This window comes from Molossus molossus, unplaced genomic scaffold (assembly GCF_014108415.1).
Source record: "Molossus molossus isolate mMolMol1 unplaced genomic scaffold, mMolMol1.p scaffold_m16_p_3, whole genome shotgun sequence".
NCBI lineage: Eukaryota > Metazoa > Chordata > Mammalia > Chiroptera > Molossidae > Molossus > Molossus molossus.
The window spans coordinates 48,289,905-48,361,993 of NW_023425366.1; the positions used below are offsets into that span (position 1 = coordinate 48,289,905).

Genomic DNA, 72,089 nt, shown 5'->3' on the forward strand with positions numbered 1-72,089 from the left:
AGAGTTCAGCAAAAATAGCAAAGAATTCTGTGAGAATCAGTTTGCTATATGGAACTTAGAGTAAAGAGTATTATATATTTATTGTTTGTAGATTTTCTGCTACACAGCCTTTATATCAGTAACATTTTTAAACTGAATATTTTCTTTCTCCCAAAGAGCTGGTTGTTACACCTTTGCCGGCACAGCACTGGTGAAGGGAATTCATTCAAAGTCAATTCTACCCCACACGTTACACAATATTAACACTCTGAAGATGTCATCTGATCCAGGTACCTCCAAATGTAGGAAAGTATTTTCTCTTGTTCAAAGAATCATACTTTAGTGTTTCTTTCAACTCAATTCATCATGTATTTATTGAGCATCTATTGTGTGTTAGAGTAGTTTCATTATTAAGTCATAGTGATATCATTATAATTAACCTAGTTATTAATAACAGGAAAGGAGCAAAGGGGGAAGCCAGCCATTACAGGCATGTCATTTGGGCAGCTTCACCAGGAAGGTACAACTTTATACTCCCCAGGGGTCCAACAAAGGGGAGATAGACATATGCACTGTAAAGTTGGGGTGACATAGGGAAGGTACTTGCTGTCAATCACCCCTGGGGACATAGATGGCTGGCCAGAATGGGTGTGGCCACTGCCAGGGTGCAAAGATTTGTGATATTTAATCCCCTGAACAAACAAGTTCACTCTCTTGTTGTTCCTGTGCTTCCAGGACCCTTGGGGCTCTTGTTGCTAGGGGCACGCTCTCCTGCATTCGCCCACGTGGACCTCGCCATACAGACCCCTGCATGCAATGGACTTACGGACTGCAGCCAGCTCGATGCGGTATTGGTCCCGGCTGCAACATGGAAAGGAAACTGGACAGTTTAGCTCTACTAAAACCCCAGCTACACTTCTATGACTGGACTAAGGGTAATGTGACTTTAGAAACACAGAGATTGAATTCCACACAAATAAAAATCGTTCATTCCCCATGTGAGTCTCAGAAAATATTTTTCCTTGAGACATGGTAAGGATTCCACCCCCAGCAGCACCCAGTAAGGAAGGGGACACTCCACCTCGTCTGATAACAATAGGCTCTTAGAGTTTAAGAAATCTTTATTTATTTATTTTTATTTTTTATCCTCACCTGAGGACATTTTTCCATTTTTTGTTCAGATAGAGCGGAAGGGAGAGAGAGGAAGAGAGAGAGAGAGAAACATCGATGTGAAGGGACACATCGAGTGGCTGCCACCCGCACGACCAACCAGGGCCGGGGACAAACTGCAACCGAGGTACATGCCCTTAGCGGGAACCGAACCCGGGTCTCTCCGGACCGCAGGCCGACGCTCCAACCGCTGAGCCAAACCAGCCAGGGCGAGTTTAAGAAATCTTTGAGAAACTTGAGTTTAACGTCTCATTTTTTTATTGACATAAAAACGCACATAACATAAAATTCACCATTTTAACCATTTTAAAGTGTACAATTCAGTGGGTTTTTGTTGTTGTTGTTGTTTTTAGTATATTCACAATGTTGTGCAGCCATTGCTACTATCTAGTTCCAAAACATTTTTGTCATCCCAAAAAGAAGCCCTGTACTAATTAAGCAGTCCCTCCATTTCTCCCTGCTCCCGGCCTGTCAGACATGACCTACTTTCCATCTCTATAGATTTGCCTGCTCTGTAAGTGCATTGATTTTCTGTAAGTGGAATTCTATTATAAGTGACCTTTGTCTCTGTTTTGTTGTTGTTTTTACTAGCATGTTTTCAAGGTTTACCTACATTGTGGCAAGTATCTTTTTACAGCTGAATGTATCTATTATGTGAATATTCCACATTTTAAAATTCAATTTTGTTCATTCAATTGATGGACATTGAGCTGTTTCCACTGTTTTGACTATTATGAATAATGTTGCTATGAGCATTTATGTACAATTTTTGTTTGAACATGTTCTCAGTTCTCTTGGGTTGGAATTTCTGGGTTTAATGTCTTGTGGACCTACCATACTATTTCCACAGCAGCTGCACCGTTTTACATTCCCACCAGTAACATATGAGGGATATGCCTCACTTTTTAAATAAGTATTCTATGGCCCAGGAAATTTAAGTGACTTTCACAAAGTCATCATAGAACTAGAACTTCAGTCAAATCTCTCAAAATATACTCGGGTCCTCCTTCTGCCAATGGCCAGTGCAAGATGTTCTTTCTGTTGTGTAACTTGGGGCAGGAAAGAAGTCATTGTAGAAAAAAAAATCAATATTGGTGAAAAGAAAAAGAATGAGTTTTCAGATCAACAAAATTAACCTGAAAGTTAGATGAATCAGAACCACCCCTTCCTTCACCCCACTGCCCCCAGCCTGCCTCTCAAAGTTCTGCTCTACCAAAGCGAGCTCTCCCAGCAACCCCGTGTGGCCTTAGCAGAAACAGAACAACAAGAGTGCTGTTTAAGCCCATACTTAAGGAACTTTTCTGAGAGATAAGCCTTCACTCTTTCCCCTTCTTTGCAGTTCTCGTTCTACTTCAGGCTCCTGACATTCTTTTTTTTATCCTCACTCCAGGACATTTTTCCATCTTTTGTTCAGATAGAGTGGAAGGTAGAGAGAGGGAGAGAGAGAGAGAGAGAAACATCAATGTGAAAGGGACACATCGAGTGACTGCCACCTGTATGGCCAACCAGAGCCGGGGACAAACGGCAACCAAGGTACGTGCCCTTAGCGGTCTCTCTGGACCACAGGCCGATGCTCTAACTGCTGAGCCAAGCCGGCCAGGGCTAGGCCCCTGACATTCTTTACCCAGTCTTCTACAAAGGCAGTGTCTCAGGCCTCACTGCTTCCTGTCTTCCCCACTGTCCGGGCACCCTGACCTACCTGTTCCCTACCAATCATCCAAACAAAGACTAGTCACATCTTCCTCCTGCTGTAGGTAAAACCCTTTGCAACTTAGGCTCCACCTCTCTTTCCAGTTAGCCACACCCCTCGATCCCTTTGTACTCAGGCCAGACCAAAAGAACTGCAGATCTCTCCACATGCCCAGCATCTTCATGATCTCAAGATTTTTCCAAATTATAGTTAATGCAGAAAATGATACTGAGAGCCTTCTATGTGCCACTCTATGGATTCAAAGCAATACATTTCCTGCCTTCAAGGAATAAACTCACACCTACCATCATAGGTGAAGCTCCCATTAAGCAAATAATAACAATAGAATCTGTTTAGAATGGAATAAAATTGAAAAATAGTAGATTCTCAAAGTAGGAAATTACTAACTTCCTCTAGGAGAAGTTCATAAAATCTTCACTAAAGATACAATGCCAGAGAAAGGCTTTGAAGGATGGACAGGAATTCACCAAATGAACCTGGTGGAAAAGCAGACTAGGCAGAACAGCCACCGAAAAGGCAGAATGGCAAAAACAGAGAGTGATATGAAGGAACTGATGGGTAATTCTAGAGGCCTGAGCAGAAGGAGACAGGCTGGAGAATAGTAGGAGCTGGCCCTGGAAAGGTCTGTGTGTGCCAGGCAAAAGGCTGTGTACCTACTAAGGAGTGTGTACTTTGCTTTAGCAGAGGAGGAGCAGTTTGTGTTCAGTTAGATAATTCAGAGGTCAATTTAGGTAGTGGATTTAAGGGGTCACAAAGAGTGTAGGCAAGGAGACTCTTACCACCATCCAAATGAGAGACAACGGAGGCCTGGCCTAAGGCGGCAGGGTGGTGGTGATGGAGCAAGCCATCGCCTCCCAGAGCACCCATCATTTCTGGCAGAAGCAACCACTGCCTCTCCTGTTACTTTGTACAGACCTTCCCACAGCACTCCCTGTGCAATGAGTTCTCTCCAATATATCAGCCTTCCACCTGCCTTGGAACTGCAGTTCTGAGAAGGCAGCGGCCAGGATACCTTGTATCCCCAGCATTCAGTACCCTCTCACTTCCTACGGTGCTTCTCAAAGTTTCATTAAAATGCAGATTTTGGCCCTCCCTGGGTGGCTCAGTTGTTTGGAGCATCGACCTGTACACCAAAAGGTTGCAGGTTCGATCCCTGGGTCCGGACTCATACGTAGGACTCGTACGGAGGGCAACCGATTGATGTTCTCCCTCACATCAATGTTTCTCTCTCTCTTTCCCTCTCTTTTTCTCTCTCCTTCCCCTCTCTCTAAAAGCAGTAAGCATATCTTCGGGTGAGGATTTTTTAAATGCAGATTTTGGTCTTGCAGGTCTTGGGTGGAGGTGAGACTGCCCTTCCAGCAAGCTCTTGGGTGCACACCACAGACCACACATTGTGCAGCAAGGACTTAGCACACATACTGGCTGGCGGGACAAGAACTGCTCCTGGAGCCCAGGCTGACAGACACACCCTGCCTCTGCTCTCTGGTCCTAGAAAGAACACTGCATGTCATGTGGCACTGTGTCCTCAGTCAAGTGGAGAAAAATTCTGGTGAAAATTCTCGACGAAACCCCTATCTTCAATGGAAATGCACACCAAAGTTGTGTCAGAATGGCGAGCAAGTTCAGATCCTTGGGATAGACATGAGTAACAAGGCAAGAACCAGTCCTCAGTACATTAATGAATGTCCTTTGTAGGCAGAGGGCCCTTCAGTAATTGATGAATGGGACCGCTCAGTGTTTGCTGCAGCTCTGGCCAACACTGCTCATTCTGGGAGATGATTCACTCGGTTTTATGGAACAAATTGTACCAAGGTCTAACTCTACTTCCCTACCTTTTTTTTCTAAAATAAAAAGCATGCACCTGTGGAATTCATATGCATGCAACTGTGCCAGAATAGATATAAGAGAATTCATTTGTGTCCCAGAGTCCATAATAGAGCAACCTCGAGGAACCTGCCAGGGGGCTGAGCTTTAGAAACAACTTCTTTCCTCAGAGAGGAGAAAAGATATAGATATGTTGAGTCTCTGCAGGCTGCTTAGCTTCCAAGAGCAGCATGAATTGAAATGAGATCGTCTTCTCCAACAAGGCTCGTTTTTTGTTAGGTTTGGCAAAGGGACAATTGGTATTCAAACTGTATGCCTGCAGTTTAGACTGTGCATCTGGTAGCTAATTTAGTGAGTCCAGTTCCTGTTAGCCATGTGTTTCTAAGTGCTTAGGGTTGCCTTGTGAATTGGGTCTGGAGAACAGTTTAATTTAGCTCTCAAAGTCTGAAGGTTTAACAAGCACATGTCAAGCTGCTCTGCTTCACCTTTGTCCTTTTCTGTCCCCCAAGTTTGGAAACTTCTCTGCTTCCTCTTTTCAATTCACTATTTTGATGAAAAGATGCCTACTCGTTCCGTAAAATGCAGTAAAACTGACAGTTTCATTGGGCACATTTCTGCAGTGTTTTACGTGTGTGCAGATCCAGCCCCAATGAAACCCTCAGTGAGAGGAGCAGGTAATGGCCTGGGACACAAGAGTCTCTTTCTTGGACAACCGGAGAAACTTCAAAATTGAGAGAGTCCAGGGTTATCCAACATAGCCTGATGATGCTGAGGCCCAAGTGTGAACCCTGGAATATATCATCTATCCCTTTCAAGTCCCAAATCCTGCTCCAGTTTGCAGATGCTAATAGGACTCTGCCCAGTCCCCAGAGTATAATCTGGGTTGGGTTGGGCTCAAAAGCTGGACCCAGCTGTGACTCTCTTCTGACTGTCTCCAACTCGGCCTTGGACTGACCTGGGCTCTAGGCCCACTGGACAAGGAACCAGATTTCCCTGCCAGACTGGAATAAACCAAACCCTGAGGAATCCCAGAGACTCAGAATCTCCACCTCTGGTGGAGCTGGGCCACCAGAAAGAAAGCAGTTTCCTTACCCACTTCCATTCTGACCGCAGTCTGAGCACCAAATGAGTCAGTGGTGCTTTGAGGGTGGAAGATCTTTGCTTTGGGGTCTCTGTTCGACTACTTTCCTGTGACATGGTCAATAGTTGGCTAAACTTGGGAGCAAGAAATGTTGTGGAAAGGCAAAGAGCCCCAGTCTCTTCTCTCTTGTTCTCTGGCTCCTCCAGCATCTACTGCTGAAATCTGACCGGGCCAGCAAATTCTCTTCTTGCCCTCCATGGTGCTCATTTGGAAGGGTCAGTGTCTGCACAGCATTCCTTGTCTTCTGGCTGATTCTAGAGAAACTAAAGATATTGGTCCAGATTCTCACATCCATCCACCCTTCCTCCATTCCCACTCCATTGTTGCTTTCTTTTTTTTATCCTCACCCGAGGACATTTTTCCATTTTTTGTTCAGATAGAGTGGGAGGGGGAGAGAGAGAGAGAGAGAGAGAGAGAGAGAGAGAGAGAGAGAAAGAGAGAGAAATATCAACGTGAAAGGGACACACTGAGTGGCCGCCACCCGCACGACCCAACCAGGGCCGGGGACAAACTGCAACCGAGGTACATGCCCTTAGCAGGAACTGAACCCGGGTCTCTCGGGACTACAGACCAGTGCTCTAACCACTGAGCCAAACCGGCCAGGGCCATTGTTGCTTTCAAGTCCAGTTCATCTGAATGTCTGGAGGTGTCCTGTGTACCACAGAGATGGCAGGGACAAGGAAGAGATGAGAGTGCGTGCTGTGTGGTGCCACACCAGCTAATGCTGAGGGTTGCCGCTGCTGCTGAAGGTCTCCTCTCTGGGCAAAGACACGGAGGGCAGGCACTGCAGGGGACTCAGAAAAGTGGGTCTTAGATGCCAGTGTTGGAGGAGAGCTCACAGGTCAGCAAGTCACCACCACTTGCTGTTTAAATCCTGCCTTCACGATCCTCCCCTTGCAGCCATGCAGGAGGTGCTTGAATAGCCTGTTTCAGTCCGGATATTCTGAGCGGTAGACATCAAGCAAGCATTAAATGTGCAAGGATTTTACTAATGAAAATATCTGAATGAACGAAATGGGAAGGGAACCAAAGAATGCCAGGAGAGCACCATCAAGATGCAATTCTGACCCTAAGTGAAGGGCAGAGGAACAGATTGGATGAAAGCATCCTAGACTGTCATACAGTTCAAGGAAATTTCAGCAAAGCTTCAGGGAGCCCTAGAGCCCAGAGGAGGCTGGCAAAGGGTTCCATTTACCTGGGATGGGTCTGCTTTAGTATCCCTGCCACACAGGTGGTCACTGGCAGGGAACAGCCCACAGAGGCATGCCCTCAGTGCAGATGTGCGATGGTGTTTCTCCCTCCCCCAGGTCTCCATGGCTCAACAGTCGAAGCTGCCCTGTCTCAGCCTCTCACCCTCCCAGAGCAGGGAGCAAGGACAATCAGACATCTGAGTGGAGCTAGAGCAAGGCAGAGGAGAGAGGCCAAGTCTGGAAAGCAGGAAGCTTCAGAAATACAAGCCTACCTCCCGTGGGCACTTGGGACGGCCATTTGACCAGGGTCCAAGGTCCATGGATTTCAAGGCTCCGTCAGACCAGTCCTGGTTGAAAGAAAAAGGCTGTAGCACTTCGTTTTAACCTAACAATTTAGCTCCTCTTAAACTAAAAACACAATCAATACAAGTGTTCCAAAAATCTTCCCTGAAATTCATTTCCAATTTTCACCTAGCCTAGCCCCAACTGACACACTTAAATAAATGCTGATCAGAAGTTGGGGGGGGGGTCTCAATGGGAAGAGATGATTTTAAATGCCCATGGGTTCAAACACCCATTGTTTCCCCCCTTCTGTGTAAAAGCAGTAGCAGTTCATCAGCAGTTGGAAAATACTCTTTTGAAAAACCTGGAGGAAATGGCTTAAAAACAACAAAATGATAAAGTCTCATAGAAATTCTCAGAACAGAGTGCAACATCATGGCCATTGGACTCCAGTTTATCTGGGGAGCTCCTGCATTCAGCCCCCGGGGCCTCTGCCTGGAGATCACAGGCCTATCCTTAGTCTCTGACTTCTAATGGCTTTATGATGAGCCTGAGTGTTGCCATGGAAAACATCCCCAGCTGGTGAACCAAAGTCAGGCTGGTTTTAGGTTTGTGTGTGGCTGGTGCATACTATGGTAGCCAGGCGTTGCTGTAACCATATTCAGAGACTTACAATCCACACACATACACACACCATGAAAAGAGAAATCAAATGGGGAATGGCTTCTGATAAGAGTCCATGATGTTTTCCCTCACTCAATTCTCATTTTGCTAAAATGTGAGATCTGAAATTTAGAAACATTAAGAATCATAGAATCTCCTGCTTTATCTCACATCACATGTCAGGGTGGCCAACATTACACTGAGCAACTAGAAGACAGAAGAAAGAAGGGGAATTTTGAAGGACAAAGACAGTGTGTTCAAGATTTTATTCCAGTAATGGACCAAAGATCCACACAAGGACACGTAACAGATTTATAGGAAAATACAATAATTTTTAGTGTCTTTTGTGACACTACACATGGACGAATTTCAAAAATATTAAGTTGAGCAAAAGAAGTACAAGCAATATTCTTTGAAGTTTCATTTTTATAAAACATAAAACTAATTTATAGCAATAAAAGTTAGAGTTATAGCTGTCTAGGGCAGGGTAAGGGGTGGATTACTTGGCAAGGACCGTGAGGAAATCTCTGGCGTGATGAAAATGTTCTGTATGGGTGATGGTTACATAGTTAAACACATTCAGTGGTAGGCTGAATCTGGCTCTCAGACTCCTGAGAGGCAATTCTTAAATAATCAGAATAATTTTTGAGCCAGATGTTAAGCCGTTGCCGGCTTGAAATCAGGCATGGTGAGAGTGTTTAAACTATGAAAATTAACAAATGTTACAAATGAGGCTTTGGTTTGTTTTCGGTTTTTTCTAGAGAGCCAGCTTACCAGCATATCACAGAATGTATCTGTCAAACGCCACCAAAGCTCACCCTTAAGATTCATAAAGTTTCCTGCACATAAATTATGCCTCAATAAAGCATTTATAGCAACAACAAAAAAGGGTAAAGGTTAAAATAGTGTCTTTAGTTAGTGATCTAGACCAGTTGTTCATTCACGACTTTTATGTTTTTATGTACCTTTTCAAGCAAGCCGTCCGAGTCCTGTTTCCTAACATTGAGGCTCCCAGGATTGTAGCAAATGCAGTCCCAGGGAGCCTGGTTTGGCACTGGGCATTGTGCAAGCTGTTGAACTCATTTAATTCACATATAACTACTTTTAATACAACATTTATCCTAATTTTTACTCCAACTTTTAAAATACACACAAAACATAAAGGTGCACCCCACTTTATTAAAAAGTTCAATATGGCCTGGCCAGTGTGGCTCAGTGGTTGAGCATCGACCCATGCACCAAGAGGTCGCCAGTTCGATTCCCCGTCAGGGCACATTGTGGGCCCGATCCCCAGTGGGGGGCATGCAGGAGGCGGCCAATAGATGTTTCTCTCTCATCAATGTTTCTATCTTTCTTCCTCCCTCTTCCTTGGTCTCTCTCTAAAATCAATAAAGAAAAAAAAAATTTTTCAATAAATAAAATGTTCAATACGTAAAATCTTAACATGCCAAAAAGAGCAAATATTATATTACTTAATATTGACTTAGTTCACAAAGTATTCTTTTTAATTGCATAAATCCTCCAGAGTTCTTATGCTTTATTTTCATTATCTTTGTTTTGTGGGGCTGTTTAAGCCATGAAAAGGGTGCATTGGCTGTGTCTCCAGCAGACAACACAAAACAACGAAGCAGAGGCCTCTCTGCAGACCTCCTCCTGAGTGCCACTCTCTCAATGTTAACATCAGCTGCCCAATCTTTTTTTTTCTATACTTGTATTATACACACACACAAAATTTACAAATACATATGCATCTACACACACAAACGTTTTTAAAACAAAAATGGGTTTATGCCTCACATCACACAACCTGGTCTGTTTTCTTAATATCCCAGAGTTGCCTCTCCTCGTCCATGTGAATTAGCCCCACCTTATGCTTTTAAAAGCTTCATAAGCTAGGCACCACTATTGATTTAATCAGTCTCCTATGGCTAAATACTGAGGCCTTTTCCAAGCTGCCACCATTTCAAGATGCTACAAAGAGCACCCTTGTATTAGGCTGAATCAATTGAAATTACTGTTTCTGTATATCAAAATGGTTGAATCACAGTAATTCCATATGGTTCACACTATACATTTGTGTTCCTATAGAACACACTTCTTGAAGTGGGGTTGGTAAGTCAAAGCATATGTGCATTTTTTTTTTAATTTCATAGCTACCACTACACTGCCATCTTTACGCTATGTTCATTTCCCTATGCTCTTGACAACAATAAAAGCTTTTAATCTCTTTAGTATTTGCTAGCAAATTACACCTTGGTGTTTAGCTTTGCTTTACTTTTGTTATTACTGAGGAGGCTGAACATCTTTTTTTATGCATTTTGCTCCTATGGCGTTTAAAATATCATTTGATTCTCCTACAACTCTCCAGACACACTCTTATTTTTAAAAAAGAGAGAGAATCAAACCTGTTTATGAAAGAATTAAAGAATATATGCCTGTCACTAAAAGAGTCTCTTTTAAGAAGCTGGAATGAATTCTTTTTATGCCTTCAAATTTCTATTTGTTTCTGCTATGGACACACAGGTATGTGTTGTTTTTACCCAGAGTGAACTCCTTTGACCTCAGTTTTCTGTTTTCTGAATTTCAATCACTGGGATAATCCACCAGGCTTCGGCTCTGAGGAGAGGCAGAGGGTAGCTCTCCACAGGGTTGGTAGGCTCCGTAGCCTTGTGCCCTGCCTGCCAGCAGGGGGCCTCTCCAGCTCTGACAGCTCTCAGGGCCAGAGGTCCATTTTCCCTAAAACAAGCTTCATCTCTCTCCCCAACACAGAGGCAATTGTTGGCTTCTGCTTAGGCAGACTAATTTACTGAATTAAAGTCGTTTGGCTTGCACCATAGCAATTAGTATGCAAATTACCGGTATATTACCTGCCCAGTCATAAATTACATTGACAAACTTAATATTCACAGATTCAACATACCAGTGTGGTAATTTTTCTATTTTCCAGTAGTTATAGACCAGGGCGATTCATCGCCTTATTGAACCATTACACATTAAATCAACAGTTGAAAAATTAAGCATTTTTCAGAGCATTTTGTTATGCATTTATTTCTTTTAGCAAGCAGTAACGTGTAACATTAAATATGCAATATGTCTAAGTGTTCTAAATGGCTGGTGAATACATTTAAGCTTAAAACAGTTCTTTTGTAACATTAAAAAAGAGACACAACAAAGGAAAATCTATACCATAAGAAAACCTATTGAATCTTATTCACTATCATTAGAACCAAATATTTCCTAGTCTGGGTTCCTGTAAATGTGAAGAATCATTAAACCTCAGTATGAGGTTCAAGTTAATGCTGCTCACAACTGAATGTGGCTAATCAATAGCATCCGAGCATCCTAAATTGTCACTAAGTTGTGTAGTTATGGCATAGCTTTTGAGCTTTGGTCATTAAATCATTAAATTAATTATAATAAGTAAATAAGTTACTGACACTTCAAATTGGGAAAGGGGGGGAGCCAGTCCGAGCAGGAGCGGAGGGGCCAAGCCCAAGCACACTGACACAGCCCTTCTTTGTTCACCCAAGAAGCAAACTGAGCCTGTATTCTGTGCCAGGTCAGTGGGTGAATCCTGTCCCCAGCAGGATTTAAGGATTGTTAGACTCAAAATCCCTTAGCTCTGCACCTTCCTACTAAGGTGATCAAAGGACATATTTATTGATCGATTATGCAAGGAGAGCAGAGAAAGTTTATTGGAGTTAGTTAACAGGAATATACAGAGAGACCCCCATTCACAGATGTATGGATAATAGCAAATTATAAAGAAACCATGTGGCTGATATCTTATATTTGGTGCTTAATTTTGAAAAGCATTTGGTTTGCACAGAAAATATTTTCTTTCAAATCAAACGAAAATGTCCCTTGTGGAGATAGTGTGATGATTAACCTTAAATGGCAACTTGATTGGGTGCTGTGATGCCCAGAGAGCTGGTTAAACATTATGTCTGGGTGCGTCTTTGAGGGTATTTCAGAAGAGATTCGCATTTGAATCGGAGGGCAGAGTAAAGCAGATTGCCCGCCCCAGTGTGGGTGGGCACCATCCAATCCAGTGAGGGCCCAACTAGAAGAAAAGGAAGAGGAGAGGCCAGTTTACTCTCTGCCTTACCGCTTTAGCTGGGGCCTCGGTTTTCTCCTCCTCTCCATGCTCCTGGTTCCCAGGATTGCAGACCCAGGCTGGAACCTACACCATCGGCTCTGGGGTTCTCAGACGTTTGAACAGCACCACTGGCTTTCCTGGGTCTCCAGCTTGCAGAGGGAAATAGGTAGAAAATACCCTCCTGTGTGAGTAGGGAGAAGAAGTGAGGATGATGATATAAGCCAAAGTTTAAAAACACGAAAGTGTGCATCTAATAGCTTTCTCCTCTGTTCCACAATCAATCAAAAACTACAGAGCATGTAGACAGACGTAAAAAAAAAAATAGCTTACACCAACTGCAAATAGTATCTTTGTGCATAGATTGAAAGCAGAGGCAATTTGGGCTGTTACCATATCAGATCCTACCATGAACTATAGTTTGCAGCCTGACTTCATCTAGAAGTGAAAGGTGGGGAGCCACCTTATTTCCTAAGAGGAGAGAAGTATCTTTGCTCTCTGCATTGACTCCCAAGATTTTATCTCAGCCTAGTGTAACCTGGGGTCATAATCAATGTTTAAACATTTACTCAAGGGGGAAAAAATCCATGTCCTGGCACCTGAGATTCCATTTCCTCAGAGTTTGGGTCTGTTGCCAAGTGTGCCGGGACTGCCTCCAGGCCTTGCCAGTTCTCAGGTGAACTGAGGGGTTGCAGAGTTCCAGGACGGAGCCTGGTCTCCCTGCTCGCTCTCGGCTAGAGGCAGACTCCCAGCCTAGAAAGGATGCGGTTCCAGGAGCTGGGATTGACCCCAGATGACAGTGATCCAGACTGTGGTAGGAGGCAGTAATAATGGTAGTAATAATGGTGTACACATAAATAAATTTTTTTCTATTTCTCTATCTTTACATGTAGACTGAGCATAAATTTTTAAAAATAGAAAAGAAATAAATGGAGTGTATATGTTATAAATATATAAATATATATATAAACAAATTCTGCTATTATTTTGTGGAGAAAAATTAATTTTATCATCTAGGAGTCTCTCTCCTCAATCTTGGCCTTGCTTACCCACAATGTCATTGATGGGAGGACAGAATAGTGAGAGGAATATTTTCACATTCTCTGTTTGGGCCAGGACTTGTATTACAGTCACATGGTTCTAGAACTGTGGAACCAGCGGATTTATATTTTTAGAGGCAACTGGCAAAGTATATATGGAAAAGAGGTCAAAAGTGACGGGCAAAGCATAGGTAACTTGTAGTCACTTCCTTTCCTAGTGTCATCTTACTCTGCAAGTGTTAACCATGTAAGCATGTCTTGTCTCCCTCAGGAAACAAGGTGGGCAGCGATCAAGTGACCGGCTTGAGTGAACCCAGCAAATTACTTGCTGCCAGTGGTTGAGAATTCAGCCCTCCTAACTTCAAATTCATCCTCCTACCTTGACCCACAGCCATTTCCCCTTTAATCAAATGTACCTTATTTGGGTTATGGAAGTGAGCCTGCAGAATCCAAAATACATTTCCCAAGAGGAGCAGGGTCATTCAAAAATTTTTGAGAGCAAAATACATTTGTTTATCATCCAAAGAAAAGATACTGTAACTTTTTATTTCCTTGTGTAACAATATTGCTATCTGCTTTTTAGTGGATAAAAGCAGTTCTCCGGAAATGGAGAGGGATATTACCCAAGTGCCCCATTCATTTGGTGTCAGGTATTTCATTAGAGAGGCCAGACAGAGTCATAGTAAGAAAGCTTTGTGAGTTATCAAAGGGACTAGACCTTTAAACAACTTATAATACATACAAACATAAGTGCATACACATATATATACACATATATACAGTAATGTGTAAATATATATGAATAACAGCAGGAGGATAGCCTTGAAATCAGGCCATTTGTTACCTTGAGAAAAAACTGCTCAAATTCTTTTCTTCCCCTCACCTTATCAACAACTGAACCCTGCTCAGAGAGAAAGAATCAGTGCAACATAAAGAAGATACTCACACCCACCAGTATAGCTTAGTTGGAGCTAGAAAGAAATAGGTCTAAATTTTGGGGAAACCAAAAATTGCCAACTCTTTTCCTGCCTTGGAGAAATTGGGAAGAGGGCGCAGGGAGAAGTGAGAGAAAGCAAAGCAGTAAGCAGTGAGACCTGTTCCTGATTTCTGCTCTCTGGGCCTTGACCTACAGGAGGAGCAGGGGCACTAAAGACACTGAGCGGGGCACAAAGGGCAAAGTTATCTTCCCTCGGTTTCCATGTTCAATTCTTAGAGTAGAGGTCAAAATGCACGATCACGCAGAGACAGGTTCTGACTGTACTCATGAGCTAACCCCAGTTCCTCCATGGGATGAATACTGAACTGAGAGCCAGCCACAAGGCCCACTTGCTGGGACAGGCTGACCTAGGAACAGAGGCTGGGCTGAACTATCTGGACAGAGTAGTCACAGAAACCCTAGGATCTGCCTCCTTTGAGAGCTAAAAGAAAGTTTAGTAATCAAGAGAAAGATGGCTTTTCTTTCCTGGGAGCACATGCAAGCCAAAAGAATAGACCACAAGTTCACTAGTCATATCTATAGCAACTTGGAAGGCTTCCAGAACACCTGGAAAGCCAAAAGCCAGTGTACTTAGGTCATCACTTTAGAGGCCAATCAAAAATGGACCAGTATAAACAGAACCAGCATGAGGCCATTCGGCCCACCCCGGCACAAGGCCATCATGACACATAAATTCCCCTCCTGCTTGGATACCATCTTGGGGAAAGAAGCAGGAGGAAAAGACAAAGAGACTATTCGAAGGACACTATTTACCAAATAAACATTTTAAATGACTGTATCAAACTCAATTTAGCGCAAGAGGTTGGTAGATAATTCAATTAGCTATTATTTGTCGAGCACTTAATTACAGAAAAATTAAAGTGATATATTCTCCATTTAGCTGAGTTTACTATGTGCTCAAGTTTGCAAATATCCAGGATAGTATGAGCTCTACCTCCTAATCTGTTGTTTTCCTGGGACACTGGTAATATGTCCTATTATTATCTCCACTTCACATCAGAAGGGTGTATACACACCTTGGAACACCAGTTTTAAAAGCAGATCCTAAACTGAGAAGCAATGATGTAATAATAGGCTTTACTGATAGGACAAATGCATCTCAATAGCTTAAAAGAAATAAAATACAGATCATGGAGTGAAAGACCCTACAAACCACTTGACTATCATTTTTTTCCTGTCTTCTTTGTAAAATAAAATTATAGTTAGCCTGAAAAAGATTTTTAAAATTTGGTAAGTTGTCCTAAATGTATTCAAATCTCCTTGCTAAGAAAACACCGCCTTCCACGATATGAAATAACTTGTACATGAGGGCATCCACCACTGTCACTGATTTTTCCTTTGAAAACTAGGAAAACTAAACATGATCACATGTAGAACAAATGTTCAAAGAAGAGAAGGCCAGTGCTGTAAACTAGAAAGTGATAACCTTAATATCAGTCCTAGACCAGATTCTAGATTAGTGAGTTAGGGCTGGCCCGTCCTTCCTTAGCATAGGAGATGGTGATCAGTTATAAATAACACGAATTCACAATGAATAAATCTCACCAGACTGCTCCTTCCTACTCTCTGTGGCAGCAATGCTAGACTCATTAGATGCATGCCTTAAAAATTCTGCACTTAAATTTTAGCAAAGGATTTGGCAAAGTCTTCATGATGGATAAAAGGGGATGAGGGGATGGAGGAATGAACTAAATCGCAGTCCTGTGAATTTGTAACTTGATCAGAGTGGTGATCAATGCCAACATGATAGAGGCTTTACTGTGGGCTCAGGGACTCTCTCCTTAGCCTGGTTCTAATTTTTGAATCAATGACTTGAATGAGAATTGTGATAGCAGCTGATGAAATTCGTGGGTGACATGAAGCTTGAAGGGAATGGCAAATATTTAGGGACAAGACCAGGATTCAAAGAAATCTCATCAGGCTAAAAAAATAGGCAGGTCTAACTTCATTTATATTTAATGGTTCTGCTATTTGATGTTGGGTCCTCTGCAAGAAAGGTTAGCAATAAAAACATCATGTCAGTACAGAAAGTAGAATAGCATCCAAGAGCACCTGCTTTGGAGTCAGACCTCTTTAGGCAAATCTCTATTCATGTGAGCCTCAATCTGTCGATCATATGGGCTAAGGATATTTACTATGTCACTGGGTTGATGTGAGAATTAAATGAGATGCAAAAGATGCAAAGCATTTAGCACATTGCCTTGCCAATAATAAGTATTCAACAGAGAATAACTATATATAGCTATACACAGTGGCTTAGCAGGAGCATGCGTGGAAAAGACTTGTGGTTTTAATTGACTCCAAGTTCAACAGGAGCCAATGATCTGATGTGGCCTCCAAAAATAACTGATTCAACTTCAGCTGTCTTTAAAGAGCCATGGTAGGCTGAATATGGGAAGCAGCAGTTCTTGCCAGAATCTACATGGACGGACCACAATGTGAGCCCCATATTCTGCTCCCAATATTTCACCATTAGAAAAGACTTTTGTTAACTGAAACCCATCCAGCTAGGAGAGCCTAAAACAAGAGCACTTAAAAGCATGGCCTACAAAGGACTGGACTTGCTTAGGCTGGAGAGAAGAATTTTAAGGACATCATGACAGCTGTTTCAAATATTTTTAGGACAGTCACATGGGAGAGGAATTAGTGTTGTTCAACGTGGAGCCAAACTGGTATACAAAGTCTTTCTGCACAGGAAATGCCAGGAGTTTGCAAGAGGCATTAATTAATTGAAAATATAAAAATAAATAAATAATAATAGTGAAATAAGAGGTTTCGCTCTACTTTAAAGAAAGTCTAGTTCAGTCTTGAACCATTTTTTTTCATCATTAAGCTCAGGGGGCCATCTCTCCAACAAAGTCCTTTACAGAGTTTTGGTCAGCCTTGTGATTAGGTACACCATCACATTTTCAGGAGATGAAAATTAAATAAAGAAAAGGCACTTCAGTACTTTTTCCACATCTGAAGGGAGATGAGAATCCACCCCTCCATTTTTCTCTCTTCACACCTCTGCCTGCTGAAATCAGTGGACTTCGATGACTCTTCTCTCAATTAGCCATCCCCTTGTAGTTATAAATATGGGAATTGTTTGGGATAACATTCCTCCCCAGCAACTGACTCTGTCTAAGCTGTATTTTTTATATATTTAATTTTTAAAATTCAATCCCCAAAGGAGTGTTATGAAAGCACTTTGGTGGAGAGGTATATAGCTGGCTGCCATGAACCCTGAGCAGCACATAGTGACTCCAGCTTGAGTGCGCATGAACACCATCTCAAATTCTCAACTGTGCACTGCCCTAATACTCCCTCTGTTTTAAAATAAGCAATATTTCTTAAAGAACCAGAATCAAGTGATTTGTATTCTAGCCACAACATAGGGCTTTGATCGAACAGGCTCAGATTTCTCTCACCTGAACACTGCAACTAAATGAGGGGAAAAAATGAAATCCCATTCAAAATGCAAATATTACAGAAAACCAGAAATTGTTCTGCCTTATAATCGAAAGCAGAAAGCTGTTATTGTAGCTCTACACAATTTTCAGAGACTACTAATTCACTGTAAAAACTTGGTCCTAAAATGAAAGTCTGGGCAGAATAATATTGTTTCTGTGAAAAAACCACTTTGTCTTAGTGGCATCATTTCCAAAGTCATGGATGAAATTGACAGACAATAGCTGATTAACTTGGGTACTTTGTTCTGGTCACATATTTGTTTAGGAATAAAAAATGAACTTGAGTCAGAGCCAGGCAAAAATTAAGTAATTAGGACAATGACTGCCCTGGTGTTATTTATTAGCGATGGGAAATTGCAGTGTTTTCTTGAGTTAATATTATATTTATAATCACTATACACTTCTAGAGGTAAATCTAACACCATGACTGTTGATTCTGAATATTTAAAATATTGTTTGAAGTTTCCCTCAGGAATTTTTTTTTTTTTACATTCTTCCACAAAACATTATTTGGCAGCAAACTTCAAAGGCTCCAACAGTGATTTTCAATTACATTTATTATTAGCTCCATAATCAGCCAATGTATTAAAAAGAGCAAAGGCAGTAACTTGGACCACTGGGAATTGGCATCAAGTTTCAAAGTTGCATTTGGCTTACAGAGGGTAACAGATTTGGTGAAAATTTTATCACAGTTCTGCTTTGTTGTAGTTTGTTTCATTTTCAATTCTCTACCAATGGTGTCCCAAGTCGCAAACAGCATTGTTGACTTCACTGTGCAGTACAAATAAAATAAAAATATTTAGAGTTTTTTCTTTTAAAAATGTTTTATGGGTCTTTATGCCACCAATCGATTTCTGTTATTTCCTTTGAATGCTCTTTCTTCGGTTTCAGGATCCATTTTAATACATTACTAGATCATTTCTAAAATTATATGAGATTACATTGTCATGAATTTCAGTGATGCTGATTGCTACTGAGATAGCAAAACAAAAAGTGTTTTGATAATTATAGATAAATGTTATCACCCTGCATTGAGAGTCCTAAGGACATAGGATTAGTGACTCAGTAGACAATAGTCTCTTTTCTCAGGGTTTCAAATAGTGATGTCTAAGTATCACCTCCCCCTGGAACTGGGGGCACCACCCCCAGCTCCCCGCAGTTCTCACACTTCAGTGCTATAGCCCTGTAGGGGTCGATTTCCCAAAGGGGCTGAGAGTTTATTCCATGGAGAAGAGGATGTTGCTTATACCAACAGCCACATCAGTCAAATTCTGTGGAAATCAAAACAACCAAAATGGCTTTATTCAAGGCAGAATGTCATGTTCTTTAAAAACCAAGGCAGTATTGTCAGGGGGAGGGAACAAAGACTAGAAGGAAACAAGGGAGAGAAGGGTGGGGTATGAGACTGAAATGGAGAGGGAAGGTGTGATGCTGGTGCCCTACTCCTAATGGGACAGGTTCAGCTATTGGTATCTGTTTCTCCAGGGTCCTCAAGCAGAAAAGGGGATTCAAGTAGCCAGACTCTGATACAGGTTCTTTCACAACCTCCCAATGATCCACCACAGCTGGGGTGGTTATCACTGGACCAGGACCAGCCACCACTCAAACTTGCCCATGTGGTGGCAGCCAAGTTTCACAGGCTAGTTACAAATTCATGCAGCACAGTGATCATCCATGTGCTTAGAGTGAGTTGAGCATACTGAAACATAGAGACAGTGTTTCAGTTTTCATTTGCCCCAAGGCGAATGCTGAGGTAACCCCAAGGTCAAGAGCGCCTCCCTCTGAGGTGGCTGCAGCTTACCATGGTTCTGCAGACAACTTATGCAAAGTTGTTGGGAGCCTGTAGTGCAGATGACTGGTCAGGTCTCATTATTCTCCTGGCCTCTTCATAATGTTGGAATAAAGCCTTAACTCTTCATCTGATTTAATTCTTGGAATGTGATACTCAATGTACACTAATGCTGAAAAGAGAACACTTTGAACATTCTCAATTATAAGGTGGAAGGGGCAAGGCCTTAGCAAAACGCAGGCTAACATTTTTTTCTCCTACTAAAATGGCAGGGTATTATAAAGTGTGCTGACAGACCATTCACAGCACTTTGTAAGATACACAGGTTACATGTTCAACGTGTTCATCTCCTGCTTTATTGTATCATAATAGACAATGATTTTATTTACTACAGACATCTACAGGTTGAGTGAAGAAAGCACTATTCAGTTAAAAATGAAGATGCAGAAACTCAGGTTAGTCAGAAACCAGTGATTTTCCAGTCACAAATCAAAGCCCAGCAGAGCTACATGGACAAACCAACCACCTCCTAGATCTTCCCTCTCTTATTTCATTCATGTTGACGATGAGGATCAAGAGCTTTGGTTATCATGAAAGCGAGAACAAAAGAGGAGATCAAGTAAAAGTTCAAATGGTTCAAGTAATTTATTGCCATACAGAAATGTACTTTTGGAAAAGCAGAGGTTGTTGTTAACAGATCTTTAGTCTTTGTTACACACGCACGCGTGTACACGCACACCTTCTGTATGACCTGCAGAAATAAGAATCCTTTGAATCTGAGTCCCATTCAGCTGATAAACAGGTCCAATGACAACACAGTGCCATCTCACCACTACTACCTCCATGGAGATTCAAAAGCTGATAGAAAACTACAGACTATGAATAAAATGAATTTGAAGATCTAAGGACTAATAAATCAGTGAGTGCTTAATGTTTCTGGTTCACTGAGTTCTGTGGGTAAAAGGTCCAATATAAAAATATAAATTCACACTTTTATTACTAATTGTTACAAAATTCATGTTCTTTCTCCTCCTTTCCCACCCACCCTCTCCCTCCCTCTTAAAAACATTGTTTTTGAGAAACATTTTTAAGCCTTCACTGGTCTTAAATTTCACAAGAAAACCTGAGGGCCCGTTTTATTCATGGAAACAATAGGTTGTCCTTACATTTAACCTGTTGTTTAATTTCAATTGCTTCAATTTCCAAGGTCAGCAATGCAATTTTAGGGCAGTGCTGGTTGGAGGGTTATTCAATGCATTAATTGTGTTACACCTGAAAGCCATACAGAGTGAACTTGGCTTACCTAATGCCATGATGTTAAAATCTGATTAGTTTCCTTGCAGTGAAAGGGAAAATAATTTTTTTAATTGCATACAAAGGCTATGACTAGTTCCACAATCACCAATGCACAGTGATCTTTCCTTATATAGAGAGCATTATTTTAATTCAAGAGGATTTTCATGTAAAAATGCCTATCTTTAAAAGCAAGAAATTAAAGATTTCTTCGATGCTAAGAATTGCTTCCTGACTGGCCAGTGTGGCTCAGTGGATTGAGTGTCATCCTATAAACGAGAGGTCCTGGTTTTATTCCTGGTCAGGGTACGTGCCTGGGTTTGGGGCTCAATTCCCAGTAGGGGGCGTGCAGGAGGCAGCAGGTTGATGCTTCTCTCTCACATTGATGTTTCTCTCTCTCCCTTCCTCTCTTTCTAAAAAAATCAATAAAAACACATATTTTTTTTAAAAAATTACTTCCAAAAATAAATCAAAACAATACAAATTAAAATAATTTTTAGGTTAAAATTTTTTTTATAAGATTAGATAAGACTTTGTCATGCCAGAGAGATGTGAAGAAAAATATTTTAGATCACCATGGGACTTTCTAGGAATAGGAAAACAATGTTGAGTCCCCACTGTGTGCCTTTGACACTCTCCTCTTGTAATGGGTCTTTGATTCTTAGGGCCTGTCACAGGCGCGCTTGTCTCTCCAAAAACTAATGTGACAGCCATGCCAAGACAAAGTCTAACTGAGCATAATTTCTGCAGTTATCAATTTCTAGTCCACACCCTGCCATAAATGTCACAGACAATGTCCCTTCCCTGACATGCTTACATTCAACTCACCCCATTAGCAAACAAAATGAAATATTAAAATGGAAACCTCAAACACATATGTGAACAAAATGCTTGCCCGGTATTCATTTACACACCCTCACATGCACACAGAGAAAGATGTGTCCAATCTTGGAAGCATTATGTTTAATAGCAAAAACATGTCATGCCCACCCTAACAACTGTGAGATACATGGGGTGCTGGGACAGGAGGCAGCTATCAGTATCTCCATTACTTTCAGGTAAACCTAAGGCTCAGACAAGTAACGGTGACTTTTTCCATTGTTTTGAGCTAATAAATGATGAAGTCAGGATTTTATCTTGGATCATCAGGCCCTTACTCCAACTACCTTAACCTGACAATTCATTTTGCCTATGTCTCTAGCTTTGTTTTTCTCTGCAGCCTCTTATCCATTTGAAGTTTTCTCCCTGTAGCACTAATTAACTAGACAGGTCTGAAGACAGCCTTCTTGAATCTGAGAGAACCCACATCACAAACTGATGTAATCAGAAGAGATTGGCATCCCGCTGCCTGGGCCTAGCTCCATGCCGAGGCCCAGGCAGCCCCGCTTCTCTCCAAGTGTAAGTTAGCCGCGCCTCTCCTGTGCCACAAACTGTTTTCTTCCTCCCACATAACAAGTGAAGCAATTCTGCTGGATACTGAAGGTTTTAAGAAAAGAACCTCTTCGCTACCAAATGTCAATGAAACCCCATCTCATTTCTGGTGTGTTGATGAATTCGGTCCTCAGAAGTTCTTCAACCCATAAGTTGAATTTCCTATGTATAGGAATGTGTGACTCCTCCCCAGAAGAGAAAATTTGAGGACAGAGAAAATATTAAGGTAGAAGAACAGAACCACTTCTGATAAGTTAAGTCCATTCTGAGGGCAGAGAGCACCATGCCAGTCACATGATGGTGTATCTGAGAGCAGTAGGCTATTGTGTGAATTTCTGGGTGTTAGACTCAGCCAACAGCTACTATCTAACTCCTTTGGTTTTAAATGCCACACAATGAAAATTGCTAATAGGGATGTGGGAGCCATGACCCCCTCCTTCTTCACCACCTGCTCCTTGAGGCAATAGCTTATTTGTGGGAGCCACCCCTGCCAGCAGGACTCTCCGTATGGACCCTCTCCATGCAGGAAGGCAGGGGACGGCCATCCCCCGGGCATTTCTCACACTGTGTTTTTCAAGCTGGCACTCCAAGGGGAAGATGAAAAATTGATTAGCTCTCTTAAGTATAGCTGGAAATGAGTGATGCCAAAGGCCTACAGTGTGGCACCTACTGGTAAGTGACACCTTGATGTGAGGGATCTCCTGGCCTGGTAGCATGACAGGGCCAGATACCCAACTCCAATGTCTTGGTGCATCCCAAGGCAATAGCTTGAAAGCTTCTGTATTTTTCATTTGTCATATTTACGCCTTAAACGACTTCCTTCTTAATAAGAAAAAGCAGGCCAACGAGTCTGTGCTGCTGTGCGCTTTCCAAGGAATAGGAAGCCAAAAACTCCCCTTAGAAGCCACATGCTTGCCCATCAGTATAGGAGGACCAATTGAAATCAGGTGTATAATTCATAGTTAAGGCATAAAATAAATTTACATTTCTATAAAGCTGTTCACATTCCCAAGCACTTCTACATTCATTGTATAACAGTTAGAGCAAGTTTCATTATCCTCGTTTAATAACTGGGGACACTGAGGTCCCAGAGAGGTTAAATAACTTGCCCCAGATCACAGGACCAGCTGATGGCCAGGCCAGTGCTACAATCCCAGGCTTCTGATTCTGAGGTGCTTGTACATATGTTGCATGTGTAATTGTTTCTTAATAACATTCAGCTTACATTTTTATTATCCTGCTAAAGGAATTTTTCTCATCTCTGTTCTCTCTCACTGACTGTATTGCCCCCAGACTCCCACGCATGAAGCAAACTGCAAAATAAAAGGCCACACTCCTGGCAGGGGAGACGGGTGGGATCAGAAGCTGCCACATTTTCTGCTGGCTACCTTGGGGCAACCCTGCTGGGCTCCTCTCCCATTTCACGTTGGCAAGTCCCCAACATATCAAATGAATCGCCTCGGCTTTTTCTGAGCTTTCTCCTTCCGTCTCCTAGAGTGTGCTGGATGTTTTAAATGGATTGCATGGGAGTGAATGACTCACATGTGGGATGGTAATGACATTTTGGAAATAAATATCTACAGAAAAGCAGAAAAACTGCAGGCCCTGCAGGACTTGAGGATGCTGAGAGCTTATTCACTGACGCAAGAGAATTACAAGAACTCTCAATTTAGACTTATTAAATAAGGGGGGTAGAAAATAATATAAGATATATGGTACAGTAATTTGCTTTACAGAGGCTCTCTTTCTCTCTCCCTTTCTTTCCCTGTCTCCGTCTGTCTGACTAGCTACACACACACACACACACACACACACACACACGCGCGCACACACACGCATGCTCAGTAATTCTATTACCAATACGAGATGAGATCCTCTCCTCTTGACTATAACCCAAGGAGGATTTTCATGTAATGACTAAGGTAACAGTTTTTGAATAATTGTTCTTCAGATCTGAAGCGTTTCTAGATTACAGACTCAAAGCTTTGGCAAACATTATGCCATTATAAATCCTCTTGATGGTTCTGTGGGAGTGAGCAACACGTAGTCCCCCAGTGCTGCAGTGAGAGGAGTCATGGGGACAGACTAGAGGCAGACTTGTGTCATGGAAAAGTAGCCTCAGAGTCAGGAGGCCAGGGGGCTGGTCCCATGTCTGCCACTAACCAGACGTGCAATCTTAGGCAAGGCCTCTGACTTCCCTGAGATTCTGTGGATCATCAGGTCAATGAAGAACCTGCTAAGGTCATCTCTCAGCTCTCTTCCAGCTCTAACAAGTGTAACAAGCATGTGAACTGTACGTTACAATGGACAAAGCCTTCTCACATCGATTAGCCCAATCTTCACCACAACTCAGCTTACCAGTTGAGGAGACTGGGACCCAGAGATGATAAAGGGGTTTGCTTGGGTGTCACAGAGCTGATAGAGAGGAGAGTCAGGTTAGGAAACTAGGTTTCTGACTCCAAAGTCATATCCCTGGTTTGGGAACCAGGCTGCCTCTAAAGAAAAGGCCTTCTGTGTTTTATTACTTATTGTAGAGAAGTGAGATTTTTCAATAATAATTTTTTTCCATTTTTAAATGTTTATCAATTCAAATGTTATAGTCAGTCAAGAGCCGTAACTTTCCAAAGGCCAGACTGTGAGCCACTTCTGGAGAAGGGTGAAGCTCAAGTTCACTCTTTAGTTCCTCACAGGAACTAAAATCCCCTGGAAAATACAACTATGAAAGTGTGCACCATGCACATCCATATAGCTATGTATTCAGACTTATGTAATGGGGGTGTCCCTGGGAACATTCTCTTTATGAAAATATACTTGATAAGTCAAGTCATATTTTGAACACATAGAGCTCATCTGCACTTTAAAGTGTCATCTTAGAAAATTCTTGCATAATTTAAAAAGAAAGAGAATATCACCCTGGCAGGTGTGGCTCAGCTAGCTGAGCATCGTCCCAGGCCCCAGGAGGTTGCCGGTTTGGTTCCAGGGCACATGCCCAGGTTGTGGGCTGATCCCCAGTAGGGGGCATGGCAGAGGCAGCCAATCAATATTGCATTCTCACATCAATGTTTGTCTCTCTCTCCCTTCCTCTCTCTCTAAAAAAATCAATTAAAATATATATATTTTTTAAAGACTGAGAATATTCCCTAATCCAATAGTTCTCTACTGGGTCACATTTCTAGCTGAGTAACAGAGGAACTAGGCAGAGTAGGGAGACTTTGACTAAGGCAGACAATTACGATCAGCTTCCAACAGTCAGCACCACTCACCACCCCTTCAGGATGGAAGCACTCATTCCCGCAGCTGCCGGGAGTAGGGATTGCTGGGTGTTGCTAGCTCACAGCTGAGCCCCCATGCCAGTGACTGCCTAAACTGAAGACAGTTGCCTAACCCAAGTCCTCACCACAATTCCCTGAGGCAGCCTGGTTAATTATTGGTATACAATAGGATGAAAGCTTGGCCCCTTTGTCCCAACTGGGGACAACTTTGCAAGACCAGTCTAGCTCTGGAGCCCAGCTGCAGGGTTGGCTGAGGCTTCTGTTAATGGCTGCTTCACCACCTAGCTTATCCCTCTGCCCAGTCCTGCTTCCCTCACTCCCCAGAAATATACTGCACCCAATTTCCTTCTTGGAGTTTGCTTCATGGAAGCTTGACCTGCCACACACATCTTCCTTTCTGTCAATCCTGAGCCAGCAGACTCTCTTAAACCCCCACTTCTTTTTCTCTAATTGTTAAAAGCAACTGTCCTGGCAAGGGCTCTGAAAGTGGGACCCAATATCAAGGAGGATGAAGCACAGCTGTTTGTGAACTGATCCATGCATACAAATGATTTTGGAAACGGAACAACAGCCTTTCGCGACAAAGCCATATGAAGAATAGGTGAAGAATTGGCAGAAGCAATGGATTATGGAGAAAATGATATAGCATAATGAATGAAGAGGAAATTCCACCACATACTCAAGAACTTCAGCCAGGAAAAAACAAAGCCCCGTCTGACTCCTCCCCAAGGGCCCATGTTCTCTGGCCAGACCATGGCTGCTGCAGTACGATGGAGCACACCTTCCATCCTCAGGAGTAAAGCAGTAGTGATGCCTTCATTGATGGTGCATTTTCTGCATGAATTCTCTTTCCTAAACTTCAGAGCTTTTGTGTTTGTTGTTCAATCACTGACTATAACCCATTATGAATTCCTCCTTTTCAATAGAGAGAGTAAATTATTCCATTACAAAATTTAAGTAAGTCTGCGTAAATCTAGCTATAACCTAAATCATGGTCAAACCATCAAAAGTAGGTCACATAATCAGCATTTTTCAGGATCTAATGGCCGTGGACAACCAAATCATCCACACTGTAGACAAAACAACTAAATGCAGAGACAGTTTGTACACAGCAAATTAAGATTGGATGATGTCATCTGACCTTTTGAATCTGTCTTTTTAACTATAGGTTGGTAAGCATGACAAAAAATTGGAAGAAAAAAAGTCATGTCAGCCTCTAATGATTGAGTCAGTTCTAATTGGATTGTGAGAATGTTAGATACAATTTTTGTGCCATAATTTGGAGAGAGATCTGGGATAGAAGTCTGATTTTGCCTCCAAATTTGAGGGTTATGCATATTTGTCCAGGTCATCTGAGGAATTCAAATAGGACAGGATTTTCAGAGCAAACCCAACAAGTGTTTCCAAAAAGCATCAATATCCCCAGTCCCTCTGGTCATTATACAGTGAAACGTGTAAATGTTACCTGAAAATACATACAGTGATACCATGAAAGAAGCAGGAGTGGAAAGAGAGTATAATGAATGATTTCTGTAAATTAGACTCATCACTAACCTTGCCTTCTCTCTAGATGTGAACTTATGATTCCTTGTTGACCTAATGTGATATACATCTATAGAGTGAATGCCTATTGGATAACAGGTTTAATTGTTCATTCTGAATGACTGTACTCTCACAGAGAGTATGGACCACAGAACCACAGGTTTGCATGTCAGTGAAGAAGATGAGGGGGTACAAGAAGAAGGACTAGTTAGGAGAAGCACTTAATATCAGCATCACTCAGAAGCCCAGCAGGGACAGAAGTGATGATTCCAGGAAGGACAGGCAGCATTTCAAGAAACCATAATGCAGAACCCCAGGGCAAGGAACAACAGTGCTGCCACCCTTCCTAGAGCTGAAGGAGAAGGAACCCAGAATGAGAAGTTGTGAAGAAAAGAATAATATAAGAGAAGAAGTAACCTTTAGTCCAGAGAAACAGCCAGCCTGAGGTGACCCCAGAAGGAGAAAGCAAGGAATAAATACCTCAATCTCTCTCTCCCTCTCTCTAATCTGCTGCTCCCCCTCTCTCACTGAACAAGATGGAATGGAGCCCCTTTATGAGGTCCAAGCAGGTCAGCCTCCTGACCAGAGAACAGGTAGAGAAAGAAATTCTGGAGGGGCAAAGGAGGATACATCCCACTCCAAAAAAAAAGAGAGAGAAGACATCCAGGAGGCAATACATCAATAGTTGAGCATGAACATCTTTTCTCCCTTTCAACCTCTGTTAAAAATTTAAAAGCACGAAATAAAATCAATTAAGAAAACCTTCCTGGAAGTAGGTTTTAAGCTACATTTTAAGAAAGAAGACAACATGGTTAAGAGATAGTCAAGAAGACTATAGAAAGACATTATTGATGGGAGAGATTATTGACATTGCTATCATCTTCATCTTCTATATCAAACACAGCAAAAATATATCACCTGCTATATCAACTACAGGAAACATTATGTGTTATCATCTTCCATAGAGTGCTTGCTGTATTTCAAGGCAAGTGTCCCAATAACAGTAAGGCCAAAAAGAAAAGATGAGGTAGACCTCTGATTCCAGGAGTTGCTTTTTCCATGCTTCATAATGCTGTGTCCAGACCCACAGCGATGTGAAGGCAATTTGTCAATACTCTGGAGAACAGAGGAGCAAATCCTACTTCACCACCTGTAAGACCAAACATTTCTTGAAGTCCTGGCCCTAGAACCACATAGGCCTAGCTAGATCTGCATCCTGGCTCTGCCACCTAATAGCTGCATGGCCTTGGGTCAAACTCTGTAAGCTTGCTAAGCCTGAATTTCCTTATTTGACAATTAAGGATGCAATAGCTCTCCCTAGTATTGTAGTGAGGAATAAAGAAAATATCTGTATTAGTCCAAGGTCTTTCATTGCAAATAACAGTATCTAATTTTGGCTAGCTTAAGCGCAACCACCCTTTCAATAAAGGAGAAAGGTGGGGGCAGGGGTGGAGTAGGAAAAAAAAGGGGAAAAGAGAAGGAGGAAAGAAGAAAAAAGAAAGAGAAGTAGAATTTCTTAAAACACTGGGGTATTTCAGTGTTCAAGAAAGAAGTGAAGAAAAAGTAGATTAAAATGTTCATATCACATACGGACTTCACCGTAGTTCTTAATGATTTCAAGCTTGGTAAATTTCTGAGAGAGCAAGAACAGGTCAACTCCAGGATCCAGGCAGCAGCAGTTGTGCCCTTACCTCTGTAACACATGAATATGTGGCTCAGTTCAATGGTTGCAGACAATGGGCTTTGTATTCCCAATGCAAATTCCAGGAAGAGAGAATTTCATTGTTTCAGCTTGGATCAGGTCGATCAACTGGGTAGACCAACTATGGTCAGGACCGGGAAAGGCCCCCAACAGTCATGCACTGCAAATCCACACCTGTGTGTCTAAAGGGCAGTCCTGGAGAGGAGGAATCTAGATGAGCATGCAGTCCCATTACCTACAGGAAAGCCATAGCATGTGGGGCCCAACACACAGAAGTCTCATGAGATGTTAGCCATTATTATTTCAATGGGTGTGACAGGGGCAGCATTTAGAAATTTAAGTTTTTCTTTCCTGAAAATCTTTTGCAAACCATTAGCTGTTAATGTTAATATCTATACATTAAAATTTGGGGATTTATCCTATATCTCTCATTAGATTATTATACATGGAAAGAAGTAACCATTATGTTTCGCACTATATCTCTTCATCCTCGTGATCTGATGCTTTGTGAACAATGGGTGTCCAACAGATGTGGCCTACTCACTAAAGCTCACAAATCCGTACCAATGTCAGAGCCCCTGTAAGCAATTGTGCCCCCATTTGCCTTTCCTTAAAACCTGACATAAATTAGTGTCCATCAAATGAACTGGAAGTTTACTTACTGTATATTACTTAAAGAAAATTCCTCAATATTTCAATTTGAAGGGGATAAAAATGTATTAACCCCACCCAACATTTAAAAAATTATTGAAAGTGGCTTACAATAAACGTATGTCTGCTGCCAATTCTGATAAAATGGTAGAAAGCTGCCTGGCACTATATTGAAAAGGTTTATGAGACAGAGAAAATGTCATCATTGATTATTAATGTTTGGCATGGACACAGGATTGGATAGTGGTGGCATGTATGTTAAGTATTTGACATTCCTGGGTCATATTCAGATATTGAAACAAATATGAAAATCAGAATTTACATAGAGAAAACTAAGGCAAATTTGAAGCAGGGATGAGATACATTATTATAACTGTATCCTCAATTTAGAGACAATTGAGGATTGATTTAAGGTACATTATGTCAAGGCAAGATTTATTTATATAAATATTACCTTTCTATTACATATTATCATCACTGTTGTGATTATTTAGATACTAGAACAAGAGATGATATCAAGATTATAGTTAAGAGAGCTGGAGAGGGGCAGGCTGGAGCTGTAACAGAGCGTCAGCGCGGGCTACCATTGGAGGCCAACCCCGAGGTCACCAACCAGTTTCTCAAACAATTAGGTCTACATCCAACTGGCAGTTTGTTGATGTATATGGAATGGATCCTGAACTCCTTAGCATGGAACCCAGACCAGTGTGTACAGTGTTACTTTTCTTCCCAATTACAGAAAAGTATGAAGTATTCAGAACAGAAGAGGGAGAAAAAATAAAATCTCAAGGACAAGATGTTACATCATCAGTATATTGCAAGAAGCACACAATCAGTAATGCCTGTGGAACCATTGGACTGATCCATGCTATTGCCAACAATAAAGACAAGATACATTTTGAATCAGGATCAACCTTGAAAAAATTCCTGGAGGAGTCTGTGTCAATGAGCCCTGAAGAACGAGCCAGATACCTGGAAACTATGACACTATTCAAGCTACTCATGAGACCAGTGCCCACGAAGGTCAGACTGAGGCACCAAGTATAGATGAAAAAGTAGATCTTCATTTTATTGCATTAGTTCATGTAGATGGGCATCTCTATGAATTAGATGGATGGAAACCATTTCCAATTAACCATGGTGAAACTAGTGATGAAATGTTATTAGAGAATGCCATAGAAGTTTGCAAGAAGTTTATGTAATATGACCCTGATGAACTGAGGTTCAATGCTATTGCTCTTTCTGCAGTGTAATGTATTTGTAATGGAAACGCCAAATACTGTATTATCAGCAACAAAAATTCAATGTCTGCTGCCATACACTAATATCAAAAATTTTGATATTTTTATTAACTTGACTGATTAAACTTTATGTGAATTAAACATTAAAAAAAGATTATAGTTAAGTAATTGATTACCTTTTAAAGTCATAAGTTTCTAAATCTTGTATTTAAGTGGGGATTGTGTGTAGTTACATTGTGTATTAAGTTAGGCTTAGATTCAACTGCAAAGAACAGAAAACTCCATTAAAGAAAACTTGAATGAGATAAAGGCTTACTGTATTTTTCTTTCCCATAGAAGTCCCAAAACAGGCAATCCAAGGCTGGTGTGGAGGTCCCATAGTCAACAGGAATCTGATTGTCTTCTGTCTTTGTGTTCCACCTTCCTTAGCAAAAGGCTTCCATCCTCAAAGCTGCCCCCCTGCCCAAGGTAGCTGCTGGAACTCCAACCATCGTATTTTCATTCTAGCCAGGAAGAAAAATGAAGGAGAAAATGGCAAATGGATGTGTTATCCCACTGAGTCAGCCTTGTTTTAAATAGTTTTCCCAGCCCGGGCCAGTTTTTCTCAGTGGTTAGAGCTTCAGCCCGAGGACCAAAGGGTCTCAGGTTCAATTCCTGGTCAAGGGCACATACCTGGGTTGCAGGTTTGATCCCCAGCCCCAGTCAAGGTCATGGGGGAGGCAACTAATCAATGTGTCTCTTTCATATGAATATTTCTTTCTCTCTCTCTCTCTCTCTCTCTCTCTCTCTCTCTCTCTCTCCCCCCTTCCTTCCTTCTTTTCTATCAAAAAATTAATGAAAAAATATCTTTGGGTGAGGATTAAATAAATAAATAAATAAATAAATAGTTTTCCCAGAAGCCCAACTCAATGGCTTTCCGTTATACTCCACTGACCACCTCTGCTGTTCTCCTCAGAACTATGGCAACAGCAGAACACATTACCATCAAGGAGATAGGAGAATGGGTATTTGGTAGGCTACTAAGAGTCTCTGACACAACTTGCCTATCAGAAACATACTACCACTAATTGCTTAGTGATTGCACTAGACCATACACTCCATGGCAGCAGGAATCTCACCTACTTTGTTCACAACAGACCTCCATCCTACCCCTAGTGCCTCAAACACTGCAAGAAATAAGAGTAAATAACTGGCCCATCATTACTCCACAAGTAAGAGGCTGAGTCAGAATTAGAACCCTGGTCTGTCTCCTAATGCCTATGTGCTTCCCAAATTCCTCCATGCTTTGAGTCTGTACAAAGAGGTAAATGGTAGAGCAAGGAGAGAGGCTGGAGAGGTGGGTTGGAGGCTAAGTAGTGACAGTTCTGAATGCCTTTCCATCAGAGACTTTAAACACAGACCCTACAAGGAACAGTGAAGAGAGCAATGGAAGAAAGTCTGTAGAATGGTACGCAAATCCAAGTTAATGCTGATTGGCCCAAATAAAGGCATTGTCAGTGGGGACAGAGGAATGAGGGTGAATTTGAGAGACAGCTTTCAGGATCCACAAGACAAGGGCCATTGGCTGTAGGGAGAAGGGAGCAGAGATCACAGGCTTCTTCTAGTTTATGAGGTAGTGTAGATTAAGATGACATTCATAGTAACTAACAGAAGACCAGGTTTTTAAATATATTTTTATTGACTTTTTTTTTTTTAAGAGAGAGAGATAGAAACATCGATGTGAGAGAGATACATCGATTGGCTGCCTACTGCATGCCCCCCACTGGGGATTGAACCCGAACCCCGGGCATATTCCCTGACCAGGAATCGAACCAGGACCTCTCAGTCCATGGGACTACACTCATTTCATGGAGCCACACTGGCTGGGCAGAAGACCAGGTTTTTAAATGAAGATGCAAAGAGCGTTTGTCCACAGAAAAACCACCAAAGGTTAGCCAAGTAGTCCAGTAAAATAACCTAATTCAGCCAACAGACTAGAGGGATTAGCTTATTTTTAACCTCTTCTGGTTATCACATGTGTTCTCCTCAGTCTTTTTGTAAAGTTGTTTCTATTACAGGCTGAGCAACTAGGAAAGAATTCATGAGAACAAATCATCTAGAACTAAGTTCGCTGTTTTCCAAGTTCCCACTGAAGAGGGTGCCAGCCGGCATTCACAGCAGCCCTACAACACCTATTCCACCTGACAATCACCCTAGAATGTGTCCTTTTTGAAAACAAAAGCCAGTGTAACACTTCCAAATATGGCTTTTTAAAACCTGATTTCTACTCCTCTCTTCTGATCATAATTATCAGGTGTTGTTTTTTCCCTGAGCGCAACAGAACTGTAAAGAATGAATGCACATAAGATAGAACATGTTGTCCACCTCATCCAGAAGTCACGCAAAGTTCAAGACAGGCAAAGCGTTTGGAAATATTAGAGCCTGAATTGTTCCACTTAAGTCTAATGTTCTTGTGGCCAAAGCATGGTTCCCAGGTTCCTGAAGTTATCTGAATAACTCCACGTTCACCAGATTTTATTTTACTAACAATTATTTGGTCTGCATTTTCTTTCCAATTATTGCTTGATAAACATCTTGCAAGGTTCTTGAAATGGGAACAAATCTAATTTATGTAGAAGTACATAACATCAACAGTTGATTAATTATGAGGTGCAAATGGAAATGTTTAAAAGAAATTTCCATTGCCAATTTGTTCTTTAAAACAAAGAAACTCCAAAATTTTAAATACAAAGAGATAGGTAGTAAACTATGAAAAGATATTTTAGGACCAGCAATATATAATTTAGTTCCTTTGCTTATTACTACTTCCTCCTCGTCCCCCCAAAAATCTTCATGGTCTATTTATTTTCCAAATTGAATTACTACCTGATAGTTTCATTAAAAAGTTATTAAAAGTTGAGAAAAGATCCAATAATATTAGAAATGATAAAATATACCAACCCAAATAAAATAGTAAAGACAAGTAAAAAGGGGAGCAAAATACCCAGAATACCATAATCTACTTGCCTCTTGATGTCCTTAATTTGAGTGATTTATAACCCATTTTTTGAACAGTGTATCTTCAGTAAATTCACTACCAATTTGCTTTTGGTTTCTTTTAGTTTTCTTAGTGTTTATGGGTCAAATGTTCAAACATAGCAATTCCTGTCTTTGTAACTTCAGATAGCCATTATTTAGCCTTGTTTCCTCTGAAGAATTCTTAAAGACTTGAGGATATAATTGTCTCTACTTCATTAATGCGCAAAGTATTATTCTAAATATATTGAGATTTCTGGGCACATTTTGTTTAAGCATTTCCAACAGGCCTTGTAACCTCTCTCTGCTCATTCCCAATCCAATTCCCAACACATGAGAATTCAGGCAGAAATGGTCTTAGATGGTATTAGTATTTGTCAGGTCATGTAATTCGTGTATTTTAGAGTTTGAAGGAAACTGATAGGTTTGATGACCCATTTGGTGTTCTGAGATTTATGGTTTGACTTTCTTTGATGTTTCTCTGGGTGTCATTGAATACTTAATCCTATCCATTGCCTAGACCATAGCATTTTACAAACTTTGCAAATGAATAATCTCTGATCTACCCCCATGTGACATTTTACCTCACGTTTTCAAATGTGGATTCATGAGAGAGAAAAAGACACCATTTTAGAAAATTTGGTCCAAATTTCCCAGGACATTTTAAGCACTTCAAGGTCCAAATATGTCCAAATACCCCTTTGCTATGAAATTCTAGAAGCATCCAAAACTCTATTGCTATACTAACAAACCACTTCCAGCATTCATCCAGGGAACCAAATCTATATCACCACAACTCCTAGGCTGATGGAAAATGACATTTAAGTCAATATCACTCTAAAGAACTCCTGCTCTCTTACTGCTTATAGATTTATTTTCAAAACATAGAAGTAAGCTATAACCCACTCTGAGCTCCCACTGAAATCATCAATATAGTTTTCAGCAAATACATCACTTAGACTGAAAGCCAACTTTGTCACAATAGTGCTATTCTAATTCAAACCACAAATCCTTCTCCAAAATAAAATCCTCTCTCTTTTATCTGCAGGAAAAGAAAGTGCATTCTGAGCAGGTTTAAAAACCAATGGTTGCTGAGGATCTGCCAGCTCTGTTCTTTTTCAAACCTCCCCCAAACCCCAGCCCCTGCACAAAAGCTCCATATATTGGTAGCAGTGAGGCCCAAGGCCATGGCCACCACTCCAGAGAGGCCAGCATCATGCAGCCCATAATAATCCACTTAAAGAACAAACTAACATTGTGCACACTTATTTATCTTAACTTATTTTTGTTCTGTGAGCATTTATCTTGATTCTGTAGAGCATAGCATATAAAGGTGCTATATTTACTTTACTTTCTTTACACTGGGTTCTGTGCTACCTGCCAATGACAGCTGTTCTAACTCTTAAAGGATCCGAAGTGTTACTTTATGATGTTCCTCACATGGAAGTGTATTTAATAAAGTTTGCATTTGAGTCTCCTCATTCTTTAAACTGTGAAAATCAAAGCAAATTGATATATACCCACAAATTACCTCTGCTCACTAGCTTACAATTGCCTGGCCCCTTAAACTTCTAGTTGAACTAAGCACAGCTGAAAGGGAAGCATGAGGGCTCTGATTTAATGGGGATGGACTACTGCTTACAGATTCTTTCAATGACCTGAATGATTAAGGAACATAGACTATTACATACGTGCACCTCTGGAAGGAGTTTTTTGTTTGTTTGTTTGTTTTGGTCAAGGGGTCTTGATAACCGTGTCTAGTACCTGGTGTAGAGCTCAGGTTCTGCAGTCTAACTGCATGACTCAGATCTTAGCTCCAACACTTTTATGAGAGATATTTATCTTCTCTGACCTTGAGGGTCTAATAGGTGAAATAGGCAGCATCACCCGAATAGCATACCTTGCAAGGCTATGATTAGGATAAAATGAGAGAAGATGACAATTGGGGCAGGGGAGGTGGGAGAAGGGCATGATCAGAGACCCCTCTCCCTTTGCTTCCCCTTTTCAGGCTCTGGCCCCTCAGTATTTCTCACCCCCGTTGTTTGCCTGCTGCAGTTTTAATCCAGGGACTAATTGCCAAGATCACAGAGCAGAGAACTGCTCTGTCGTTCGAGCAATTACTCTACATGCAGTCAGCGGGTCATGCAGTGAACTCATGTGATTTGGCAAGTCCCACTTATTTCATCCACAGCTTGAAACTTCCTTGTAAAATACAGGATTCTACACGGGTTGGTTCTTCCTGGGTGAGGCCTTACAAGGCCACATTGGAGTCTCGCCTGTTTTTCTTTTTCTATCTCAAGGCCATTGACAGTTACATTTACTCCCATGACTCTGCGGACAATCTATAATTCTAGTTACCTTTATTAAGGCCCTGCTATGTGCCAGACATCCTATTTGTCACTTACCTTACGTGGAACTCCAAGATGGACACTTTTTTTCTTCTTTTTAACTTATGGGGAATTGAGAATCAGGAATGTAAGTAACTTGCCCAAGACCACACAGCTAGGAAGGGGCCAAGCTGGCACTCAAAGTTGGGTCTGAGTCCAAAGACCGCACTTTTTTTCACTCTACCAAAAAAAGCAAATAGACGTCAACTCGTGCCCAAAGTGTTGCGCTGGCGGTAGGTGAGTGCTGTGTTAAGAAGCCTTTCGAGGCGAGGCCTAGGCTTTGGGGAAAGAGTGCTGTTAACAACGAATCCTGTCCGCCTGGGCTCTGGTGAGAAAAAAGGCAGAGGGTGGTGGGTGCCAAGCTGCCTCCTGAATATCATGCAACATTTACCCACCCAGTTTCAACTACTGAGATAGGAGTTAATTTGCCTCCTTGGAATACTACTTTATACCTTCTAGTGCTTTTCTGTCATTTTTTGCCAAAGGAAAACATCCCTTTTTTGGCTTTTAACTTCCTCAAGATAGTTTTCCTTCAGTTCCCTTTGTTCAGTATAGATTTTTCAATTCCTGGGCTGCAGGGAGACCAGAAGTAGCCTCATTTCAGGCATCTCTTCTCAATCAGGGTATCTTCCCTTCCTCTGACCATTCTGCTGTCTAATTTTCTGACATAGGAACCTACCTCAGTATTCACCAACTAGATTTATGGCCTGAACAAATCGCCTAATCTCTCTGCACTGTACTTACCTATCGTGTGTGTGTGTGGGGGGGAATGGATACAGGAGGTGGACAATAATTCTCAGCACTACCTGTACATAAGAATCACCTGAGCAACTTTATAACATTCCCAGGTCAGCTGGGTCAATCTCTGGAGCTAGGGCTCAAGAATCAGTTTATTAAAAGTTTCCAGATAAATCTAATATGCATCCATTCAGGGTAGAGAACCACTGGACTATCTCTCACTAAATAATAATAAATATGGTATTGATTAATATCATTTATTAAATAAATCAGGTGGTTTAGGGTTTACATTTATGCTTCTTATAAGGGCTGACTATCCCCTTTAAACACTCACCTGAAATTTTAAAAACACGACCTGGTGATCCCACTTCTAGCAATATATCCTAAGAAGCCTGAAACTCCAATCAGAAAGAATAAATGTATTCCTATGTTCACAACAGCACTATTTACAATTGCTAAGATCTGGAAACAGCCCAAGTGTCCATCAGTAGATGAGTGGATAGGACTTCCGGTCAAGATGGCGGGTAGGTAAACGCAGTATCCCATCCTCCCACAACCACATCAAAGTTACAACTAAACTACAGAACAACCATCATTCAAACCGCCCGAAATCAAGCTGAATGGAAGTCCTACAACTACGGAATTAAAGCAGCAGCCACATCGAGACTGGTAGGAGGGGCGGAGGCGGATGGGCTGGTCCCACACCCACGTGTGGCGGATAAAAATCAGGAGGCTCCCGTGGCTGGGAAGGTCCTCCCTGAGGACTGAGGGGTCCCCGTCCCACACCAGACGCCCCGCTCAGGGTTCCAGTGACAGGAAGAGAATCCCCATCACTTCTGGCTGGAAAAACCAGTGGGAACTGAGGCTCGGGGAAGCTGACGCAGCTGGAGCCCCAGGCAGCTCCTTAAAGGGCCCGCACACGGAGATATCAAACTCACTCCCTCTAAGCTTGGAGGGGAGGCTGCTCGAGGGGCACCAGAGACATACAGGGAAGAACTGAGCTGTTTGGCACTGGAGCAAAGGCTGGAGAGGGGGCTTTCTCCAGGACAGACGTGCTGTCAGAGGCCTTTGTTCCTTTGGTGAGCCCTTCCCTGGGGCGGCAGACACCCACCATATCTGGGACTCCAGCAACCTGGCTCACACTGGTTGCCCCGGTCTGGTGACTCCCTGAGGCCCCGTCCCACCCAACTTTCAGGTCCACCCAAGCTGTTGCCAGTTGCTTAACCATAGGATTGGCCTGGCTTTGATCCTGCTTCAGATTTTCCTAAATTCTTTCAAACAAGCAGCATCTGGTCTCAGATAGCCCCATACCTCTCACTAAGTAATATACAGAAACAAACACAGGGAGGCAGCCAAAATGAGGAGACAAAGAAACAGGTCCCAAATGAAAGAACAGAACAAAACCCCAAGAAAAGAACTAAGTGAAATAGAGATAAGCAACCTAACAGATGCTGAGTTCAAAATACTGCTTATAAGGATGCTCAATGAACTTAGTGAGAACCTCAGTGAACTTAGTGAGGGCCTCAAGAGCATAAAAAAGGACCAGTCAGAAATGAAGGAGGCACTAACTGAAATAAAAAATAATTTAAACAGATTCAATAGTAGAGTAGGTAAATCCAAGAAGCAAACTATTGATTTGGAATATTAGGAAGAAAAAAAAAACGTCCAATCAGAACAGCAAAAAGAAAAAAGAATCCAAAAAAAGAGAATAGTGTAAGGAGCTTCTGGGACAACTTCAAGCGTGCCAATATTTGCATCTTGGGGGTACGAGAAGGAGAAGAGAGAGAACAAGAAATTGAAAACCTGTTTGAAACAATAATGGCAGAAAACTTTCCTAACTTGGTGAAGGAAACAGACATACAAGTCCAGGAAGCACAGAGAGTCCCAAACAAGATGAACCCCAAGAGGCCCACACCAAGACACATCACCATCAAAATGCAAAAGATTCAAGACAAAGAGAGAATCTTAAAAGCAGCAAGAGAAATGTAGCTAGTTACCTACAAGGGAGTTCCCATTAGACTGTCAGCTGATTTCTCAAAAGAAACTTTGCAGGCCAGAAAGGAGTGGCAAGAAATATTCAGAGCGATGAAAAGCAAGAACCTACAACCAAGATTACTCTATCCTGCAAAGCTGTCATTTAGAATCGATGGCCATATAAAGAGTTTCCCAGAAAAGAAAAAGTTAAAGGAGTTCATCACCACCAAACTTATATGAAATGATGAGGGTCTTTTTGAAGAAAAAGATAAAATATATGAACAAACAAAATGGCAACGAATACATATCTATCGACAATGGAATCTATAAACAAAATGAACAGGCAGAACAGAAACATTCTCATAGATACAGAGAACACTTTGTTGGTTGCCAGATGGGAGGGGGGTTGGGGGAATGGGTGAAAAAAAGTGAAGGAATTAAGAAGTACAAATTCATTGCAAGACTGACAAACCTCAAAGGGAAAGGGGTTGTGGGGTGGGAAGAAATAAACCAAAGAACTTATATGCATAACCAATGGACACAGATGATAGTGTGGGAAAAGGTGGGAGGGGGACAGGAGTGGTGAGGAGGGCGTCAATGGGGGAAAAGTGAGGAACATCTGTAATACATTCAACAATAAAGATTTAAAAATAAATAAATAAATAAATAAAATAAAATCAATCAATCAATAAACATATCCTCAGGCAAGGATCAAAATAAAAAAATTTTTAGAAAACCAAAAAAAAGATAGATGAGTGGATAAAAATACTGTGGTACATATACACAATGCAATACTATGCAGCTGTAAGAAAGATCTCTTATCCTTTGAGATGACATGGAGGGACCTGGAAAGTATTATTCTAAGCAAAACAAGCTAATCAGAGAAAGACAAATATCGCATGATCTCACTCATCTGTGGAATGTAATGAACAAAACAAGCTGATGAACAAAACAGACCCAGAGACATATAAGTAGGGTACAGACTGAAAAACCTCAGAAGAGGGGGTTGGGGGGGGGGGCTGGGGGAAGGAAGAGATAAACTACAGAACTTATATGCATGTATGCGTAACCAATGGACATAGACAACAATGCTGGGGACAGGTTGGGGTGACATTAGGAGGAGGGTGTCAGTGGGGGGAAAAGGAGAAGCATCTGTAAGAAAAATACATTTTAAAAAAATTAAAATAAATAAAAACACAGATTTTAGACAACTTTCAAATATACTGCTTTCTCATGGCACTATTATATAATTATATCGTTGGATTTATTAGCTTTCCTCCTTTTACAATGTGTAGTGTTCTGATTTGGTTTATAATTTACCATGCTTGCTAAATCAAGTGTTTCTCAAATTGAAGTATGTGAACCATCTATATCAGAAGCACTTAATATGATTCTTTAAGAAAAATGAAGGTTCCCAGACCCACCTGAGACCTACTGGATCTGAGCCTCTTGGAGGTTGTGCCTGGAAGCTGGTGTTTTTAGCAAGTGCCTGTGGCATTTGTGAGCACACTGAAGTGTAAGAGAAGGATTTGCATGCATGCACCACAGCACTAGACATACGTGGGAGTGTAATAAACACTCTCTGGTCGTTATCATTGTAAAGTATATAAAATACTGAGTGTAGCACTTGCACATAGGCCTTAAATTGCTTTTTTTTTTAAAGCATGTTATTTTTTACTTAACGTCTCTGCTAAGCAAAGTACTCTTTGGTTGAGGAGAGCTGTTGAGTGTGTTTTTGCTTGGTTTGGGATGTTCTCCTCTTTTTTAATCATCTCAATTGAATTCACATAGATCTTGAGATCAGAAACAATGGTTGTTTTCTGCTGAGCTGATTTGTAAACACTCACTTCACTCTTCCCTGCTAAAACCGATCATCTAGGTGTTGGGTGGGAGAATAATGTAACCCCAGAGTCTGGGTTTGAAAACAGGAACCTCAATCTGATGTGCAACTCTCTCCTGACAGACTCAGCTCAGCCCTGGTCCCTGGATTCCTTGATGCTTACTTTTTCTTAGAAAAAAATGTCCTGTGCCTGATTCATAAAGCCTAGTCATCATTAATAAGCCAATGGATATAAAATCTTTTTAATATCTGATGTACAAGCCCCATTTCATGTATAAAGCAACCTTCTTATTTCATTAGTACCTGAGTAGCTTGTTTTGGCAAATCTAAAATTTAATTATGATGTTTTTCTAACAGGTAGATTTCACTACAGAGGCTTTTAGGAAATGGGAATTCACATGGGGCTGATTTAGGTGATGACAAGACTTATTTTTCATAACGGACATTTCCTTCAAGGAGGAAAATTCTTCTTAGTTGTTCTAAACTAGGGAGGGTTTGTATTGATGTCAAAGGCTGGCATTCTCTTGAAGATGATTAGCCACCCTAGCTCACTCCATCATGTCATATTTTCCTGTTTCTAGTGATTCCCTGGGATGATTTTGAGTCATTTTTGTAGCCTTGAACAAAATATGGTAATTTCCCCAAAAGATTCTCACTTTTACTTTATATTGTATGAAGCAAAGAGACCAGATCCTTAACACTGGTCCACATGTACATCCAAACACATTGCCATTAGCCTCCAGATTCACCCATTGAGAGGCCCCTGGGTTTCAGTTCGTGTGCACTGGAGGCAAGCAGAATCTGGTTTAGGACACAATGAGCTCATTCTCCTGGACAGAGGGAAAACCAGGCTTGCCAATTCTGTCCTAATCTCACTCGTACATGGTTATGATTCTTCAGCACAACCATGAAAGCTTGATCTGCTTTAGAATTCAAATGTCAACTCTGTAATGCTATTAATAAAATAATAATAAACAATTTCACAGTCATCCTTCCTAGAAAAAGCTGGTGATATCATCCATCACCTGTAATGCAACAACAGTGATCATTTTGTGGTACTGTGTACAGGCGTTTTGAAAGTGTTTCATACGCATTATTTCATTCAGTCCCTACAGCAAGTCCTTGAGTCAGTATTCTTTATGATCCCATTTCATGGACTAAGAAACCTGAAACAAACAGGTATGCCACAGGTAGCCACAGAAGAGTAGTTTAAACAGATCTGTATGACTCCTGAGCCTATGCTTTTAACACATGAGAGGTTAGGTTGCTTTTAGAGTAAAATAGTAACATTGTATCAACTACTTGAGTACTAGCTATGTGCCAGACAGGTTAGATACTCGTAATAACTCACCTTATCAGGTAACCATTATTATCACCATTTTGCAGATGAGGAAATTGAGAATGAAAGAAACTAAACAACTTGCCCAAAGTCTCACAACTAGGAAGTGGCGGAACCAGGTTCATAGGGTGGGCCTACCCGGCCCCGTCAATCAGCCATGCTCTTATGGCTATAGAATGTGTCAAGAATAAGAGTCAGAGACTCTGTGGTTGTGGCACAGAGAAAAGCCAAGTGGTCAGTGATGTCCAGCCATCTCTCCTGAGCACACAGTAGGAGCAGGGCTCCAACCTGGGTGGTGGGATCTAAGTGGCTAAAATCAGACATAGGACAGGAGCAAGACTTAGTGCACTAAAGCTGCAGAGCAAGGACCTGAGAAACAGGCAAAAGGTCAAATGCAGGGTCAGATGTCACAAGGAATTGTGGGGACAATAAACAGACCTGAAGGGGCTGTGTAGGAAACAACTGGATTGAAGGCAAAAGAACTTCGATTAGGTAGCAAGACAGAAAATGTGGGTTTGAGAAGATAGCCACAGGCAAGACCCTAAGGCTTGGGATAGCAGAAGCAAAATCCACTTATGATTTGGAAGGAGGTGGTCAGAAAGCCAGTGGAATGAGGGGGAAGGATGAACCTCTAGCGCTGATATCATCAGTCTCCTGATCAACTGAGTTAACCCATCCCTAACTAAATAAAAATCATGATCATCATGAACTTAATTTGCAATCTCTTCCTTATAGAGATAGATAAATAAATCTACCATTCTCTCTCGTGGAACTGGCTAACATTCCCATTTGCCATTTATCCAATTTTCTTTGCCTGGAACAGCCATCCACTGAATTCATTAAAGGTTTTTGTTTGTGAGAGTGTCTTGACTCTGGTTAGCATCTTCAATAAAACATGTCTCACTCTGTTCTCTCTCAGTCAGTCTCCCTGGACACCCCACATGATCATTCTTTTGTAAACAAAGCAGGCTTTGAAGCCACTAGGAGCCCTGCAAGGCTGAGAGAGATGAGAATGAGTTACAGGCTCCCTGGTGGAAACCGGAGACTGGAAATCTTTCATAACCTTCATCGTTTTTCATGATTACGAAAGTAGTGAGTGTTCATTGTAGAAAACACACCAAAGCATCAAGAAAAATACTATTATCCAACAGAGGTAAGCAACCTAACATCTGGTTTAGAATATATATGTCTATATCTATAATTGTATACATATATAGATAAATATACAACTTTAGCATTAAATTATGAGCAGTTTCATTTCCTGTTTTTTATTTCACTTGACATAGATCAAAAGTGTTTGCCCATGTCGAATCAACATACACTGTAAGCATTTTTAGTGACTCCATGTTAACCCATTCTATTAACTGTCTGGTACTTACATTTAAGGGTTTCTTTCTCGCCTTTCTATGGTAGGCTGTTGAGTTTGCTCTGTCGTTTTGCATTCAAACCCTGCTTTATCCATTTCCTCTCCATGCTTTCCAAAATGTAAGACACTGGTTCTGAGACCCAGAAGACCCTGCTACAGAAGCACTAGAAAATAGAAATTCTGGGTTTTGTCTGGAGTCCTGCCACGGATCCCCTAAGCAGCTGTGGCCAAACCCCTCTTCTCTGTGCATCAAATTCCACAGGTGTCGTGTTGCACTACTTTAAACATACAGCAGTTTGGTCAATAAGAAGATTTCACCTGGCCAGCCATGGCACTGAATGTGGAAGAGCTGGTGTTTCCTATAGAGAAACGGTCGTGATGAGAGATACCAGGCATTGTGCTAAGCACAGTAAACACATGATTTCATTTGATCCTCCCAACGTCCCAGTGCGGTAAGAACTATTATTATTCACATGTGGTGGAAGAGGAAACTGAGACTCAGGGAGGTTAAGTAACTTGGTAGAGGCCTAGCAAGTAACAAGACGAGGTTCAAGCCTGCCTGAGCTTGTAACCCCTGGCGGCAACCGTCGCTTTAGGGTGAAGCACTCTGCAAGGACTCAGAGCTCTGTGACCATGGCCTGTCAGAGAGCATTTGACCAGCTGCTTTTAAAAGATAACACATTTGCACATTTTAGAAGCCAATGGAAGATTGTAGATGAGGCCAACTTTCTTAAGTGTTCAAATCAAGTAGGAAGTACTGAAAACAGATGTGTGGCATGGGAAGGAAAAATGGAGCTCTCAGACACACTCCGGAAAATTAAAACAACTCTAGGATCCAATCTTAAAAAGAGCCCCAGAGTATTATGCTAAGTGAAATAAGCCAGTCAGAGAAAGACAAGTACCATATGATTTCACTTATATGTGGAATCGAATGAACAAAATAAACTAACAAACAAAATAGAAACAGACTCACAAATACAGAGAACAGACTGACAGCTGACAGAGGGGAGGAGGGTTGGGCGCCTGGGTGAAAAGGGTGAAGGGATTAAGAGAGATAAAGCCTCATAGACAAACAACAGCATAGTGATCACCAAAGGGAAGGGGTTGGGGGATGAAGAAGAGGATAAAGAGGGAATAAATGGTGATGGAAGGAGACTTGATTTGGGGTGATAAACACAAAATACAATGTACAGATGATACATTGCAGAGTTGTATACCTGAAACCTACATAATTTTATTAATCAATGCCACCCCCAATAAATTCAATAAAAATATAAATTTGTAAAAGTTAATGTAATTCAAAAATAAAAATTTTAAAAGCCCCAGATCCTGACATTTCTGAGGGCCCTGGTCTTCATTATCTTTCCTGAGTATTTTTAATCATAAAAGCATGTAGCTCTTTAACATGTCCCTCATCCTATTCCTCCCCTGTACAGGGAAATGGTATTCAGAGTTTTTGTAACCAGCCCACAGACACAAGTCTATTTTTGTGAATCCAGACACATCCCTTCATATTCCCTCACCATCCCATCCTCCACTATGTCAGTCCCTCCCTTCCGCCCCCACAGGCACGAAGGCCCTGAAGGAGGCCTCAGAATAGAGAGGACCTCGCCCACCCTGCCCCCCAGCCTCTCTGCCCCCACAGTGACTCACACATTGCACAGAGTCACCAAGACAAAAGAGAACGAATCACAGCACAGCCGGTTGCCATCTTTCGATCGGAGCTTCCAAGCCACCACAACCATTACAGCGAAACCTCTGCCAGGCCTCGTGCTGTCTCTGTCCAGCATCCAAGTGACACCCACATTATTCTAGAAGAGGGAAAAATGGGGACGAGAGGGAGGACAGCTTTGACCTGCTGGGACTAAAGCTGTGCCGTCCAATTCAGCAGCCACTAGCCCCATGTGGCTAGTGAGCACTTGAAATGTAGCAAGTCCAAATTGAGATGTAACTGTAAAATAAACACCAAATTTCAAATTTAAAAAAATGTAGAATATCTCAGTAATAATTTTAAATTTGAGTCTGTGCTGAAATGATATGTTGGGTATATTGGGTTAAATACAACATATTACTAAAATCAAGTTCACCTGTTTCTTTTTACTTTTGTAATCTGGTCACTAGAAAATGTTTAATTGTATATATGGCTCATAAAACATCTCTATTATATTTCTATTGGGCTGTACTGGTTGTTAGAATTTCTACTGGCTCAAGTAGGTAAGACGGTGTTGGGGCATGGTGAGGTGGAGGGGCACATTTTACATGCTTGGGTGCAGCGCTCTCTCTCTCTCTCTCTCTTTCTCTCTCTCTCTCTCTCTCTTTCCCCCCTCCACACCCATATCTCGGGAATTGGCAATCACTGAGCAATCCAGAGGGTCTGGGCTCCATGTGGGAGTTCTATATCACTGTGAGATGCTGGCCTGGCTTCTCCAGGACAGGTAAAATACATCCAGGTCTAGAGAAGTTAATCAAGGAGAAACAGAAGACAGTCTGACAAAAAGAAAGACTGTTTAGGTATATAGATTCTAAGTCGCAAAAGATAACTATTCCTCAGCACAAGAAACTAACCAAATGGAACTTAAGAGTGTGGATTCTCTATGAAGAGGGAATTCTTTGAGAATTTAATTAATCACAGAGAGACTTCAAGAAGAGTCGCTTCCTAAACCGAGCAAAGTCAAACTTTCTATCTCCTGCATGTTACTACCTGCCCGCATAGTATATGTGCTCATCATGGTCTCCTTCTGGATCAAAGCTGATGTTTATCATGCTGGAGACAAGTAGCTTGACACTGTGTTACTAACTTCAGAGGAGGCCCCGCAGGGCAGAGGAAAGACTTTGGGGCTCCACGCTGGATCTGCTCTTTTAACATTGTGGCCTGGGGCAAGTCATTTCACATGTCTCGCTCGATTAAAACATCTATAAAATGACTGCCTTGAACTGGATGATCTTCAGGGCCCCTTCCAGCTCTATCAGGATTCTAAATGCAGACCCTGAGGAGGGCCAAGTCTGCATCCCAACGCTGCAGACATAAGGAGCCCTTGCCCTCCAGAGCTAGACAACACAGCCTATGAGGTGCACACCTCTGGGGACAGAGCCATGCCCTGCTCCCTTCCAGGCCTGTTTCACCTGGCCCATAGGAGACTGCCAGAGGCCCCCTCAGTGCAGTGGGGACAAAGAGCACCAAGGCCTCTCTCTTGGGCTCTCTGCACAAAAGTATTGAGCGCTGAGGTGGTTTCCACTGTTTTCTGCTCAACCCTGTCTCTCTGGAGACAGCTATAGGTGGCACTTGCAGCTCAGAGACTTAGAAGTGACAGCCCCTGCCAGAGAGATGGGACATCCTCTCCTTGTGTTGAGGGCCATCCTGCTTTCCAAAGGACTAGGGCCCTTTAAGGGACATGGGGATCTCCTCCAGCCCTGTCCTCTATCCCAGAAGAGGGAGGGGTACATATGGTCTCTATAAAGGACATCTGCCATGCATCTAGTCCTAAACAGCAAGGCCAAAGCTTCCTCCGAGAGCCCAGATGGTGCACCATTGGGCTCTGGTGATAGGCTGAGCCTTTCTTTCCACAGCTAAGGAGACAGGACAACTGAAAGTTAAAAAATCTCTTTCAAGACTCATGACCCTGTCTGGGGCCTCTGGAGCACAGCTGGGAGTGATTGGTTGTTATGGCTTGGGTCTAGTACTTTCTCTCCAGACTCAACTCTTCATGAGAACAAATTCCAAATAATTCCCAGCTGAATGTAGGACTCTGAGCAAGAATCCAACAGGGGTGCCATTGAGAAGTTCATGAGGGAATTAGATGTGGGGACTCCGGGTTCTTTTCCAGCCCACGAGGATTCTCAGCTGACATTTGGGGCTTAGAAATGGTCTCTGGAACAGCTTTGCAGGCCTGCAGGCCTCCTTCCCTCTCTTGGCTGGGCTGTTACACTGTCTTCATGGCTTTTTAAGTAGCCAGGTACGAGTTTTAGGTAAATTTTTACTCTTTTTGTTTATTGGGGGTAGTTTTCCTCTTCTTTTCCCTGTAATGTGGCCACTAGATATAAGAAACAATGTTCTCTATCCCCGAAAGATTTGAAAGTAGAATCTCAAAAAGGTGTTGCACACCCATGTTCATGGCAACATTACCCACAATAGCCAAAGGTGAAAACAACCAAGTGTCAATCAATGGATGAACAGATAAACAAAATGTAGTATATACACACAAATGTAGTATATACACAAAATGTAGTCTATTCAGCCTTCAAAAGGAAGAAAATTCTGACACATGGTACAACATGAATAAACCTTGAGGACATTATGCTGAGTGAAATGAGCCAGATACAAAAAAAACAAATGCTATATGATTCACTTCCATGAGGTACCTAGAGTAGTCAAATTCAGAAATAGAAGTAGAGTGGTGGTAGCCAGAGGCTGGGGAAAGGGACCGAGGAGTTGTATAATGGGTGTAGACTTCCAATTTTGCAAGATGAAGAGAGTTCTGGAGATCGGTTACACAACAATGTAAATGTACTCAAATAACACTACTGAACTATACACTTAAAATGGTTAAGACGGACAATTTTATGTTGTGTGAATTTTACCACAATTAAAAAATGGTTTAAAGAAAAAAAAGTGGTGGCAGTAGCTAAGATACATGGGAAAGCAAGGCTGTGTGGGTTCCCTTTACGTGTTCCCAGCTGTTCTGGCAACAGGCCATGGTGCCAAGAGCTCCTGACACTCAGGTGTGTCTCAGGCTGAGCCCTTGCAAAGAGGGGAGCCGGCTCTGCCCCACAGCCCACAGCTGCACTCCGTGTCAAGGAAGCAGTGGGCAGAATCTCTCCTGACACTCGAGGCCACCATGATTGCAGGATGCTTCCCCCGCCCCCCTCCTATTTCTAACTTCCCTCCCTCCCGGCTCTACAAGAAATAGCACAGCAGTAGAGTGGTTCAAAATGGCTGCAAGGGGCTGGCTCTGGAAGCAAACCACCTGAATCTGGCCATGGCTCTGCCTTTATTCATTGTTTTTATATGAGTACATTAGTTAACCTTTCTAACATTTGTCTTTAGAATAGGGATAATGATGTAGGAGTTTGTTTGGGTGTGGGGAGGAGTCAATGAGACTCTGGTTAGATTCTAGTCCTAAACAGCAAGGCCAAAGCTTCCTCCGAGAGCCCAGATGGTGCACCATTGGGCTCTGGTGATAGGCTGAGCCTTTCTTTCCTCAGCTAAGAAGACAGGCTCCTTACCCCAGAGCCTGCACACAGTAAGTACCTGATAAAGGAGGACTCTTACTATTCTCTCTACCCAGCCAATCCTACCCATGGTCCAAGAGCCAGCTCAAGCCCCTTCTCTTCCATGAAGTCTTCCAAGAGCCCACCATGAACCAACAGCCCACTGTGAGGTCTCCCATAACACTGATTACTTACACCCTCCATCCCTGAGGCAGCTCATCGGGGAGCAGGCCTCCTCAGGCCCCTCCACACTGCAGCAGGAAGAGGGTTGAGAGCTGCCATTGTTAGAACTCCCAAGTGCACAGGAATCGCCAGCAATAGCTTATGAGTTATGCATAACTGATAGTGCGAGAACTCAAACCATGGCCTTGTTTGTTCTTGCAGCTAGGATGAACCCTGTTGGGGTTCTATGACTTGACGGATACCAGAAAAGACAGCCACCTCCAATTCTCTCCATGCCCATGCAAAGGGCCTTTAGAGTAGGTCATCTTAGGTTCATCTGTCTCCCTGCTCCCTCTTCTTTTACATGTAAATCTTTGCTGGGAAGGATCTCATGCCTAAACTTACCTAAGTCAGTTTCTTGATTTTCTGAGACCATATTTTGCCAAGTTTTAGAACAAGGATTCAGAAAGCAAGGGAGATGGATCCCAGAAAAAATCTGATCTCCCTTATAATTAATCCATCTGTTTATTCTGCCATTCTTACACTCATTCGGTAAACATTCTTAGACACCGCCATGTGCCAGGCACTTCATACCCCTGTGTGATGACTGCTGGGACTGCACTCTTCAAGATTCTGAAAAGGAATTCTGTAGTCTTTCCAATGCTGCTTTGGCAGGATATTGAATATCTCTGCCTGGTGATATGGGAAACATAAAGCCATTAAATTGAGCAACTTTAATTCAAGGGCAGTGATTTATTTATCTCTTATCCTGAGTACCTCGTGTTTCCAAACATACAGTAAGTTGGTAAGGTTGGAGGGATGGATGGATAAGTGTCATAGATAACATGAGTCTTAGTTTGAGTTCCCTGGAAGCAGATCTTGAGATAAGGTCATTTATTTGGGAAGTGATTCCAGGAAATGCTGATAAGGGAGTAGGAGAGTTAGCTCGGTAAGAGAAAGAGGTCAATAACTGGTGTATTATTAAGCAGATTATCATTCTAATAGGCATCTGGTTACCAACCAGGCCTTGAATACTGAATGTATCCCCTGCCACCTGCCCTCATTAACTGAATGGTTATGGAATTCAGATGTTCTAAATGAGAATGGGACAGTACAAATATTTCACATGTTGTTGAATGCCTTTAAATAAGGAGCATCCTTTTAACCATCTCTGAAGACAAGGGCTTCTTAGAGATTACCCAAGATCTTGGGTGAATTCATTATGTCTTTGGGTAGATTTAAGTAAACTTTCTAGAAAATATATCTCTTTTTTGTAATGTAAGAAAACAGCGTGGTTCAAAATCACCTATTTCAGGACAGGAAAACTTGCTTTTAAGATTACCAGAGTTCATATCCCACCATCACTTCCTAGCTGTGAGAGCTTGGGCAGACTACTTACCCTCCCTTTGCCTTGTTTCCATGCCTGAAAAATGGCAATAATAACAGTATCTATCTCATAGCAGTGTTGAGGTGACTAAATGAGACTGTACTTGTTAAGTATTTATCAATGACTGGCAAAGAGTAAGTACTCAAGTAAATGCAAGCTATTCTTATTGCTTGGAATGAATGGAAATGTGTGCTAGGTGAATTTTTAAAATTCTGATTATATTAAGATTATTAAAAATACAAGCATAAAAGGACTAAGCAGATGGATAAAACAATCTGGATTTCTGATAAAGGTTTTAAGCATTTGTGAGCACTCTCCTACGGAAAAAAAAAAAAAAAAAGATGAATCAGGCACATCACCTCATACCAACAAAGCCAAAATAAAATATTTACGTCTGTGACTATAATCCTCTGGTGTCAAACTTTAGAAAGACCAGAATTTAAGGGTATTTCAAACTCAGCTTTCTTATGGAGGACACAGAGGGGAAAGGCAGATTTAGTTGGCTTCTCTTGGTATACAGTGGGAAAGCTTAATGGGTGTTTTGTGTTTTAATATTAACTTCTAATTTGTTAGATTCATATAACCTTCACTTCTTGACATTTAGGAGAAAAATTAAATCTGTTTATGCACTGTGCTCTGCATCTATTAGATAGATCCACTAGAAATTGTGTTCGCCACTGATAATTGAGACTTAAAATAGTGGCTTAAATCAAGCAGAGACTTCTTTTTCCCTTATTAAATAAGAAGTCTGGAGTTAAGTATTCCAGAGAGGATAGGGTAACTCTAAAGTGTCATGAGGAACGAAGGCTCCTCTAAACTCTAAGTTCCACCATCCCTAGAGTGTGACCCTTGTCCTTATGCTTACAAGACAGCTGCTGGAGCTTCAACCCTCACTTCAGTGTTTCAGGCAAAGAGAAGGAAGATGTAGGGAAAGACAAGTGGGACCTTCTGGCTGATTCATCTCCCTTTAAAAAGCTTTCCCTTTAAGCCCCACTCAATGACCTTCAATTATATTCCATTGCCTCTTCCTCAACACACACCTATGTAAAGAAGATTAGTATATATTAGTTAACAACATAGGAATTCTGTAGTAAAAAGGAAGGGAAGAATTATACTACTTAGAGACCTAGCAATCTTTGCCACATTGAGCTCTTTAAATTATTGTTTTTTAAGAAGACAAAAGGAGAATAAGAAAAAGGAGAAGAAATAACCTGCTAACTTATCCCTTTGACTTTCTATGAGCTCCTTGAGGCCAGGAACTGTGCCTCATTCATCATTGTATCCCCAGGACCTAGGTCAGTAACTGGCACACAGTCCGTGCTCAATAAATATCAATTGAATTATTGAACTAAAGGATGAGATATGGGTATAAAATAATAAGAATGATTTTATAAACTGTGTGCAAATCCAAGTATTCTAAATGTAGATACTTGGCCTTTAAAGATTTGTTTTCACAACTCAATAAAAGAGTATTATAATTATCGTCATTTTATAGATGAGGAGACTAAGGCTAAGAGAGTTTAAGTGACATGTCCAAAGTGAGACATTCTCAGGGCAGGGACTTATGTAACAGCAGGTGATGTCACAAAGCCTACTGGGGGCCTCAGCCAAGGTGCAATGACCCAGAGTTCACCAGGGAGGAACAGGGCAGCTGGGCAGCATCCTGCCCTCCTCACCACTCAGACAGCATCACCCAGCCCCCTGCAGGCCCTGGTGAGCAAGGCCAATGCCACTGCCCTACTGGGCACAAGGGAATGATCTAAATGGATTATTTAATTTTCTTCTTGTTTTACTGATAAGGACACTGGATTCCCATGGAAGTTTGGCATCTTGTCCAAGGTCACACAGCTCAAAGGCTTAGAATCAGGTGTATCAACTCCCAGTCTAGTGCTAAAGTGAACCTCAAGTTCTCATCAACACCAACCTCTCAAGAAATCAGTGTGGTTGCCTGGAAATGGGACTAAGATGAACTGTGAGCTGCTCAGGACACTTCTTTCCACTACCACAGACCAACACATCCACTCCATTGGAGCCCATCCCAGCATTTGTGGTTGAAGGTGCAGGTTCGGGTTGCAGGATACAAACTGCAGTAGCACTGAAGGGAGAGGAGGCATTAATAACAAATGGGGGAAGGGAGAGGCATCATCAAAATTGCCACCCCTCCATGCCATTAGCCTCTAGGGGCAAACACCTTAGCCCTGGCCCCTTGGATGAGAGATGTTAGCAGGAATGGGATATCCAACCATTCTGGTTTCCCCAGGTATCCTGGTTTAGCATTGAAATCCTGTATCCTGAGAAATTACTCAGAATGTTGGCAAACAAGGCCAGTGGATCATCCCCACATACTTCCAATGTTTCTCTTAGGCAATATATTTAAAGTGGGGAGCAAGATGGAGCCAAATGTAGCCAATCCGCAACAGTGGACTCAGCTCAGCAGAGAGTCACGTGTTGAGTGCCGAACTGATGACAGGTGCTGAGCCAGGTCCTGCCTGGACAAGGGACAACCATTGCTCCTGACTGCTCGCCCAGCACCGAGCAAAAGGGCTTCTTATAGATAAGTGGGTTAACCTCACAATATCCCTAAAAGGTAGATCCTATTGCTCTTCCACTTGCAGAGAGGAATCTGAGGCACAGGGAGGTTAAGAAATGTCCCCCAAGTTAAGCAACAAGAAGGTGGCACTGCCGGGTTTGGGCCAAGCAGAGGAACTCCAGGGTCTGCACACTCCCTTCTTCATTGAACTGCTTCACAGAGGGAGGGAGGGCTCCCTCTTCACTCAAGAAGCCAACAAGCTGGGAGGCAGCACAGGCAAATGCTCAAATCCCCAAAGGAGGAATAACCAGGATCCCATGACTGACATTCATTGAGCAGTAGCCATGGACCTGGTCAGCCTCTACATAAAACGTCTAATTTAATCATAATACCACAAGCATGATATGCTATCTCCATTTTACAGAGGATCACACTGTGGCTAAGAGAGGTCGAGTACCTTACCAGTGTCGCACAGGTGGAGAAGCTGGGGTTCCAATGCAGAAGTCAAATCCTGTGAGAGGGCAGAACTATGCAGTGGTTAGGAGCTCAGGCTTTGTCACCCATGGCCGGTGGAGAGCCTCAAAGTGCTCTGAACATTTAGCCACTCCTGTCTTCTTCCTTTGTGCTAAGAAGGACAGGCCCAGTCTTGAGCCCTAAGCCATGTTCAGCCAGCAGTCCCAGAGCTGGTGGTGGCCACCATTGTTCTGCAAGCCAGTGAACCGAAGGCCACCCAGAGAACTTCACAGTGCATCACAGAATGTTCAATCCCGCCACAATGCTTTTTCCTTAAGGATAAACAGAGCGTGATGCTATTCCAGGAAGCGCCTTTTCCCCACCCCCACCCCCACCCCCAGCCTGCCCCTCAATTGTTGCTCTTTGCTTCCTGCTCCAGAGCAGAGTGAAGACATTATCTCCATGCACTCAATCGTGGCAAGGAGGAGGCCTTCTCAGGCCCTGCCCACCATGGAGCTGGGGACTTGGGTCATTGCATGCGCAAATGGTATTATTAGTATAGACATATTCCAGAAGTGACTTGTTTAAAAATCTTGCCAGGGAGTCAGTGCCTGAGAGCATATGCTACTGTTATGCCCGCAGAGCCCTCCTTGGTGGCAGCAATTTCTGGGAGCTCTGATCTCCCACTGGAGAACCACTGTGGGCCTACAGGGCACAGAAAAGCTTTCTGTGAGAATCCCTACTCCTTTACCACTTGTACTGAGTGGGAGCACAGCTGAGGCTCCTAGACAGCACAGGAGCTTCTAAGAGGGACCATACCTTCCTATCATGAAGATGCGACTCTAAAAATAGAATGCACCTAGCTGCTTTTCCCACTACCAAAAGGGGAAGTGAGCTACAAAGCAGAGGGGAGAGTTAGCTCTCTGCAAAGAAATAAAGCCACCCTCCTAGGTGCTAAAGCCAGGAAGACACCAACCTAGTGTGTATTGGAGCTAAAATATATATCTTTGGTGTAAATATATATATATTTGGTGTAAATATATATATATACATATACACACACACACACACTTTGGTGTAAAATCAGTAATAACAGCCCTGATCAAGCTGAGAACACTGGGGCTCATGTGTAATGATGATAATAATTTAAAACAATAATTATCATATTTACCATATGCCAGGTACTGGATCTGATCACTTTACATATGCATTTAATATTTGTGACACTCTATGAGGTAAGTATTATTACCATCTCCATTTTATAAATATGGAAAGTAAGACACAGAGAGATTAAGGTACTTAACCCAGATGACACAGCTAAAAAGTAGCAGAGCTGGGATTTGAACACACAAGGTCCAGGGGAAACTATGGAAACATTTCTACAGGGTCCCTTTAAGGGTGACTATTACAAAGCTGTGAAGTGTTGTGGGATTCTGGGTGACCACTGCCAAGTGCAGAATATGAGAGTTGATTTTCCTTTCTTGTAACAAAGCGCCTTTGGGGCCCTCTACATGGAAGCCTGCAAGCCCAAAGGACTGCCAGGTGGAGACAATGTGCTAGGTCTAGCTGGGAGTTGGAACAAGAAAGGTGTATCACCTCTGACGTAAGAGTGTCTAACACCAGGTCACTTGTAAATACACTGTGTCACCCTGCTTCATGAGCCGGATCCAACAACTCTCTTCTGTCCCCATAAAGCAAAGGTTTTCTTCATCTCTGTGAAGGAGATGAAAGGGGTGAGTGGCCTGCCCAGACTGAATTCGAAGTGTCCTCACTGCAGGCCTCAAAAGGATCATGCTGTCTGTTTCTTCTGTGAACCTGTGCCTTCTCCTCACTGGCCACTGTCCAATCAGGCCCAAGCACAGTGTGCCCCAGAGCTGCCCGGGGCATGCCTTCAGGACCAGCTAGTTGTTTCTGGGGGAGGGAGTCAACCTGATTTACATCCACCGCTGAGCAAGAGATCCATTCACCTGAAGAAAGAACCCCAAAATCAGAAGCAACATTCATGTTATATCTCTAAATTTAAAAACCAGGTTACAAAATAATAAAAAAGTTATGATAGTATTTTGGGAGAAAAACATAGCAACAATAACAGTTGTCTGTTGGGTGCTTCCTGTTTGCCAGACACTGCTACCTTTTCCAATAATCTTCAGAAGGACACAAAGAGGGAGATATGGCGTCAGGTAGGTATGAACACCTTGAGAATAAAAAGACTAAGTGAACCACGCAGGGTGTGAGGGGCAGACTTAGGAGCCAGACTTCGGCTGACTGACCACACACCCTGTTCATGTCATCATCCCAGCCTCTGTATCCAGCAGGAAGGTAGCTGTGGGGACTTTTAGGTTACAAGAGTCTAACTGCTGGGATCAGATAATTATTATTATTTTACTTTTCTGTGTTTCAAATTTTACATGCTAAACATTCTTATTTTTGCATGGTAGGGGAGGAGGGTTACTAAAAAACAAAAAAGTAAATATATTTTTTCAAATAAGAGAGAAAATACAAGACCCCTAAAGCTATGAATATCTGCAGCTCACAACCAGATAACTGGATCCTGGTGTCTATGCCCTCCCCCACCTACCGAGCTCAGGATGAAGCAGGCTGAGGTCTGTCCCCTCTGCCCATTCCTGACCCACCCTCCTCTTCTCCTCACCACCTAAGTGCCCTCTGCTGCTCTCCTTGCCTTGGGGAAGCCTCCCCATGCCCACTCAAGAGGCCAGCCCACCCTTGTCCCCTTTGAACAAAGATCCCAGCCAAGTCCTCCAGGTGTAAGTGGCCAAAAAGACAGGACCAGAATGACCAAAATTTCCAGTTGGCCATCTTTTGAAAAGGGTTTTTCTGGATACTGGGCCAAAATACTACAAAATAACCAGAAATTATCCTGAAAATGCTAACCCCTCGCCACCCTGAGCCCCGAAGAGACCTGGGAGAGCTGCCTTCTGAACTCTAAAGAAGCAGCCCCTCAGTTCCTAGGCTGTCCTTTGCATTCTGAGTCAACTCTGTGCTTTCTGTGAGAGAGAGACAGGCATCCACAGGGAGTTTCCAAGTCAGCTGGAGCTGCAAGACAGGCCTCAGGCGGGTAGGAAGAAGCACCCCTCTTTCAGCACACCCATATGGTACTGATTTGTGATAACCCAGGCATTTCAAACTATTTTACATTCATTCACTCTGGTGCTGAGTTGTGTGGTTAATGTCTAATTCTCTCCCAGCCAGCCAGTCTGTACAGTGAACAACATGCTATTGTATGTGCTCAGTGTTGGGAGGCAATTCTCCATGAGCCTCTCGTGTTTCTGTAGGTCTTACGAGTGAGGCGCTGACTGCCCGTTGTTCCAGACCATCTCTTCAAGGATGTTTGTATAAAGAAAAGCCTTAGAAGATAGAGCTAGTGTCTCCTCCAGAGCAAAGGGCAGGCTTGCTTATTGCCCGTTGTAAAAGATCCTTAAAAGGAATCTTAAAAATGGCTCCTGAGCTCAGGGTTCTTCTCTGCAGTGCAGCGCGTGGCCTGTGCAGGCGTCATCTGGTCCTAGTATATCATGCTATGAAAAGTAAGGCTCAGGGAACTGTTCAAGATTGCCAATACTCTGGCCACTGTTACTGTTGCGGCCAGAGTAAACTGCTCTTTGTCTCTAATCCGGAAGTCTCATGTTTTCTACCAGCATCCATGAAACAGGGGCAAGCTAACTCATTACCGTGTAAGGACGGTAAAATTTCAGACACTGTATAGTTTGTGGCACTCAGCCAGTGGGTTCTAACATGATATTGTCTCCTTTTCTCAGTCTGAGGGGCGCAGTCCGTTCCATTCGCTCAGCTGAGGTCTCTCATTCTGCCATTACTTTATTTTTGTGGATAATTTTCATAAATAATGACTGAAAAAAAGGAGGAATACAAGTGACCACACTAAATCTGCAGAAAATAAATTAAGCGATAATCTCACCAGCCATAAAAGGCAAGACTATTGGCAGCTCAAGACTCCTTCATGAAAATGGTGAGGAAGTCAAGGGTACAGAGCAACAGAAAATAAGGCATTACATCAAATTCTTAGATGTAAGAAGAGCATTAAAACACCAGTGTATTCAGGGAAGGTTGATCAATAGTTGTCGAAAGAACAGCAGAGAATGGAAGAACAATGACCTACATAGGCACTGAGAACAATTCCTCGCTGGAGATGTCCCAGAAAGACCAACTAGCACTGATTCCACTTAGCACTCCTATCCCCAGGAAGGCACTTTCTAAATAGAAGATGCCTTAATTCCATCACATGGCCCAGAGAAGTACCACAGATCTTGTAAACTGGAGTTCATTTCTGATTCCAGCTCTGCAGCAGGTCAAAAGAGCATATAAATGTGGCCATATTGAGATTTTTCTCCTAAAATATTTCTGAAGGGAAAAGTTAATCGTAAGGTTTAGTCAAAAACATTTCACACAATTATTCCCTTTAATTTTGCTTTCAGCTATGGGAAGTCATGACCATGTTGTGAATAATAATGTCTGAAAATAGAACATTTAAGGAAAGAATTTAGTCATCAAAATGCACAATAAAATTAACCTGACTCAAATATTTCAATACAATCATTGTGCTACCTGGTAACCAGGCACAAGCAAATGGCATAAATGAATGTAATTAGTATTACTTTTAAAAGCCAAGATTTGCAACTCCTTTCTTTTCTCTCATTTTCAGGATCATTCACTCTAACATCATGCATCAAGGACACTGAAGGACACAGAACAGGGCTTCCATATTATAGTACCAAGCTTTTAATGGCTGGGAAGAAGGTGCCCAGATTAAATAATTCACCCATCAAAGATACAATTTAGTGGGTTTTAGTATATTCAAAGTATTGTGCAACCACTGCTACAATGTTAGAACATTTTCATCACCTCCAAAGGGAACCTTTAGTAGTCACTCCCAATTCTTCTTCAACCTTCTACTGCACCCCCCACCCCAGCCCTTGGCAGATTGAAACCTTTTTAATTTGAGAGGAGAAGTTATAAGAGTGGAAGGTAGGAGACCTGTGACCGTAGCACTTTATCTCAAAAAAGATTATAGCAGGTGTCACTGGGCCAGGCCAGGGATAACTATTTTACTGCTGGAGATTTGCCACTTCCCTGAGCTCTGGTTCAGCCATCAGCAGCCTCTATGCAAAGCTGATGTTCAAGAAGGTCAGAACCAAGCCACAGAGAGCAGCAGTGGAGCAAGCTGGAAAAGTGCTCTGGACCTCAAAAATCCAGAAAGATCTACTTTTCCAGGTATTATTTTTCCAAGTTAGATAATGAGACTATTTCATTGGATAAAGAAGTTGTTACCCAGACACGTTTCCCGGGACCCTTTGCTTACCCAGGCAGAAGTATTTAGAACTGTCTTTAGTTATTTCCATACTAAAACTTCTCTTTATAACTTTACTCAGGATCAGAATCACCTGGGGATGCTTATTAAAAATCAATTGCCCTCAGTTACAACCCAGAATGGAAACTGTGTTTTAAACAGATGATTCTGATGTAGGCCATTCCCAGATCCATTTGGCAACACTGCAAGATGATCCAAGGACTCTGAATTATATTAACTCTGTCACTTAGTATGGCTTTCTCGTGGCCATGGTGTCACTCAAGACTGGGAGAGGGGGTGAAGGGTAAGGGTGCTAGAGTCTGGGGAAGAAAAGAATGGAATGCCAGTACAAGTGACATGGGAAGAAAGAGTTTGGCAAAGAACATTCTGGAGGCCTTTTGAAGAAGCTCAGACAATTAGAAGAGAAAGTAGACAAAACTTGCCATATCTATCACCTGTATTATTATTTAACTAGTATGTATCTGCTTATATCAATGCATATAGTACTGCCAGTTTCTTTAGACATGCCCTAAGAAAAAATATCCAGGTTACATGGTCTTTTTCAAATACATATTACAAAAATATATATTTATTGACATTTTAAAATATATTTGTGTACCACTAAAGTCTTTATAGAACCACCGACAATCAAAGCACCATCCTTAGGAAAACATCGCTTTACTCTGTAAGCTTCTGGACAGCCGGGGTTAAGTTCCTTCCCTTGGCAATTCCTTGTGGTACCCATTTTTATTTTGGACACAAAGTTTTTAAAGAAAGGTCTTTTCTCCAGAGTCAAGATTAACCTCTTGTCTGCCTTCTAAATGGGGTATAGTTCATCAGAGGTTGAGGGTCATGAACAGTTTGATCTCTAGTTATGCACATGGTTGCTACTGTGAAAGGCAAATTTAAAATTAATGTAATCTCCCTAGAGAGTTTTAGAATTACTATTAGTACTCTTTTCTTTATTGCTTAACTTTAAAAGTTCAGTCTTTCGGTGAGTGAAAAGGTGAAGGGATTAAGAAGTACAAATTGGCAGTTATAAAATAGTCACGGGAATGCAAAGTATGGCATTGAGAATATAGTCAATAATATTGTAATAACTCTGGATAGTGTCAGGTGGGCACTAGACTCATCAGGAGCACCTCTTTGTAAACTATATAAATGTCTAACCATTACGCTGTACACCTGAAACTAATATAATATTGAATGTCAACTGTGACTGAAAAATTTTTTAAAATATTTTTCTAAGTTCAGTCTTTCAGGAAGGGCTTCAGAGTTAACAAAATGTATATAATATTCCAAAGTGTATAAATTCAAAAAATGTAAAAGAAGTTTCCTTGAAATGGAAAACAAAAGCTCAAATGTAGTTTTTTGCAGTTGTATGTTCCATTAAACTCAAACAAAAGAATGTGTTCAGATGAATTTGAAATATATATTTAGCACTGGCTATTTCTCTTCCTCCAACATTCCTTAAAAAAGGAGGCTTTTGCCCTGGCTGGTTTGGCTCAGCGGTTGGAGCATCGGCCTGCGGTACAGAGAGACCGGGGTTTGGTTCCCGCTAAGGGCATGTACCTCGGTTGCAGTTTGTCCCTGGCCCTGATTGGTCGTGCGGGTGGCAACCACTCGATGTGTCCCTTCACATCGATGTTTCTCTCTCTCTTTCTCTCTCTCTCTCTCTCTCTCTCTCTCTCTCTCTCTCTCTCCCTCCCTCTCTCTCCCTCCCTCTCTCTCCCTCCCGCTCTATCTGAACAAAAAATAGAAAAATGTCCTCAGGTGAGGATAAAAAAAAAAAAAAAGGAGGCTTTTAACGAAGCTGCCTGCAAGTACAATAGTAAATTTATATCCCAGTCTTCCAGGAACATAACATAGTCATAGTTTGCAAATGCAAATTTAGGGGAGACACTAGACTCAGTAAACAGAGATTTATGAAATTGTCTCATTAATATTTCTTGGAAACCAGGTGTGACATAAACAGGGTGAAATGAAATCTGCTATAGCATTTTGAGCATCCTACTCATGGTAAGATATGTAAGTGTTGCAAACCAGGGAGAATATAATAACATTTTATGTACTAAGAGTAAGTTCACTCCCCCTTACTATATATTTGGTTCATTTTGTTGCATGATTGCTGTATTCATGGCATTAACCATTTTGCAGGACATAAAATGGAAGCATAAACTAATGTTTCTTTTCCTGGATTAATGTTTTTATAGTGCCAGTTGAGTAAACATCTGTGGGGAATACTCATATGCTCTAGTCTAGACAGAACAGAAATCCTGTATTTTTATCAGAGCACTAGACCGCTTTTGTTTGCATAGCCAAAAGAAAAAAATAGTTATCTCTATGTACTAAAACACATTGGAGTATAAAACTACTAAGATCAACTTTCTTTTTTTAAAAAAATAATTTCATTATATTTTACACTATGTATTTGTGGATGATCATGGCTTCAGAAGGCAAGATACCCCACAAGGGCTAAACTAGACCAATTGCTTAGAGAATAATACGAATGCATATAGGATTAAACTTTCTATCCTTTTCTTGGTAGAATAATCATTACAACCCCAAAGACATTGGTTAGTTCTTTGAAATATGCTTACCCTGGATCCTTCAGGGTATATGAGCCTAAAAATATAAAATTTTCATATGTCTATGAAATTTATTTGCCATTTCTCTTATCTATTTCAGGACAAGTCCTAGCTAACATATAGATTTCATCAGATCCTAAAATATAGTTTACTCAATTTGGATGGACAAGTCAGAGGAATCAGAATTGAATATAAGAACCTTTTTTGTATAATTACTTGTGTGGTGGAATAACAACTTAGAAATCACACTGAGTTGTCTTTTCTTAGCAATAGACTCTAGCAGGTCCCTCCATGCTGCTGCAAAGAGTAAGAGGTCTTTCTTATTTTTACAGCCGCATAGTATTCCATTGTGTATATGTACCACAGCTTTTTTATCCACTCATCTACTGATGGACGCTTGGGCTGTTTCCAGATCTCAGCTATTGTAAATAATGCTGTTATGAACATAAGAGCGCATATATTCTTTCTGATTGGTGTTTCGGGATTCTTAGGATATATTCCCAGAAGTGGGATCATTGGGTCAAACGGCAGTTCCATTTTTAATTTTTTGAGGAAACACCACACTATTTTCTGTAGTGGCTGCACCAGTCTGCATTCCCACCAGCAGTGTACTAGGGTTCCCTTTTCCCTACATCCTAGGCAGCACTTGTTGTTTGATGATTTGTTGATGGCAGCCCTTCTGGCTGGTGTGAGGTGATATTTCATTGTAGTTTTAATTTGCATGTTTGTTACATTGGTTTAATGACTATCTCCTTCACTACACTGTAAGCTTCGTAAAGGCTAGGGCCATATATATGTTTTGTTCACCACTGTATTACACACCACACTATATATGCTTAATAAATATTGATGGAATGAAGGGAACAAAGGAGGAATTAGATGAAGGGAAAGAAGGGGAGAAGAAAGAATGGGAGAAAGGAAGGGAGAGTGTTAAAACAGCCATGCCAAAACCAAGCCCTCCCGCTCTGGTGCCTCATTGTCCCCTCGAAGGATTCCAACCCCAGGGCTCCGTGCAGTCTTTCTCCAATATGTCACAGGCTCAGGATGTCTCCAAGGCAAGGCACCGGAATAGAGTAACTAGACGAGAGTCTTGTCTTCTCAAGGTGAAATAAATGTCTATGTCTAAAAATACTCAGAAGGACAATAGTGTGCTAAACCATGAATCCAGAGCTGACAGCCACGGTGCCGGCCTCCTGAAGGCATCCGTGCTCTGCATCAGATGGCCAGGCTGGAAGCTGGGTGTGAGATCTCCTAGAGCAGCACCATCCTTTAGAGATGAGAAGGACTGAGTGCAGAGAGGGGGAGCGAGTCCCAACCGGCACAGCCAGTGACAGCTGATGACTCTGAGTACATAATCTCAACACTTTGAACTGGTCTGTTCTCTTCTCATTGTCTGAAGGCTTGCAGTGGTTTTCTACAGAAAAAATGGGTAAAAGGAAAAGATTTGAAGAGATTTTAGACTTTTAGAGTGGCCAGTATAATGGAATAGGAAACTGATCAAAGGGCATATGGCAAAGTAGAGGTCCAAAACCCCCTGCTATATAACATCTAATGTTCAATAAAATAGAAATAAATCATAGATGATGATAGATAGATAGATAGATAGATAGATAGATAGATTTTAATTGAATAAGGCTACAAGGTGAGAGTATTCTGCCAAAGCTCAGGACATGAGTCTAGGAAGGTAAACCAGCTTGGAAGCCACTGGTTAACTGGTCTGTAGCATGGAGACATGGGGGGGGGGGGGGGGACTATATACAGAGTCTTAAGCTGGCACACAAAGTGTGGGGCATGTAGAGGGAGGTACAGTCTGAGAGCCAGGAATGTATACACTGTCAACAACAAAGAGAAATAGAAAAAGAAAAAAAAGACTCACAGAGACTGCAAGAAAAATAAATAGTATCCATCTCTACCCTGGCTCTAGAAGTTGGAAATAAAAAAGTCTCTTCTGGCCAATTGTGCCTACTGGCTAGTTCTTAAATAGATTTAAGGCCCAACTCTACCCTACTTATGTGGTCCTTTAAAGACTATAATGTAAGAATGGTGGCTTTAAGCTAACCCAAGTCTGTGGTGCCCACAGATAACTGATAAAAGCAGACACAGATCTTACTTGGAAAAGCACACTGACAACCAGGACTCAAAAAATTCCAAGCGAAACTTCCACCACAGAGACAAACCACGAATTCAAATCACAAAAACATAAATAATAGAACCAGTCCTGAAAACATTTGAAATATTATAATACTGCAGATAATAAAATGAACAGATAAAGAATTCAAGATAAGTATTATAATTTGCTTAAAAAGATAAAAATGAAAAGAAAAAAAAATAAGGAGCAACAAACTACCAAGATTTGAAATAAAACCAAATTGAACTTGTAGAAATGGAAAGTAAAACTGAGCTGTAACATCCAGCGGAAGGTGTAGGGGAGGGCGTGTGAATCAGGGGCACAGGGAACCTTCAGAGCAGTGACGTTATTCTGTATGCTACTGTGAAAGTTAATACATGTCATTACATATTTTTAAAAGCCCATAGAATATACAACACCAAAATGTGAACCTTAATGTAAACTATGGACTTTGGTTGATAATGGTGTGTCAACGTTGGTGCATTGATTGTTTAACAAATGTACCTCTGGCCCACTGGGATACTGATGGTGGGGAAGGCTGTGGGAGGGTGGTGTGGTGAGAAGGCATATGGAAACTCTGCACTTTTTGCTCAATTTTGCTGTAAACCTAAAACTTCTTTAAAAAATAGTCTCTTAATTTTTTTCAAAAATAAAAACCATTAAAAAAACTCACTACCACACAGGTTATTTTACTAAAAATGTAAGAGTAAATACCAAAATTATACAGGGTCACCAAAGCCAAAGTTGTTTTTTTAAAAGCCTCAAGAAAGAAATTATAAAAACAAAACAATATTAGGAATTAAATTAGATGTAACTTCAGATAAAGAAGATACTTAAAAGACAGTAAGAATAACTCTTTTACTGCAATAAATTAGAAAACATAGATAAAATGAAAAACTCTCTAGAAAAATGTAACTAAATTAGAAAACCTTAATAGTCCTCTAACACTAAAGAAGTTGATTCAGTAAATTAAAACCTCCCACCCCAAAAAATATATTAGACCCATATGATATTTTCAGATAAATATTCAAAGTTCAGATCTTTCCAATTTTATGCAAAAGTTTTCAGAGTAGGGAAAAAAATGGAAGTAGTCATCAAGTTTTTCTGAAAGGCTAGTATAACCTCAATAGGAAATTTAAATATTGCTGGTATAAAGCAGGAAAATTATAGATCCAAAGCATTTATAAATATAGATGCAAAAATACTGAAAAAAAATATTAACAAACCAAGTCCAGAGTGAATATTAAAAACAATCTATATTTACTGGTTTACCCTAGAAAAGCAAGAGTATTTTAACAGTAGAAAATCTATTAATGTAATTCACCACCTTAACAGATTAAAGTAGAAAAACCATATAAACTTCACAAGAGACAGAAAAGTAGTTGATAAACATACTATATTCTTACTAAAAACTTTCAAGCAAACTTGGTATAGAAAATAAATTATTTAATCTAATAAATGATAACTACTCAAAAGCCTGCAGCAAACATCATACCATAGTGAACAATCCTTTTATAGAGGAGTCTTCCTAATAATCAGGAACAAGACAAAATAGAAGTACTCCCTTTGTAACAGGGATAAGAAACAGATGTCCGCTATTTCACCACTTCTATTTAATATTTTCCTGACCTATGTAGTAAGATAAGAAAAATAAATATAAAGTAGAAGAATAGATAAGAATAAAACAAAACTGTCATTTGTCAATTATGATCTCTGACATAGGAAAAATGACACATTTTTAGAATTAAAAGATTTTTTCAAGGAAGTTATGTAAAAGTCAAAATACAAAAATAATTTTATTTCTGATTAATAATAAGCACTTAAAATATAAATTTTTAGGCGGTCCATTATACTGTTAATTTTACTTTTCTATATATTTTAAATTTTAAGAAAAGAAGAAATGTTGCACAAATAATCAAAAGGAAACAGAGATATAACATTTACAGTGGCCACAAAATATATAAATAGTGAATGAATGAATGAATGAATGAATGAATAATAAAATACCTGGGAATAAATCTAACAAAAGTAGAAAGCAACCTTATTGAAGGACGCTACAGAACTTTACCTTGAAAGTCATTAAAAATATGAAAATAAAACAGAAATTCATGTTCATGGATATAGAGACAGTATTATAAAGATAGCAGTTATTGTCCAATTGATCTAATTTGTTTCCTGACCAGAATCACCTGTTTCAATAACCCAAGGCCTAGATACAGCAAAGTAATTAAGACCAGCCTTGCACAGAAGACAAAGACCCTTTCTCCCTTTCCTCCAGGGAAATTTCATCACATCTCTCTGTGCTTCCAATGTGCATGCTTCATTTATGGTGGTGGTAACCATTCTTTCTAACCTAAAAGCCCAGATATAAAAGCCCGGGGTTTCTCAATCCTGCACCATTGACATTTTGGGCCTAAAAATTCTTCTTTATAGGGGGCTGCCCTGTGCATGGCTAAATGTTTAGCAGCATCCCTTGGCCTCTACTTACTAGATTCTAGTAGCATCTACACAGACACACACATACAGACACACACACACACACGCCAGTTATGACCATCATAAATGTCTCCAGACATTGCCAAATATCCCCTGCAGTGCAAAATTACCCCCTATAGGTGTATAACATACAATGTGACAGTAGAGGACATTTCCTGTAGTCTTTTTTCCTGCATTCACCTATTTTTCCACTGGACTTTCATCAATTACCAAATAAGACATCCCAGATGCAAAAAACTCAGGAAACAGCAACCTGGGAAGCCAGAACACAAAAGAGGAATGCCTTTAAAACTTTAAGGGAGGGAACTGAAAAATGGCGGCGGAGTGAACGGAGCTACACAGACCGTCTCCCAGAACCAAACTAGAATTACAACTATAACACAGACAAATCGACGGGAAAAACCAACAGAAAAGCAGCTTGGAGGACCATACAACGAGGGACACTGACTCCATCCCGGTAGGATTGCGAAGGCGCGAGACGGGGCTGGGAGCCCATGGTCGGCAGCTCGGCAGCGGCCTCAGCTGGGAGCAGTGCCCTCGGGTTACACTCCCAGGCGGCTCCACAGCGCAGCCGGGACAGAGGCTGAAACAGCCACAGCCACTCACCTTGGGCTCCGGCGGAGGGAGGGCAGACTGGACTGGAACTGTGTCGGGACGTTCAGGGTTTGGAGGGCGCTCAGAGCTTTGGCTGAGTGCAGCCACTCAGGACGGTGGCCACATTGCTCCTTCCCAGACCTCTGAGGAGAGGCAGCAGCCCCTCCCTCGGAGATCCAACCCCACCCTGTGGGCCATTGAAGTGCTAATTGAGGCTCACTAACAACCAGCATCTGCCCCACCCTCCTGAAAGCCCCTTGGCTGAACACCAGAGGGAGTTTTTCAATCAACTGACAACCCAAAACTCATCAATTAACCTAGACTGCTAGCCTCCAGGCAAAAAGCTAGAGGATAACAGTACATTTCCTGGGCTGGCAACTTTAACCAGGAAAGTAAGACTTGACAGTGGTGTTCAACGTGGGTCCTCCCTCGCTCATCTAAACACAGGAGAGGGAGCCACAAACAGCAGAACACCAACACCCAAGGGAGAACTTGACAGGCTTCAAAGCCCACAGTGATAGCCAAAATGGTGAAACACAGAAACAGAAGCCAAATGAAAGAGCAAGACACCTCCACCGAAGATGAGATTAATGTGGAGCAATTAGGCATGTTAACAGAGCTAGAATTCAGAGCCATGATCTTGAGGAAGCTGAACAGCATGAGTAAGGACATAGAGACACTGAAAATAAGCCAAATGGAAATTAAAAACCAACAAGAAGAGATAAAAAATGACATATCAGAAATGAAAAACACATTAGAAGGTTTAAAAAGCAGAGTAGGGGAAGCTGAGGACCGGATCAGTGAATTAGAAGACAGGGTAGAAAAAATCAACCAATCAGAAAAACAAAAGGAAAAAACTATTAAAAAACAGGAAGACAGCTTAAGAGAACTATGGGACAACTGGAAACGTAATAATATTCGCATCACAGGAGTCCCTGAAGAAGAAGAAAATGAGCAAGGGATAGAGAATATATTCAAAAAAATAGTGAGAGAAAACTTCCCTAATTTGGTGAAGGAAGAAGGCATTCAAGTTCAAGAAGCACAGAGAGTCCCAAGTAAGAAGAACCCAAACAGGCCCACACCAAGACACATAGTAATTAAAATGCCACAAATTAAAGACAAAGAGAGAATCCTAAAAGCAGCAAGAGATAAGCAACAGGTTACCTACAAAGGGAACCCCATAAGGCTCTCAGCTGACTTCTCACAAGAAACACTATAGGCCAGAAGAGAATGGCATGAAGTAATCAAAGTCATGAAAAACAAGAATCTGAATCCAAGACTACTCTACCCAGCAAGGCTATCGTTCAAAATAGAAGATCAAATAAAGAGCTTCCCAGACAAAAAAAAGCTAAGGGAATGCATTAGCACCAAACCAGCACTGCAAGAAATGTTAAAAGGACTGCTGTAATTAGCAGTAGAAATGGGAAGAAAAATAGAACCACACTAAACAAAAATGGCAATAAATAAGTACATATCAATAATCACCTTAAACGTAAATGGATTGAATGCTCCCATAAAAAGACACAGAGTAGCTGATTGGATAAGAAAGCATGACTCATCTATATGTTGTTTACAAGAGACCCACCTCTCAACAAAAGACTCACATAGGTTGAAAGTGAAGGGATGGAAAAAAATTTTCCAAGCAAATGGAAAGCAAAAAAAAGCTGGGGTAGCAATTCTCATATCTGATAAAATAGATTTCAAAATGAAGACCATAACTAGAGACAAAGACGGCCACTACATAATATTGAAAGGATCTATCCAACAGGAAGATATAACCTTGATAAACATATATGCACCCAATATAGGAGCACCAAAATATATTAAAAATCTTCTGGAGGACTTCCAAGGAGAAATCGACAACAATACAATCATAGCAGGGGACTTCAACACCCCGTTGACAGCACTGGATAGATCCTCTAGGCAAAAAAATTAGCAAGGAAACAGAGACTCTAAATGAAGCACTAGACCAAATGGATTTAATAGATATCTACAGAGTATTACACCCCAAAACTACAGAATACACATTCTTCTCAAGTGCATATGGGACATTCTCAAAGATAGACCACATGATAGGACACAAACTAAGTCTCTACAAGTTCAAGAAGATTGAAATCATATCAAGCATCTTCTCAGATCACAATGGCATGAAACTAGAAATCAATTGCAACAAGAACATGCAAAGACATTTCAACACATGGAGGCTAAATAGCATGTTATTAAACAATGAATGGGTCACCGAGGAGATCAAGGAAGAAATCAAAAACTTCCTGGAAACCAATGAAAATGAACACACAACAACACAAAATCTATGGGATGCAGCGAAAGCAGTTCTGAGAGGGAAGTTCATAGCACTACAGGCCTACCTCAAAAAACAAGAAAAATTTCTAATTGACTGTCTAACCTCACAACTTAAAGAATTAGAAAGCAAACAAAAAGAAAACCCCAGAGCAAGTAGAAGGAAGGAAATAGTAAAGATCAGAGCAGAAATAAATGACATAGAGACCAAAAAAACAATTCAAAGGATCAATGAAACAAAGAGCTGGTTTTTCGAAAAGATAAACAAGATTGATGGACCCTTAGCTAGACTCACCAAGAAACAAAGAGAGAGAACCCAAATACACAAAATCAGAAATGAAAGAGGAGAAGTAACAACCAACACCACGGAAATACAAAAGATCGTTAACAACTACTATGAACAACTATATGGCAACAAATTCAACAATCTAAGCGAAATGGACAAATTTCTAGAGACACACAGTCTCCCAAAACTATTCCCGGAAGAGATAGAAAACTTGAACAGACCAATAACAACTAAGGAAATTGAAGAGGTAATCAAGACTCTCCCAGCAAACAAAAGCCCAGGCCCAGATGGTTTCACGGGGGAGTTTTACCGAACATTCAAAAAAGAACTAACACCCATTCTCCTCAAAATATTTCAAAAAAGTCAAGAAGAAGGAAGACTTCCAAACACGTTCTATGAGGCCAGCATAATTCTAATTCCAAAACCAGAAAAAGACACTACGAAGAAAGAAAACTACAGGCCAATATCCCTGATGAACATAGACGCCAAAATCCTGAACAAAATACTAGCAAATCGGATCCAGAAATACATCAAAAAAATTATTCACCATGACCAAGTGGGATTCATCCCAGGGATGCAAGGCTGGTACAATATTCGCAAATCAATAAACGTGATACACCACATAAACAAAATGAAGAATAAAAACCACATGATCATATCAATAGATGCTGAAAAAGCATTCGACAAAATCCAGCATCCATTTCTGATAAAAACGCTCAGCAATGTAGGAATAGAGGGATCATATCTTGACATAATAAAGGCCATATATGAAAGACCTACAGCCAACATCATACTCAATGGACAGAAACTAAAAACACTTCCATTAAGAACAGGAACAAGACAGGGATGTCCACTTTCGCCACTCTTATTTAACATTGTACTGGAAGTCTTAGCCACAGCAACCAGACATGAAGAAAAAATAAAAGGGATCCAAATTGGAAAGGAGGAAGTGAAACTGTCATTATTTGCAGATGACATGATATTGTACATAGAAAACCCTAAAGACTCCATCAAAAATCTATTAGACTTAATAAATGAATTTGGCAAAGTAGCAGGATACAAAATTAACGTCAAGAAATCGACGGCATTCTTGTACATCAATGATGAACTCACAGAAAGAGAAACTGAAAAAACAATCCCATTTACCATCGCTCCAAAAAATTACGATACCTAGGAATAAACTTAACCAAAGAAGTAAAGGACCTATTTGCAGAAAACTACAGGTCATTGAAAAAAGAAATAGAGGAAGATATAAAAAAGTGGAAGCACATACCCTGTTCATGGATTGGAAGAATTAACATAATTAAAATGTCCATACTACCCAAAGCAATCTATAGATTCAATGCAATCCCCATCAAAATACCAATGACATATTTCATAGAACTAGAACAAATACTTCAAAAGTTCATATGGAACCAAAAAAGACCCCGAATAGCCACAGCAATCTTGAAAAAGAAGAACAAAGTTGGAGGGATCACAATACCAGATATCAGGTTATACTACAAAGCGACTGTAACCAAAACAGCCTGGTACTGGCACAAGAACAGGCATATAGACCAGTGGAACAGAACTGAAAACCCAGAAATGGACCCAAGGCAATACGCTCAATTAATATTTGACAAAGGTGGCAAGAGCATACAGTGGAGTAAAGACAGCCTCTTTAATAAATGGTGTTGGGAAAATTGGACAGCTACATGCAAAAAAATGAAACTAGACCATCAACTTACACCATACACAAAAATAAATTCAAAATGGATGAAAGACTTAAATGTGACCCGTGAATCCATAAAAATTCTAGAAGAAAATGTAGGCAACAAAATTTCGGACATCATACGGAGCAGAATTTTCACTGATACATCACCTAAGGCAACAGAAATAAAGGAGAAAATGAACACATAGGACTACATCAAACTAAAAAGCTTCTGCACAGCAAAAGAAACAATCATCAAAATGGAAAGGCAACCCACTGTATGGGAGAACATCATTGCCAATGATGTATCAGATAAGGGGTTAATTTCCAATATATACAGAGTGCTCATACAACTCCACAAAAGGAAGACAAAGAACCCAATTAAAAAATGGGCAGAGGAGCTGAATAGACACCTCTCCAAACAGGACATACAAATGGCCAAGAGACATATGAAGAAATGCTCAACATCACTAATCATCAGAGAGATGCAAATTAAAACAACAATGAGGTATCACCTCACACCTGTCAGAATGGCCGCCATCAGCAAATCATCAAACAACAAGTGTTGGTGAGGGTGTGGAGAAAAGGGGACTCTAATACACTGCTGGTGGGAATGCAGACTGGTACAGCCGCTATGGAAAACAATATGGTGCTACCTCAAAAAATTAAAAATTGAACTTCCATTTGACCCAGTGATCCCACTGCTGGGAATATACCCTACGAAGCCTGAAACACCAATCAGGAAGAATATATGTACCCCCATGTTCATAGCAGCACTATTTACAATAGCTAAGATCTGGAAACAGCCCAAGTGTCCACCAGTAGACTAATGGATCAAAAAGCTGTGGTACATATACACAATGGAGTACTATGCAGCGGTAAGAAAGAAAGATCTCTTATCCTTTGAGACGACATGGAGGGACCTGGAAAGTATTATTCTAAGTGAAAGAAGCCAAGCAGAAAAAGACAAATACCACATGATCTCACTTATATACGGAATATAATGAACATAACAGTCTGAGGAATACAGTAGACCCAGACACATGGAAGTAGGGCACAGACTGACATCCCTCAGAAGAGGGGATGGGGGGTGGGGGGGTGGGAAGAGATAAACCACAGAACTTATATGCATGTATGCATGACCAATGGACATGGACAACTAAGCCGGGGACAGGGTGGAGGGGGGGTAGGGTGGGGGGTGCCAATGGGGTAAAAAGGTAAAATGTCTGTAACAAAAAAATAAATAAATAAATAAATTCATAAAAAAAAAAAAAAAAAAACAAACTTTAAGGGAAAATGATTTCCAACTATGGCTAGAATGCTAGTATTCATAATATTCTTGTTTCACCTCTTCTTTCTGAACACACAAGGAGACTACATTTCCCAGCCACCTTTTACTTAGGCAGTCCATGTGACTGAATTTTGACCAGTGGAATGTGGGTGAGAGTGAAGCTATTTCCAGACCTCTAAAACCTTTCCAAGATCCTCTATAGTCTCTTCCACCTGGAAGGATGCAGAAGACCTAGAAGAGGACTCCAAGACCCTGATGGAGTCTTCAGATGGAAGAAGCCTAGGTCCCTCATCATGTAAAAAATGTTTCACCAAATAACTGCACTTGACAATGACAAGTAAAAGCCACTGAGATTTGAGAGTTGTTTGGTACAACAGTTAGCCTATTCTAACTAATGCAGCACCTTGGAATTCTGAAGCCATACAAACCATCAATTAAATGGGTAAATAGGAGGAAAAGAGCAAGTTGTCAAAATTTACCTCCTTTGCATCTTGAAAAGGCAAGTAGAAGACATACCCTCTAACAATAAGGAA

At 41.3% G+C, this 72,089-nt stretch overlaps 1 pseudogene; it reads left to right on the forward strand.

Annotated features, from left to right (window-relative positions):
- The first annotated feature begins 19,899 nt into the window (after nucleotides 1-19,899).
- Nucleotides 19,900-30,478, forward strand: LOC118642006 (annotated as a pseudogene).
- The last annotated feature ends 41,611 nt before the right edge of the window (nucleotides 30,479-72,089 follow it).